Below are 61,577 nucleotides of genomic sequence, written 5' to 3' on the forward strand. Positions count from 1 at the left end.
GACTAGTCTTTTAAAAACGATAAATGTATAAACAGGCGAACATCGGGTGGCTTTGACACCAACTCTCTGGTTTATATTCTATTTGCACTGAATCTGCTATATACAGTTCAAATATTAGCTCAAATATTACAAATAAGCATTATTTCAGTCCATATTCCAGGGTTATGGATTTTATATTAATTATTTTTATCTCTAATTTACAGATGGTGAAGCGAGGCCCAATGGACATGTTTATCAAGCCGAGAAATCCGGTTGCTGACCACACAAGTAATTCTGAATCAGATGACGGCGATGTAAATGAAGCTGAAGTATTGCCGGCAAAAAGAATTCGTACTCGCTTTACTCGGAAATATGACTCCTCATACATTCAATTCGGTTTTGTAGCCACGAATGATGGGGGAGTGCCAAAACCGAAGTGAGTTATTTGTGGAGATGTGTTGGCTAACGACTCAATGAAGCCATCAAACCTCAAGAGGCATTTAAATACAAAACATAAAGAAATGAGTTCAAAGTCGAAAGAGTTCTTTGAAAGAAAGCATGTTTATTTAAAAGGCCATCAGAAACAGATCTTTGAAGTGTCACACATAAATACTTGTGCTTTGCGGGCTTCTTATAAAGTAGCACTTCGAGTTGCTCAGGCTAAAAAGCCATACACAATCGGTGAGATGCCAGTGATGGCTGTATTAAAGATGTCTGCATGGAAATGCTGGGTGAGGCGGTTGCAAGTAAAGTGGTTCAGGTGCCACTTTCAAATGACACTATAGCTCGACGAATTCACGATCTGGCTCAGGATATGGAAGATCAACTCATAGGACAGATTAAGTTAGCAAAGTACTTTTCTTTGCAGCTTGATGAATGTACAGACGTTGCTAATATGGCAATTCTGATGGTGTATGTGCGCTTTGAACATGAGGGTGATTTGAAGGAAGAGTTTTTTTTCTCTGCTTCACTACGAACAAAAACAACTAGTTCTGAAGTGTTCAAGACTGTGAGCGACTACATCGTTAACAAATGTGGGTTGGATATGAAGTTTTGTGTAGGCGTATGTTCTGATGGCGCTGCCGCAATGATAGGACAGCATTCAGGAGTGGTTACCCAGATCAAGGTGCTTGCCCCAGCATGCAAGTCAACGCACTTCTTCATTCACCGAGAAAGTCTCGCAACAAAAAAGTCAACAGAACTAAACAGTGTCTCAGCGACACTGTCTTAACATTACGACATTGTCAAAGTTGTTTTCAATGTAATGTTACCTATTTCCTTTCAATCTTTCTTTTAATGTCTTTATTCACTGGAGTTAAAGATAACTAAAATATATAATTTTTTCAACCGACCTTATTCATTCTAATTTTTCATTTTATTACTTATATACCAGTATACATATGTTTATAACAACTATGTTTGAAGGCTTTGCTCGTTTGATTTTTTTATATATATTTTTAAATATTGTAATACTGTATTACTCGTTTACAAAATATATGTAAAAAAATGTGTCAACTTTTATTATATTCATTATATTTTTATATTATTCCGGTATAAATTAATATTACTACTGATGTTCAGACAATATTTTCTCAGATCATAAACAAATAATAATATGGCACAAATATGGTACCGGTCCCTGGCACATTGGAAAAAAAAGCTGCCGGTCCACCACATCAGATAGTTTGGGAAGCACTGATCTACAGGACATCACACTTTATTTAATCAGGTGTGATGTCCTGTAGATTATGTCCAATCTCTAGAATTGTCGTTTGTTTTTAATTTAATCTGTGACAATCAATAAAGTTTATTGAATGTCACAGATTAAATTAAAAATGAAGATAAATATTTCACTTTTTTATCTGTGGAAATATTCCATTTATAGTTATCTTTGACTTATTCTTGTTTTTTATTCACAAAATTTGGAGCCCATCATGAGTGTCAAAAAAAGAGGGTACGATGATTTAAATATTCAATATGGATTCACATCCATCATCATCAATGGAGAAGAAAGGCCTCAATGTGTTATTTGTAGCAAAGCTTTGTCAAATGATTCGAAGAAACCAACAAAGTTGAATGAACATTTGAGGCCCTGCGAGGAGTGAGATGTAAGCAACATTTTTTAATGATATGATGATGATAGGCTCGGATGATAGGGTAAGGGTTAAAATAGTGCTATATGGCATTAACTCCAAAATGGCCGATGTGTCCCTTACATCACTCCTCCCTCGCGGCGCCTCATTTGCAGAATGTTCATCCTCAACACAAGGACAAGGACAAAAGCTTTTTTGAATGTCATGGGAATGCTCTCAAAAAGATGAAGCTGGATTCAACAGGGGCATTCCAACAAATGAACCAAAAAGTTATTGAAGCTTCTTATGTCGTAGCACTGGACATAGCAAAGTATAAAAAAACCACATACAATTGGGGAAACTTTGATCAAACCTTGCACTCTCAAAATGGTGGAAATGGATTGAAGAAAAAACTTTCAGCAGTTTCACTATCAACCAGTACTATTCAAAGGAGGATCAGCGACATGGCCATTGCCATCAAGGATCAAGTTGTGCAGAAGATCAAGTCTGCAGCATTTGGCTTATTTTCAATTCAACTCGATGAATCGACTGATGTGGCATCGTGTTCCCAGTTGCTGGTGTTTGCAAGATATGTTCACTCAGGTTAATTTAAAGAGGAGTTTCTCTTTTGTTCTCCTCTTGAAACAAATACCAAGGCCTCAGATATTTTGGAAAAGGTTTCATCTTTCTTTGAATCAGAAAATCTTTTGTGGAATAATGTCTGTGGGTGCTGTACAGATGGAGCACAAGCTATGTTGGGGACACAATCTGGATTTCAAGTTTGTGTGAAAAAGCGAGCTCCAAAAGTGAAAGGCATTCATTGTATGATCCATCGTCAGGTACTGGCCTCAAAAACACTTCCAGCTCCATGAGGGAAGGTTTTGGATCAAGTAATTCAAATTGTGAATTTTGTCAAAGGAGGAGCTCTAAACTCAAAACTTTTCAAGCAGTTATGTATTGACATGGATGCAGGCCATCATTTGCTTCTTTTCCACACAAATGTTTGATGGCTTTCAAGAAGAAATGTAACTGAGCGAGTATTTGAGCTTTGAGATGAGGTCAAATTATTTTTTGAAGTTCAGGGTAAGATGGAATTTTTTGCCTGGCTGGATGATGAGGAATGGATCATGTGCCTTGCCTATTTGGTTGACATTTTTGAGCAGCTGAATAAACTGAATCTTCAGATGCAAGGAAGGAATACAAACATCATAAAATTCATGGATTCCTTGAAAGCTTTCATAAGCAAGTTGGAAAATTGGAAGAGAAAGGTCAAGATCAAAAATGTTGCAATGTTTGAGAAGCTGTCATCAATTGTTGCTGGTGGTGAAGACCAAGTGCTACCAGAATTTGCAAAAAATGAAATTTTCAGTATTTGACAGCACTGGAAAATGAATTCAGCTGATATTTTCCTGAACTCAGTGATGAGTTGGATTTAGTGTGAAATCCATTTAAATTGTCAGTTGAAAAAGTTCCTGATGATTGTCAAGATGAATTTCTGGAGCTGAAGACTGATTCGGGAGCAAGAGATATGTTCGATGAGAAATCAATCACAGAATTTTGGCTCTTGATGTGCGATTCCTACCCAAAAGTGGCAGAAAGAGCTATCCATGCATTGCTTCTATTTGTGTCGACATATCTTTGTGAGTCAGGCTTTTAAACTCTGTTGCAAATGAAAATGAAGCAACGAAGTCGATTGGAGGTTGAAAATGACCTGCATTGTGCCCTTTCAAGCACTCCTCCGTGTATCCAAGAATTTGCGAAGAAAAAACAATCACAGGTTTCTCATTGAATGTAATCTTCATCAGAGTAAAATGAATTACAATACCCTGGCATTCCATTGAACTTTTTGTTGATTGAAGTATGCTTCAGTCACTTTATTCTGTTAAGTAATTAGTTATGAATATAAAAAAACTACATTTATTTAAGTTTTAAAATCCATCAACATTTTCTATTGCTATTTAATTTGTAAAACTCCACTATAAAAATAATCCGAGTAAATACATATGTACGAATTCAGAAAAAAAATCGAACATTTTCAATATTATAAGCATATTATTGGGAATGCACCTTTTGAGTCAGACAATCTTGGAAAGGGGGAATGAAATTCTGACATATGGTGCAAAGGGTGCAATGGGGCAAAAAAAAGGCTGAGAACCACTGTTTTAGACGGACCTCGTATATGCATATATATACACACACACATATATATATATATATATATATATTTTGTTACGGCTACGGGTATTTTCTACCCGTATAGATAGATTCTACCCATATAGATGTCATTTAGACATATATATATATATATATATATATATATATATATATATATATATATATATATATATATATATATATATATATATATATATATATATATATATATATATATATATGTCTAAATGAAAATTTATGCACCAAACATTGTATTATGAGGGCGTTAAGCCCCGTTTGTCCTCTGAAGAGCTGGACCTGTGGCTCCCACTCACAATTAACTTCGTGGTACGGTGGATTGCTTTACAACCACGAATGCCAATCAGTTAACCACGAGTTCCAGTGTCCGTCGTCTAATTTTGCTGTTTAAATGGAAGTGACATGGCTTCCTGAATAGGGCGCGCGCCCTCGGTAATGCACCACTCTTATCTTGATTAGATCTTAAATAGGGTGGTCGAGCGTTTACCGCTGGTGCATGCCGACTATGACAGGTTAATTCGTTTGGGAAGTACTGGTACCTCCCAGTCTATCTAGGTTTGGACAATGCTGGATCAATGGAAGGAAAGGACAAGCCCGGACAGGTTGAAACGTCAGCAAGGAATTTATTAAGAAGGAAAAAATTAAAAAAAACTGAAGAACTATTCATTTCTGTGTGGTGAAAATAGGTGAATTCAAATCAATCTAAATAATCTTAAGCAAATAAAGAATAACGATTAAACACGAGATAAGGGTACCCAGCAGATCATTCAAGGGGAAAAGAAATCTAGTCTCGGCTTACCAAGGTACAAGTCGTCGTGCATCAAATAAATGTCCCGAAATGTATGAGCGTGCTTTGGTCTGTTGCCAGTGTCCTGCCTCGCCATACACCTACTTGCAAACAGGTTTGAACACCAATCGATGTCACGTCATTACCCCCAGGAACCAGGGACGCCAAGAATCAGGTATGTCAAGAGCAGATCCCGAGCAAAACCAGCAGTAACGGTCCAACCATCACCCACCGTCAGCAGAAGCTCACCACCTGTCACCAGCGGTCAGAGCTGGAAGGCTGTAAGGCTGTCACCAACTCACCAACTGCCACCAGTGGTCAGAGCTGTAAGAAACTGTCAGGTGCTGAGGCCCTGTGAGGCCCTGTGAGGAGTTGTAACCAGCTGTCACTAAACTCTTTAACTGCCACCAGCGGTCAGAGCTGTAAGGCTGTCACCAACTCACCAGCTCACCAACCGACTGTCTGTCGCCAGCTCACCAACCGTCCGACTGGAACAATTGACTGGAGCTGAACATAACCGTCACCCAGCTGTCACAAACCTCTCAGGAAAAATGGTCCTCCCGTCCTTTTTATAGGCGACCTGTCTGGGCAGAGCCTTAAGCAGACTTCAGCCAAATCCACCTTGCCCATTGGCGCATCGTTGCACGTGACCAACCGTCAACCTCGCGATCATTCCTTCCTCGTTCAGCCCGACAAGAACAAGAGCCAGCCAGCATCTATAGAGCTGCCAAACGGGGCGTCAAACGTTAATGGAAAAAGGTGGATGTCAACGTCGGTAAAAGAGGTGGGTGTCGAACGTTGATGGAAAAAGGTGGATGTCAACGTCAGTGAAAGAGGTGGGTGTTGAATGTGAATGAAAGATAGGTGGGTGAGGTAAATGATCCACAGCCATATTTCACCGTCATAACAACTGCTCAGGAAAAGCCCGTGATGTGCTTAATGAAATGTCCTCTAAGTCTAAGGTGTAAATAAATCGTCCACCTTCAAGCCAGTGTGTCCTGATGGAAAGGGGGTAGACGTGCCTCCGTTGGCCGAACGGCTATCTCGCATGCATTAATGTGTCGTAAAGAGAAAAAGGCCATTCCATAAGAAAGAGAAAATATTCTATACCCTTCTCCAATGCATCAAAGTTAGAATCCCACCAGACATGGGGATGGGTCTATCCTGGTTATGCATTTAGGGAAATAACTGTCTGAGGACCTAAATGTTTGTATACATTAGTCCGATCCAATTCTGAAATCCAAAACGAAAAATGTGTGTATGTATGTATATATATATATATATATATATATATATATATATATATATATATATATATATATATATATATATATATATATGTATATATATATATATATATATATATATATATATATATATATACATACATATACATACATATACCTGCAGATATGTGTGTGTGTGTGTGTGTGTGTGTGTGTGTGTGTGTGTGTGTGTGTGTGTGTGTGTGTGTGTGTGTGTGTGTGTGTGTGTGTGTGTGTGTGTGTGTGTGTGTGTGTGTGTGTGTGTGTATATAACTCATGGTATAACTCAGCCAGGGTTTGAAGTGTGTGTGTGTGTGTGTGTGTGTGTGTGTGTGTGTGTGTGTGTGTGTGTGTGTGTGTGTGTGTGTGTGTGTGTGTGTGTGTGTGTGTGTGTGTGTGTGTGTGTGTATACATAGTGGCGACTGCTTAGGCTTGCAGCACCAACGCTCTTCACAGAGTATGGTCCCAATCGATGTATATATATATGTGTATGTGTATATATATATATATATATATATATATATATATATATATATATATATATATATATATATATATATATATATATATATATATATATACAATAAGAGACAAACGCCAAATTTTGTTTCCGTTTTGCGACGTTAAATCAAATAATATCCTCCTGAAAATTGGCAGCTGTTTAATTTACTATCGGGAAGGTGGCAAGATGTATTTTTTGTTATGAACGAGCTGTTATGTATTGTGAATTTTGGGGGTGAAAATGGGCAGGACACACCCAATGCTCTTAAGAAGGAAGTAAAACCTTACCACTTTCATTGAATAAGAAAGTAAAACCGCCCACCACGTTCATTGAAAATTGTGATTATCGACAGAAAAATGTTTATTTTATCGATGGAATGAGCAATGAAGTTTCCTCGCATTCATTCAGGTGAGTATTTTTTTTTAATCTTTTCCTGACTTGCACTTCATAACCATCCACTTAGTACCTTTATTTGCAGACAACAGAAGAAAAAAGCCAAAACTAAAAAAAGATTGCTATCTTGCTTGCCTTCCTTTAAGCCTTATTATATCCTTAAAGCCAGCAAGCTACTGTTCAACAGTGCAAAACATTTAAACAGTGAAACAAAGATGCAGATTTGCATAACATTTGAACAGTGCAAAAAAGATGCAGGTTTGGTTTGATCTTGATTTGAACAGTCAACAGTGCAAAAAGACACAGTGTTGTATTCGGTAGTTTTGCCGGTTTGCATTTGAAAAGTAGAATGAAAGATGCAGGTGGTTTGCTTACCAGCATACTTTTCTGATCCAATCACTCTCGGCCTGTGATCAACTTCAAATTGTCTAATTGACTCAAATTATACTACCATCCTCAAATTGTCAAGCTAAGATATTTTTTCTTTATCCACTGACTCACAACTCAGTCATCAGTCACTACTGAGCAAAATTTGTACAGCTACCCACCCTGTTTGGTGGAGTCTTCCTGCTCCAAATAAAGTAAAATAAAAGTAAAGTTATACACTCTCCTTTTTAGCTGACCATTAAGTGAGATTGTACCTGAAAATCAGTTTGTGAGCTTGCAAGATCTTACTACATTCTGGTAAGTCACTTTTATGTACTTGGAAATCCCACTTCAGTACTTGGAAGACCCACTGCAGTACTTTGGAATCCCACTTTGCAATCCCTCTGCAGCACTTGAAAATGAAACTGCAGAACTTGAAAATGAAACTGCAGCACTTAGCAATTCAACTGCAACACTTGGTACTCCTGTTGCAGTACTTGGAAATTCCACTGCAGCACTGGGAAATCCCACTGCAGCACTGGTAATTCTCCATCATTCAGGCCATACACATGCATGAAAAGTCCATGCACCCAAAATAATCTGGGGGGCTATATATTACATGAACTAAAATCCATTGATTGAAACGCACATTACTAATCACTTTTATACGTTTCCAGGTGGTAACATGCCGAGAACACTGAAACGAAGAAGAATTTCCCAGCAATTACCAGAAGTCCGTGCACAAATGAACGCAAGACGACAGCTGCAGTTGCCAGCAGTCCCACGAAAGAACGCAAGATGACAGCTGCAGTTGCCAGCGGTCCCATGATCCTACACGAATAATGAAAATGTGTTCCTCCTTGAAACAGATATTGGAGAAATGGAAATAGCATGTAACTACTGTGGGGCAAAAAAATTCGCTGGCGAGCCACCAGGATTTTGCTGTGCAAGTGGAAAAATCCAATTGGATTTATTCCCAACGCCACCTCAATATCTGCTGTCACTGCTCAATGGAACAAATAATGATTCCGACCATTTCCTTCAGAACGTACGTCTTTATAATAGCGCATTTCAAATGACGAGCTTTGGCTGCACTAGATGACAGATTCATGGATGGGATCCCAATTTTACTATCCAAGGTTAAGTGTGTCACAAAATTGGAAGTCTCCATCCGTAAGACAATACGCCTCGACAGTTTCTGCAAATTTATTTCATTGACAGCAGACGAGCCGTACATGAAGGACGTTTGGCCATCGGTACTGGTATGAAACCACACATCGTAACAAATCTCACAGGAGTTATTGCATGAGAACAACAAATACGTCAGAAATCTGAAAACGGCTGTTGAAAGCATGAACCAAGACGGAAGAGAAGATCTTAGAGTTGTCATCCACGAAAACAAGCAGCCGGCCACACAACATCCTCGCCGTTACAACGCACCATCCGGTGATGAATTTGGCATACTAATGCCGAACGAACCAACTGCGACCAGAGATATTGTGTTACACCAGCGTGATGGAGCATTACAGCATATATCAGAATTACACCGTGCGTACGACACTCTGCAGTACCCAATCCTGTTTCCTTATGGCACAGACGGATGGAGCATATATTTGCAGTCAGCCTCTGCACGCAAAATAATGCAAATGCAGTTTTACGCATACCATATCATGTGTCGACAGACTAATAATTTGTTACTGTGCCGCAGACTGTTCCAGCAATTTTTAGTTGACATATACTGTAAGATAGAAACAGAACGATTACATTTTCTCAGACGGGAACAGAAAGCTCTAAGAGCGGATAGCTACCAAAACTTCAGAGACGCTATATTTAATAACGACTGATCCACAGAACATGGGGCAAAGGATCGTGTTACCATCTACATTCACGGGCGGTCCGCACTATATGCACGAGCGCACCCAAGATGCCATCGCATACGTGTGGAAGTATGGCAGACCAGATCTGTTCATAACCTGAAGTACTAATCCGAAATGGTCAGAAATTACAGAAAATCTTCTACCGAAACAAACAGCATCAGACCAGCCAGATATCATCTGTCGTGTTTTTCATTTGAAATTGAAGAAACTGATGGATCTGTTAAAGAATGGAGCTTTTGGTGACTTGATGGCATGGCTGTATTCTATCGAATTCCAGAAAAGAGGTTTCCCTCATGTGCACATACTACTCTGGCTGTCCCCAGGAAGAAAAATCAGACCCGACGATATTGATCAAGTAATATCTGCGGAAATACCATGTCCGGATTCGGAACTTCAACTGCACGAACTGGTGAAATGCAACGTGATCCATGGACCATGCAGCCCTTTCAACAGAAACAGTCCATGTATGAAGGATGGATCCTACTTAAAAATGTTCCTGAAGGATTTTATTGAAGCGACGGAAGAAGGGCAAGATAGCTATCCCAAGTACCGCCGGTGCACTCCAGAGGACGGAGGGAATGTAATCGCAATCACCAAGATTGTAAATGGACAGCATATCGAGCACGTTATAGACAATCGGTGGGTTGTACCTCACAACCCTTGGCTTTTAAAACAAATGAAGTGCCACACGAACGTTGAAATTTGTACTTCAGTCAAAAGTGTGAAATATGTGCTGAAGTATGTAAACAAGGGAAGTGACCAAGCGATCTTCACTATTGAATGTGGACAAAATAATAATGAAATACAACAATATCAAGAAGCCAGGTTCTTGGGTGCCATGGAAGCTGCTCACTGAATCTTGGGCTTCCCGATGTATGAACACTATCCACCAGTGATGCAGCTGGCTATCCACCTGGAGAATGGCCAGCGAGTGGACTTTGACAATTGCAATGCTGATGCCCGCGCCAGAGCGGGACCACCAAAGACAACTCTGACAGAATTCTTCACCATTTGCCGTACGGATGAGTTCACGAAAACACTCACTTATCACGAAGTTCCAGAGTATTACACGTGGGATTCTTGCGACAAAAAGTGGAATCGACGCAAGAGGGGAACTCCAGAACCACAATTCCCTGGTGTATTCAGAAGCCCTGCTATCGGTAAAGTTTATACGGTCAATCCAAAACAATCAGTGTTATTTTTTACGCATGCTGCTTCACCAGGAACATGGTCCGACATCGTTCGAAGATCTCAGGAGTCATGAAGGTGTAATCCTGCCAACTTTTCAAGAGGCATGTCTGGCGAAGGGACTTGCAGAGGATGACAACCATCTACATAATGCCTTGCGAGAGGCAACTCGCACTCTGGAATGATCATAAAGCTGCGTTAGCAGAGGATTTTTCCCATCGCCACAACGTTCATGTTGACGACGAGCGTGCAGCGGAAATGTACAATCTTTGCTTGATGGAAATAGAAGACCACATCCTCGCACAAAGAGGTCAAACTCTGGATAACTACAACCTTCCTGTCATTGACTGTAGAACAGCTGCAAACCACGCACAGGAGTACGTTCGGTACACGAATTTCGACGTATGTGAACAAAACCAGTACATCAACAACCACGAGCATCAGCTGATGGCAAATCAGAGAGAAATATATGCACTATTTCTCGACAAAGTAAACACACAGCGCTACAGTATCACCTTTGTTGATGCTCCTGGAGGGACAGGTAAAACGTTCCTCTTGAATTTAATTCTCACAAAGATCAGATCGAATGGCCATATCGCTATTGCTACAGCATCGAGTGGTATAGCCGCAACTTTACTAACAGGGGGACGAACTTTACATTCTGCCTTCAAAGTACCTCACAAACAAGATACACCAACCTGCTCTATGAAAAAAAGGGACAGCATCGCTAGAGTGATGAACGACGCCAAAGAAATTATTGTGGACGAGGCCCCGATGACACACAGGGCCGTGTATGAAGCGATCGAAAGGACCCTCCAGGATATTTGTAGAAATTCAAAACCATTTGGTGGCATCCCGGTAATGTTCTGTGGAGACTTCCGCCAAATACTACCCATTGTGAAGCAAGGAACAGGTGCAAACATAGTCGATGCAACGCTGAAGCGATTGCCATTATGGCGCAACATTACAACGTACCGACTGCACGACAACATACGAGCACAGCTTACAAACGATCCCACCGCTGCCAATTATGCCGACCTCCTCATGAACATTGGAGACGATAACTACCCTGTTGAAAATAAACCGGACACCATCACTTTACCAGAAGAGATCCACCAGCACGAAACTCCATCCAAATTAATCGAGGAAATCTATGTCGGATTAACAGGATGTGCTCCAAACGACAACAACTGGTTGTTAGAACGAGCGATACTCGCACCTCTAAATGAAACATTGGATGCTGTCAACTCTACCGTCATTGACCGCTTCCCAGGAGAAGTCAAGATATATAATGCAATCAACACTACACTCACTCTGGAGGAAGTGGTGCACTTTCCCATTGAATTTATGAATTCCATTGAAATATCAGGGATACCACCACACAAACTTAAGCTGAAAGTGGGCTGCCCAGTTATTGTTCTACGATCATTGGATCCACCAAATATCATAAATGGCACCCGCTGTACAGTCTACCGAATGAGCCCAAATGTGATTGAAGTAATCCTGATTAATGGACCGGCAGCAGGAAAACAAAGCCTGGTGTTGGCTTCATAGGTAGGCCTAAGTCACATTTGTCTTGGTGGCCGTAGGGTCTGCAAAATCTACGGCCACTAGCAATTATAGGGCGGCTGCAGTATTTCCACGGTCACACAATGTAGCAGTCACATATGTTTTTTTTCTTGGGTAGCCGCACGGCGTATTTAGAAATTGTGGAGACCGAAAATGTGGGGGTGCCGTACGGTCTTCTATTTGATGTCGCACAGTGGGCTTACGGCGTCCCTGCGGCGGCCATTGAATTTTCAAGGCAGACGCAAGGTAGCCTCAAGGTGCCCGCAAGGCGACACACAGCACGTTTAACCGGATGGAGTCCAACATGCATTGGGAGGTTAACGGGATGGGTCAAAGACACAATGTGAATCCAACAAACAAATTAATGTCCATTTCTTACCGAATGAGCAATGGGAATAGGTCCGCGAAACGCTGCGCACACAAACAGGAAGGCATGGTTAATTAAATAATGAGACGCACAACCTTACAAACACACCAAGAACATGCGACCCGGAAACGGCGAAATGCGACCCGGAAACGGCGAAATGCGACCCGGAAACGATAAAAATGATAGTGGACAAAAAAATAACGGACATTATCGGACTAAAAAAATCGAGTTATCGGAAGTTAACTGGTCGGATAACGATAAATGGAAGTTAACTTCCGATAAAAAAACAGTAAACTTCGATAATTATCTGTTATCGCTTTTGTGCCTAACACTGGTGGGAAACACTTACTGTATACTCCGATCTCTAGCGGTAGCGCATGGTGGACGCAGACTGCTACGGAGGCCGTATGTAGGACGCACGGCAGGCATAGAGGAACCGTGCGTCGACCCTGCGTTGCCCGCATGTAGTCACACAGACCGCAAGGCCACCGCAGGGGGGGCCTTAAGGTGAACGTAATATATATATATATATATATATATATATATATATATATATATATATATATATATATATATATTTTTTGTAATTTTTTGGGGGTTGGCAAAATTCATTTTTCATTGATCAGAGCCTTCGGCAGCCGCACGAATAACACAAGCCCACCGTATGCCCTACGTATGGTCGACGTGGAACACATCTACGTCACGGCTACGGCTTGTCGAATTGCTACGGTCAACGTAGAAATGAAAAAAGTTATAACTCCGCGCTATAATTCCACGGCGACCCCTACTGCCTGTAAAAGATAGCCAAACGGCATAGGGCCACCCTGAGGCCACCTCAGAAACTCTGCGGCCGCCACACGTTTCTGTCAATTCAGGGGGGGGGGGTACGGCCGCCATATCCTAGCCGTAGAGCAAATCTGACTTCGGCCTTAGGGTGGTGGCTTGGGATCCTAGGGTCCTGAGTTCAAGCCTCGTTGGCCGCTGAATTAATATACCAGGATGTTGACTCAGCCTGTCATCCTTCCGAGGTCGGCAAAATGAGCACCAGTGTACTGGTAAGGGGGACACTGCACTAGCGGCATAGCCACGTCCCATGCAATGATGCAATCAGCAGCCACAGGCTGCACTCGATAGAGAGAGAGAGCAGGAAAACATGCATTAATTCCAAGGATACCACTTATACCATCTGACAGTGATTTGCCATTCCAGTTCCGTAGATTACAATTTCCCTTTCGACCTTGCTTTGCCATGACAATAAACAAAGCACAGGGACAGACATTCAGCAAATTGGACTAGATCTGCGTTCACCTGTTTTCCCACATGGAATGTTGGATGTTGCGGCATCAAGAGTTGGATCAAGATCAAAGATGCACGTCCAATGTCCATGCCCCAGACAAGAAAACGAGGAACGTTGTTTTTTAAAATGTGCTGCAGTAGACCAATGGTTCTCAACCTGGGGGTCGTGACCCCCCAATTGTTTTTGGGGGTCGCGGGAAGGTTGTCAAAACAAATAAACAAACAAATATATCATAAAGAAATTCATAAATATTTTTTGAAAATGATTTGTCAATTAAATCTCCCATAACAATGTTATAATGTAGTCATTATGAAACAGATTTGAGTAGCAAGTGAAATAAGAGAAAGAGAAAGAGAAAGAGAAAGAGAAAGAGAAAGAGAAAGAGAAAGAGAAAGAGAAAGAGAAAGAGAAAGAGAAAGAGAAAGAGAAAGAGAGAAAGAGAAAGAGAGAAAGAGAGAAAGAGAGAAAGAGAGAAAGAGAGAAAGAGAGAGAGAGAGAGAGAGAGAGAGAGAGAGAGAGAATAGAGAGAGAGAGAGAGAGAGAGAGAGAGAGAGAGAGAGAGAGAGAGAGAGAGAGAGAGAGAGAGAGAGAGAGAGAGCAGTACAACGGCTGAATATGGATTGGTGGCTTGTCAAAAAACGTCTGCCAGCTCAAGATGCGGACCAAGACGACACATGTGAAGGTGGGCCACTGTTACAAGTTCAACTGAAAAACGTAAGGTGCCGGCGGCAGATTTGGCCTCCAACAAGTGTCGGAAATATCAGACTGACTTTCTGCAGTACGGATTCACATGCCGAGCCAAAAAATGAAGCGAAATATCCACAGTGTGTTCTGTGTTCAGAAGTGCTTGCTCACGAAAGCTTGAAACCAGTGAAATTGAAGAGATGTTTACAAACCAAACACCCATCCTCCATTGACAAACCATTAGATTTTTTTCGTCGTAAGGAGGGAGAACTACAGAGCCAAAAGACGACTGTACGTGAGCACTCTACAATCCCCATCAAAGCCCTGTTGGCTTCATATGAAGTGGCATACCTGGTTGCTCAATCCAAAAAGCCCCATACTATTGCAGAGAGCCTGATCCACCCAGCAGCGATTGCAATGACCAGAGCTATGCATGGTGAAAAAAATCGCTAGCACACTTGAGACTATTCCACTGTCTAATGACCCAATGGCGAGGCGCATTGGTGAAATGGCCAACGACATTAAAGAGCAGTTCATTGACCGAGTGAAGAAAAGTGGAAGATTTTCCCTCCAAATTGACGAAACAACGGATGTTTCAAGTGATGCACAGTTACTTGTTTTTGCAAGATACAGCTACGAGGGGAAAATGTACGAGGATATGTTGTTTTGCTCGATACTTGAAGGAACTTGCACTGGTCGTGACATTTTTAACAAACTGGACAGTAAAATGCACGAGGAGGGGCTAAGTTGGGAAAATTAAATCTCTGTGTGTACAGATGGAGCTGGTGCCATGCAGGGGACAATCAGGGGACTGAAAGCTAAAGTTTTTGAAGTGGCGCCACATATCAAATTCACTCATTGCATTATTCACAGAGAGGCCCTCGCCAGCAAGAACCTCGAGCCACAACTCCGCAATGTTCTCCAAACAGCAATTAAAGTGGTGAACTTCATCAAATCCCATCCGGTGAATATCAGACTGTTTGCCACACTCTGCCAGGAAATGGGATCGGAACACGAATCTCTACTATTTCACACAGAGGTCAGATGGCTATCACGGGGAAAGTTTTAACCAGACTGTTTGAACTGCGTGAGGAGGTTCGCATTTTCGTCTCAGATTGCGGCTCCCCCCTCGCTGACCACCTGACCGACCCCACATGGGTTACTGGCCTTGCATATCTGGCAGGCATATTTGATAAACTGAACAGTCTAAACTTGTTTCTCTAAGGCCCAAACACCAATGTCCTCACGCTTTCTGACAAGGTTACAGCGTTTACGAAGAAGCTTGAGCGGTGGGCAGCACGAGTCGAAGAAGGCAGTGTGGAAATGTTCCCTGAGCTCGAGGACTTCATGGACAAATTTGACATGAGCATCCAAACAATAAAAGGATTTATTGCTACTCACCTCAGAAGCCTGCTTGGCCACTTCAATAGGTACTTCCCAAAAGACGACACCCCAGAGAGAAACGACTGGATACGCCAGCCTTTCATCACCTCATCTGCCCGACACCTGTCATCGGAGCTTGAGGATGTGCTCTTGGACCTCTCCTCTGACCGCACATTAAAGACCGCTTTTGCCTCATCCACACCGGAGGAATTCTGGCTGTCAGTGGCTGCAGAATACCCAGGACTATCAAAGGCTGCAATTGATATACTTATTTCATTTGGATCTACATACCTTTGTGAGAAGACCTTTTCCTCACTGAGATTTATCAAGAACAAATCCAGATCACGGCTCATTAGAGTTGAGGATGATCTTCATGTTGCAGTCTCCAGCTTTAAACCAAGAATACAGCTGCTTTGTTCAAAGAAACAGGCCCAGCCATCCCACTAACATGAGTAAGTGAATACTGTCTGACAATACAAGCCTGTGCCTTTACAGATGTAAATGTTAAAAATAGAATTATTGTGTGTTATTGTGAGTCAGTATTATCTGAATTATTGTGTTTAATTATTGTGTTAGTATTATCTGAATTATTGTGTTCAATTATTGTCCGTATTATCTGAATTATTGTGTTCAATTATTGTGAGTCAGTATTATCTGAATTATTGTGTTCAATCTGAAAAAAACTGAAAACGCATTGAGAATCGTTGTTATAAAGGGGAAAATGCAAAATGAGATGAATGATAAAAGGCTACAAGCCTATAACAGGCATAACTGTTATAAGAACTGTGAATGAACTGAGAATAATAAGCCTGTAGGGACACTGAAAGGTATTTGCACTGTGCTTAAAGCTGTTTTGCAGGCCCAGCTATATGAGAATGAATGATAATAGCCTATTGCCATCAGCTTGTAAAGCAGTCCTGTTGCCTCCTTCACAATGAGTTGTGCTGTCGGATCTTGAATAAAATTTAAAACTGTACTTAAAGCCAAATTGATTTAGTTTTTGTTTTGTTGTTTTGTTTTTTGTATATTTTTGGTCAGTAATGCAAGGTTTGTGTACATCTGGTAGCTGTCATGTGTGATAGTAACCTTTGTCTGCAGCATAGGGTCACTCGATCTTCCAGTCTGTGTCCCGTGCATAAATAGGCTACATACCACTCTTTGCAATTACAGAAGCCTTTTCTTATGAATGTGGCTGGCTGTTTTTACTGTGTTATACATCAGAGTGTAAATAATTAATTTGTGATGCCAGTTTAGTTTAGTTTAGTTCTGTTTAGTTTCAACAGCTGGCAGTACCAAGGCATTGACCAATGTGCTCCAGGCACTGTGGATTATTTTATGCGTTCCGTGACGTCACTGCAGTGCGTTTCAAGTGTGAGTCGGGAGGGGGGTCACGAACCCCAACTTAAATTTTTTGGGGGGTCGCGGCTCCAAAAGGTTGAGAACCACTGCATTAGATGACCAAAGAGACCCGTTCGTAACAAAATTGACTCCACAGAAACTGTGAGTAACCGACATATGCTTTCATTTACGAATTACCCGTCGAAGACGGGTACTTTACGAGTATATACATATATATATATATATATATATATATATATATATATATATATATATATATATATATATATATATATATATATATATATATATATATATATATATATATATATATATATATATATATATATATATATATATATATATACATATACATACATATATACAAACATGCATACATACAGTACATACATACAGGACCAGTCAAAAGTTAAGACACCGACTCATTCAAGGGTTTTTCTTTATTTTCACTATTTTCTACATTGTAGAATAACAATGAAGATATCAAAACCATGAAATAACGTACCTGGAAATATGTCGGAACCAAAAAAAGTGTTAAACACAACAAAATATATTTTCGATTTTAGATTCTTCAAAGTAGCCACCCTTTGCCTTGATGACAGCTTTGCACACTCTTAGCACTCTCTCAACCAGCTTCATGAGGAAGTCACCTGGAATGCTTTTCCATTAACAGGTGTGCCTTGTTAAAGTTAATTTGTGGAATTTCTTTCCTTCGTCATGCGTTTGAGCCAATCAGTTGTGTTGTGACAAGGTCGGGTTGGTATGCAGTACATAGCCCTATTTGGTAAAAGACCATTATTTTGTCTGTACTGTAGTAGTCCATATTATGGTAAAAACAATTCAACTAAGCAAAGAGAAATGACAGTCCATCATTACGTTAAGACATGAAGGTCAGTCAATCCGGAAAATTTCAAGAACTTTGAAAGGTTCTTCAAGTGCAGTCACAAAAACCATCAAACACGATGATGAAACAAGCTCTCATGAAGAATGCCACAGGAAAGGAAGACCCAGGATTACCTCGACTGCAGAGGATAAGATTATTAGAGTTACTGGTCTCAGAAATCACCAATTAACTGCACCTCAGATTGCAGCCCAAGTAAATGCTTCACAGAGTTCAAGTAACAGACATCTCAACATCAACTGTTCAAAGGAGACTGCGTGAATCAGGCCTTCATTGTCGAATTGCTGCAAAGAAACCACTACTGAAGAAGACAAATAATAAGAAGAGACTTGCTTTGGCCAAGAAACACGAACAATGGACATGAGACTGGTGGAAATCTGTCCTTTGGTCTGATGAGTCCAAATTTGAGATTTTTGGTTCTAACCACCGTGTCTTTGTGAGACGCAGAGAAGGTGAACAGATGATCTCTGCATGTGTGGTTCCCACCGTGAAGCATGGAGGAGGAGGTGTAATGGTGTGGGGGTGCGTTGCTGTTGACACTATCGGTGATTTATTTAGAATTGAAGGCACACTTAACTAGCATCGCTTCCATAGCATTATGCAGCGACATGCCATCTCATCTAGTTTGTGCTTAGTGGGACCATCATTTGTTTGTCAACAGGACAATGACCCTGCAGGCTGTGTAAGGGTTACCTGACCAATAAGGAGAGTGATGGAGTGCTGCATCAGACTTTTGACTGGTACAGGATATATATACATACATATCTACAAGCTGGTAGGCGAATGCCTGCTCGCTCGAGATGGAAAGCTGGCCGACGCGACTCACCGATATTCATGTACATGCTATCGATCAATTTAGCACAATAAATATGATTATCACAGCCCTCTTTGTTTGCGCTCAGAAACCCGCCTTGTGAAATTTCAGGCATGTTTCCAAAGAGACTCTAACAAATGGCAGCCCTGGTAATTCCATTTATCTCTTCGCTGAAGATTTTATTTTTTTATATGATGCCGTAAGACATTCTCCTTGGGCACAAAAAAACAGGTCCCTCGGAGGTCCAGTTTCGGAGGTATTGATTTTTTTTTGTAGTCCACAATAAGTGTACGATGTACGATAAAATATTTTAGCTGTTGCTAAGCAACGGAGGTGTGCATAGCAACCATTCATTTTTGTGTACATGCAAACCACATTGTAGACATTTCACCCAAGTTTCATCAAAATCAGACTCTTTCTCTTAGAGATATTTGCAATTAACCGTTTCTGAAATGTTCGACATGTACTCGCCCAAAACCTATCTCCTCCTACAAATATTTTTTGTTAGGGCTGCAAATTGGCATGAAGGGAGCTAGATAGATTGGGCACAGAACTCTAAGCTTCGATTTTTCGATTTATTTATTTTTGATTTTTTGACCACTTTAAAGGGCTGTTGCTATGCCGTTGCTGGGGCCCGGGGTCCCATATTCGAAAGCACACGATTCACCGAAATATTGGTCCTGCCTACCAAATTTCATTGGAATCGGTTGAGTGGTTTAGCACCAAGGCTTGACCAAAGTTTCGCGGACAGACAGACAGATGGAAATGTCCAGAATAAGGGTGCTCTAAGAGCAGCCAATAAATGCCTTTTGCTTCTCCTTAATGGCATAACTTAACTCACTGCTCAACCACCCTGGTCTCTTTCTACTTCTAGTTTCACACCTCATTGGAATGTACTTACTCTGCACTCTACACATTTGGTCCTTGAAGGTTTCCCATTTCTCTGATGCTGATTGTCCTGTTGTTAGTCTCCCAATCTACTTCACCCAATTCTCTCCTCATACCCTAAGTTTGCCTTCCTGAAATCTAATAGCCTTGCCCTACTATGCTGAACTCTAACCCTCAACAGAATCTTTGCACACACAATGTTATGGTCACTTGCTCCTAAATGCTCCCAACCTCCACCTACTCCACCATTTTGGGATCGTTACTTAAAAGGAGGTCTAACACTGCACTCCCGCTCGTGGGCTTATGTACAAACTGGGTTAAAAAGCAATCTTGGAATAAACTAGGAAATCCTCATCTCCTCTGCCTTTTCCCTGTTCCTGGACCCACTCTATCCCTGGCAAGTTAAAATCCCTCATAATCAATACTCTTCCCTCACCACATGTCCTTTTGAATTCTTCATGTACTCCTCCTTCCTCCTCTTCCTTCACACCAGGAGCCCGATAAAAGCATCCTACAGATAAACAGTATCTTACTGTTTTTACAATCTGTAATCTCCACCCACACAGAATCCTCAACATTTATTCTTTCCTTAATGTCACTCCTTTCTCTTGGTGCAATGCTGTCCTTTACCCAGATTGCTACTCCTCCTCCTTTTCTCTCCTTCCTATCACACCGATACACCTTGTCGCCTTCTAATCCTGTCCTCCAGTTACTCTCCTCCTTTAACCATGTCTCACTCACTGCAACTATATCATACTCCTCGCGATCTACTTTGGCTTCGAGCTCTTCCATCTTATTATTTAAACTTCTGGCATTGGTATAGATTATAGAATATGTTTAACTTTTCCCTTCCTGAAATTCTATTTTCCTGCCTGGCCTTACTCATCCCAATTACTTCATCCGTTCCTTCCTTAATAGCTTCTCCACCCTCCGCTGACCTAAAAAAGCCTGAATTCTTTCCTCAATTTCCACTGCAAACCTTGCTGCCCCCTTTCTATTTAACAAATGGCTATCATTCTGTAAACACTCCCTTTGTCCCCGAAATGATTCCCACTGCTTCTTAAATGTAAAACCTTCCTCCCTACACCATTCTTCTAGTCATTGGTTGATGTCTATTGCTGTGCTCATAATTTCTGCCTTTTCCTTTTGCAGGTAATCTTCGTCATCCTCTATGCGACTGAGCATTTCCAAGGCAAACGCCTTGTGTTTTGGTTCGTCATTTGGTTAAAGTTCCTGCAGAATTTGCATCTTATAGGCATAAACCTTCAGTCTTTTATGCGAAATCCTGTGTACAGTGGTGGTCAGTAGTCCCAGTTCTCTTGATACGTGTCAAATTGATTTTCTGGGAATTTGTTGAAATGATTCAGGCACTCGTTCAACGTCTGCTGCACTTGTGCTTAGTCAACCGGTACTTTCAGTTTCTGACAACTTCCAGTCGCCTTAAACCTCTTGTACCATTCTCCGATACTAGTCCGCAACGGCGGATTCCTTCCATACCTTGTACGAAAATTACACTGAACTTGCGTGTCGGATCTCGTCTCGACGAACCAACCATTCGACACACTGAGCTTTCTCCTGTGGAGTCGCCATTTTCTTTTAAATGAAACCACCAGACCTGAAAATAAAGAAAACTTGATGATTTTTTGAATCATCTTAAACAAAGGGTACCATCGTATCATTTGTGGTACCAAATATAAAAACCAAAGTTGTCCAAGTCTTTCTGGAACACCCTGTATAACTGTTACATTAAAAAAAATAGTTTCAATTGATCTTACCAACAGCAAATGAGATCAGGTTTTATGAAATCTAGATGAAGCATTTTGATAAAGAGTAATCTTATCTGAAACTGTAATCGTCCCACTCAACAAATTGATATCATAGGTGTGTGAGTGAAAGATCCCACAGTCGAGTGAAAAAAAAAAAACAATGTGTTAAACAGAACCTAATGGAACCGTATCAGCAAAACGCGAGGCTTATCATTGCGTCTGCCGCAATAACAAGACGACCACCTGTCTGATAAATGGCATCCAACCTTGTTCGCGATACCATGCCTCATACAGGCGGTGAAATCATTCTTCGTGTTTGGATCGCAGCCAGGATGGCTCAGATCACTGATACTCTGTTTGACACGGTATAATATCCGCCCCAACCACTGCACTCCCCCCCCCCTCCCAACCACACACACACTCACAATTTATAAACCCTTCCCTAAACCCCCATCCACCTCCTTTATCTCTGAGAACAAAGGATGCTCCAGTTATTAATACGTAAAGATCAAATATCTTTAGCATGAAAATGAAATAATCCACATGGGATAATCACAACTGGGTTTTTTTTTGTGTCTTGTTACTTGCAGCGTGTCCACCCACAACTAAGACAGCTCCGCTATTCTTGTTGAAAAATAAGCTTGCCCAGAAATGGAAATGTACGATAAGGTAATTTATCGGTTATATCTGTGACGGAAGCCTTAGATGTGCATGAAACAGCCTCACATTACATATCACAGTGTTGGACACTGGATCAGATCAGGTGGTGTACACAGGTACAAGATCCTGATAAAAGGGTAGTTCAACACAGTATCAGATGTAGTTGTTTGCTCGTATATGGTCATACAGAGCAGCAGCTAATAAGATTCCCATTGAGAGGGCTCTTGTGCGACAACACACCGACTCTTTGCAAATAACACCATGGGTTCTTTCACGTCCACCAATCAAGAACAAATGATGCAGACAAGACACCAATGAGTTTGACGTCCATTCGAGGGTTGACATGCACCTTGATACATCACTGTGTGTGTGCAAAACACCAGGATGGCAGTTTATACCTCGGTCGACATTCAAACTTATGATACAAATATTATATACAAGCAAATACAACCAGTCGCTTCGCTGATGGGAATATTAAGATGGGGGGTGGGGGATGGGAGAGGAGGGGGTGCGAGGAGGTTTGGGGGCATGAGGAAGAGGTGAGGAAAGGGGAGCCAGGAAGTAAGTGGGGCAGAGCGAGGAAGGAGGGAGAGCAAGGCCCCACCACACGACACTATACACTCCATGAGGGAGGATAGGGTAGTGTGGGGTAGTAGAGGGGGGAAGGGGGTGTTATAAACATGCGTTTGATCAGGGGACTTGAGGGAAAGTGGGGGGGGGAGGGGAATGGTCCCCTTCTGCTGGCATTAGTACAGGATTGAACAAAATTGGGTATGTTAAAGCAGCACGTTCAAATGGGTCATTATTAAACAACACCTGGACACCGCCCAAAGATGTCCATGGTGGGAGGAGGGGCTTTGAGAGGAGGTAAGCGTGAGGGAAGGGGAAGGGAAGAAAAGGGAGGGAAGGGGAAGGAAAGTAAGGGTGTTTGGCTTCAATCGTTGAAAATGCCGTGCCAGTGTTCGTGCCTTTATCGAATTTCCACACACGATAACCTCTAAAATCTCTTATCCTGAGACAAATTGCAGAATTGATCCAAGCAGCATTACTGACTGCTAAAAAAAAAATCTTTCATTTGTCGAATCTGCACATTCTTTGACACCCCTTCCTCTCCTCAACCCCAGGAGAGTTGTATTTTGCTGGACGGAGTTTGGGAGGACGACAGCGTGAGGAGAAGGGGGAGGCAGCATGAGGGGAAGGGGGAGGAAGCGTGAGGGGAAGGGGGAGGGAGCGTGAGGGGAAGGGGGAGGCAGCGTGAGGGGAAGGGAAGGAGGGGAAGGGGGAGGCAGCGTGAGGGGAAGGAGAAGGCAGCATGAGGGGAAGGGAATGAGGGGAAGGGGGACGCAGCATGAGGGAAAAGGGAAGACAGCATGAGGGGAAGGGGAGGCAGCATCAGGGGAAGGGGATGCAGCATCAGGGGAAGGTAAGGCAGCATGAGGGGAAGGGAATGAGGGGAAGGGGAGGCAGCATGACGGGAAGGGGAGGCAGCGTGAGAGGAAGGGAAGACAGCATGAGGGGAAGGGGAGGCAGTGTGAGGGGAAGGGGGAAAAAGTGTGAGGGGAAGGGGAAGGCAGCATGAGGAGAAGGGGAGGGGCAGTGTGAGGGGAAGGGTAGGGGCAGTGTGAGGGGAAGGTAAAGACAGCGTGAGGGGAAGGTAAAGGCAGCGTGAGGGGAAGGTGAAGGCAGCATGAGGGGAAGGGGGAGGAAGTGTGAGGGGAAGGGGAGGGGCAGTGTGAGCGGAAGGGGAGGGGCAGTGTGAGCAGAAGGTGAAGGCAGCGTGAGGGGAAGGGGGAGGCAGTGTGAGGGGAAGGGGGAGGAAGTGTGAGGGGAAGGGGAAAGCAGCACGAGGGGAAGGGGGAGGCAGCGTGAGGGGAAGGGGATGGCAGCGTGAGGGGAAGGGGAAGGCAGCGTGAGGGGAAGAGGAAGGCAGCGTGAGGGGAAGAGGAAGGCAGCGTGAGGGGAAGAGGAAGGCAGAGTGAGGGGAAGGGGAAGGCAGCGTGAGGGGAAGGGGAAGGCAGCATGAGGGGAAGGGGGAGGCAGCATGAGGGAAAAGAGGATGCAGGCAGAGGGAAATGGGAGGCAGCGTGAGGAGAAGGAAGGGAAGGCAGAAGCACATCGTTCACAAGACGGCCACAAAACCTCCACAGTGCCACACACAACAGGCCTGTGTGCTGGTTTGAACTCAGAACTCAGACCATGCACCTGCAAAACCCGCGCACCGGACACCCGTAACCAAGCATGCACGCATGCGCACAGCCCATGGACAGTCATTTGCACCCATTTGTACCAAGTCCATGTGTGCTGTCTATGTACCTCTTCATTTTCAAAATCTATCAACTATTAATAAATTGCAATAACTATTAGTTTCCTCGCTTACAGGAGAGTTGTATTGTGCTGGAGGGAGTTTGCGAGGAGGACAGCGTGTGGGTTATTATACAACCTGTCGTTTCACTGACAAGGTTATTAAAAGGGGGGGAGGGGGGGAGAGAGAGAGAGAGAGAGAGAGAGAGAGAGAGAGAGAGAGAGAGAGAGAGAGAGAGAGAGAGAGAGAGAGAGAGAGAGAGAGAGAGAGAGAGAGAGAGAGAGAGAGAGAGAGAGAGAGAGTGAGAGAGAGACATTCTGTGTGAGGGATAGGAGGGATTCTGAGGGAAGGATAAGAGGGATTCTGAGGGAAGGATAAGAGGGATTCTGAGGGAGGGATAGGAGGTAGGGGAGGGAGAGAGAGGAGGGAGAGAGAGGAGGGAGAGAGAGGAGTGAGTGGAGCGAGAGTGAGTGAGGAGGGAGGGGGGAGATAGAGGGAGAGGGGTGAGAGAGGGGAGGGGAGAGAGGAGGGTGGATTCCGGCAGATGGGATGTCCAGTCGAACAACCATCCGAGAGATGGCACACACATTGATGAATCACCCTGCCTGTGAAACACCAGGATGATAGTTTATAGCTGGGTTGGGATTTGAACCCAGGCTCGGCAGCTTAGAGTGAGGCCGAGGTCACATTTGCCACGGCGGCCGTGGGGTCTCCAAAATCTACGGCCACTAGCAATTATATGGCGGCCGCAGTATTTCCACGGTCACACAATGTAGCAGTCACATATGTTTTTATTTTTCGGGGAGCTGCACGGCGTATTTAGAAATTGTGGAGACCAAAAACGTGGGGTTGCCGTACGGTCTTTGAGTTGATGTCGCACGGTGACCTTAGGGCGCTCCTGCGGCGGCCATAGAATTTTCAAGGCAGACGCAAGTTGCCCGCAAGGCGACCGCAGGGGGGCCCGAAGGCGAACGTGCGGCCAGACGGACGGTAACGAATGGGTGAATTTTTATTTTTACCAGTTTTTTTTGTTTCTGCTTGTCGAATTGCTATGGCGAACGTAGAAATGAAAAAAGTTATAACTCCGTGTTATAATTCCACGGCGACCTTACGACCTGTAAAATATTGCCAAACGGCATATGGCCACACTGAGGCCACCGCAGAAACTCTGCGGCCGCCGCACGTTTGTCAATTCAGAGGGCGTACGGCCACCGTATCCTCGCCGTAGAGCAAATGTGACTGAGGCCTGAGCGTGCATACCTCTCGCTATCCTGCCATGATGTGCTAATTCATTGCTTTGTGACAACTGAAAACATTTTTTACTCATTGTAATCATCTAACTTATTTTGCCTTCCTAACTCCGGAAATGTCCCCATGGAGAACCGCCATCATAACTTGAAGAGCGCTCGCCAAGTGGCATAGGTGAAGCAAACACTCCAAAGAAACTGTTGAAGAAACTTTTAAAAAAATGAAACGTTTAATTTTTTTATATGTATCGACCGATGCCAAAGTGACAGATCGTATAATGAAACAAGATTGTACAAAAAGGGGAAACCGCATAAGATAAAATTGCAAATTTTCAGCAAGCCAGCCACTGCCCAATGCACCACATGCCAGACAACCCGGGGCTCAATGCAGGCGAGTCGGCTGTGAACATTGGTCAAGTTGATTGAAATATTCAGTGACAGTGAGAATATTATAGGGCGCTTGCCAAGTGGCTTAAGCACTCGAGCAAGCATTCCAACAGAGTGGTTTGTAAGAAACGGCTGACTTGGCAAGCAATTACCAATCAGTCATATAAACACCATGCTCCCAAAGACGCCCAAGCGATGTCCAAATTGGCCAAATGAACACTTTTTCAGCAGTCAGAACGACTGCTGAAGTCAATAACAAAGTTTAAGTATTAAAATTCAGCTGAGATTAAGAGATTCTCGAGGTTATGGCATGTGCGGAAATGAAATAAAGCCATTAACACTCGCGTTTCTATGCGTTTATAAGCATTGCAATGCACCCAGCGATTGGAACGTCTGATAATCAGGCATTGATAATATGAGTGAGGAAAGTGAATAAACACTTTATCGTGAAGAAATTATTGTGGCCTGTTCTAAGTCAAGGCATGATTGAGCAGGCCAAAAACATGGCGGCTTCAGACCCCAGCGGGGTAACCCAGGAATCGCCTTAAGACCCTCAGCTGACGTGTCCTAAAAACCTGCTCTGCTGCTCTCGCACATCCTCTTTCTGCCGTTTTCACCATATCATTTGCTCTATGTATTCTTCCATCTGCTTGGAAATCAGCCATCATCACGACATTACATAACTAGATAGTTCATAGAACACAATACCTTGCATAGTGTTACTTCAATTTCAATAAAACTGATTTTAACAATCGTTTAAAATAATCCGGAAAGTTTTGTGATACTGAGGTCGTCCAGAAGCAGTCCCGAACAGCACCCTTATTGTATTATACACCACCCTATTGAACCTTTATTTAATTTGAAGTACTGCAAAACTGGATGTTCTTGGAAGTATTATGACAGACAATGTGTACTACAGTGTTTAAGTGTATAATTAAGTTTACATAAAATAAAGATTGGAAAATTTGTATAAATAAATTAATTCTGTCCAAATACTAAAATGTGTTCAGTGACCAAGCATACAGCTAGCCCTTGTCAAGCCAGCCAGCTGTTCCTTATTTATGGTTTTGAATGGAGTGCTTGCTTGAGTGATTGAGACACTTGGAAAGTGCTCCACAAGAGGCTTGATAACTGAACACACCCCTGCAAAACTGGATGTTCTTGGAAGTATTATGAAGGTGATTTGTGTTGTATGTTGTTCATATGTATAATTCAATTTAGATAAAGGTTTCAAGAGGTTTAAAGGCGTATCAATAAATAAAAAAAATCATGGGCTCCACCACCATTTTCTACAGCGGCTATTACACCTCAAATCTAACATTACATTAGTTATTCGTGCCAATGTTACATTAGTAACATTGTTGTTTGTGTCCATTATGACACCCTGAAAAACTGTAGGTTTCCTGTTTGGAATGATTTTCAATTTGGTAAAAATTTCCAGGCAGGCAGACAAAGTAAAAAATATTATCTCACTCCTTTCTGCAAATGTGCGGTCGGGATGACTTGCAAGCCAAGGTATGCTCAAACAGACTTTTCTTATTCATGTTCAGATTCGTGTTCAAAATATAACATTCGATTTGAATAAGTTGTTCCTCAATCACAAACTGATGACAGAACAATGGACATGAACCAATTCCTCAACCCCACTTTTCGCTTCTCGTGCACAGGGTTAAAAGGTGCAAAAACGGATTGCTTTAATTACAGACCTCTTAGCTAAATTCCAATGATCAGCAAGGTCAGAATCCATCATCACAGTTGATATGATTATCCTTCCTTTTCTTCAATGGCCTCATCTCAAATCATCAATTCAGATTCAGACCAGGTATGGATATGGATATGGTGCTCCTATTCACCTTGGATATGGTGCTCCTATTCTCCCAAAAATGGATGGATGCCCTCAATGTCAGACATATCTCGAGCTTTCGATACAGTCTGGCACCCCATCTTGCTCTCTAAACGATCTGTTTATGCCTATGACATCCAAGCCCAACTTCACACATGGCTGACTGATTTCGTCTACTCTTGTAGGCAACGTGTGGCTTTCAACGGAAATCCTTTTATCTCCTCTCCGTTAAAGCTGGAGTACCCCCAAAGCAACGATCTGGGCCCAGGTCTATTCTGAATGTTCATCAACAATCTCTCTGACTTTGAAAAAAACCCGTTTTATATGTTTGCTGATGACTCCACCCTCTGCCATGACATCCCTAATCCTTCAAAGAGGCAGGCAGCAGTCTCTTCCCTCTCTTCTGACCTTGACAAAATCACGATCTGAACAAACACTTGGAATATGTCTTCAATCCAGACAAATCTCTCTCTCTCTCTCATGAAGTTCAGTCCCTCAAACTTCTGTGTTTCACTCTCCACAATGATCTTTCTTGAGCCTAACACATTTCAAAGTTGGCCTCCAAAACCAGTGCTGACTGAGCATCCTCTACTGGTCATACAAAGTCCTTCCTTGGCATACCTGAAATCATATTCGCATACAAGGCCTTCATCCACAGCTTCATGGAGTGCTGCTCCCTCTCTGGGCTGACTCACACCTTTCTCAGCTTGACGTCATGGAAACCAAGGCCTTTAAGATCATTGGCATCTGCTGCGATGAAGCTAAGTCCATAGTACTATAACATTCCCATCGCAGACAGATTTTTTTTTATTGTCCAGCTCTTCTTTTTTTTTTCTCCTTTCCTTATCCAGGAAAGAATAAACTTTTTCCCAATTTGCTGTAGACTTCACCAACTCTTCCCATCGCAGATAGCTTGGTGGTCTCTGTTTTCTACCACCTCCTTTCTGGTCTGACAACCTCTGCTCTTTCCATGCTTTGCCCCCACCCCTCCCCAGTCTTCTGCAGGGTACAAACGCTCTACCATCAACCCTCTTCTGGTGAAACTACCTAAATCAGGATCACTGCACACCTCCACTCATTCATTCCTCTTGTTTTTAGCTCGCCTGTTCGAAGAACAGAGAGCTATAGCGGTACCCCCAGCGTGAGCGTGAAAATGTTAAAGTTTTTGGTGCAAGTTATTTTTTCCTTTCTGATGTTTTTATCTACCACACTATGTTTTATACGCCCGATATATATATATATATATATATATATCGGGGCGTATTATGTGATACCAGTCGTCCGTCCGTCTGTTCGTCCTGTCCTGTCCACACTCTAACTTCCTGTCCTGTCCACACTCTAACACACTCTAACTGTCCTGTCGTTCCTGTCCACACTCTAACTCCCAAAGTTTTCAACTTTCACGTTTCATATTTGGTACATAGGTACAGACTGTGGAGACGGTGTGTTATGACATACGTTCGTCATCTAAAGTGGTTGCCATGGCAACCAGGATGCTGTTTTCCATGTAGTAGCACAATTCTGTATATACCTTCTTGTTCGGGCGTATATTGTGCTCACTTGCGCTCTTGTTACTGATTACAATATACAAATACATATATTGCTTTAAAATTATTTGGATCAGACCTCACTGCAATGCTTTATAAAATATATTAATTATTAGATGAGTCTTTTAAAAACGATAAATGTATAAACAGGTGAGCATTGGGTGGCTTTGACACCAACTCTGGTTTTCCTACCTGTGGAACCAACTTTCACATTCTCTTCAATCTCATTCTTCTCTCCAGGTCTTCAAGGCAGCTCTTCGCCACCATTTCAGACGACCTCCATCCAAAACCATGATTTTTTCTGCCTCCATTTTCATGCACAAAAATGCATTTCTGTCGCAGACAATGCTTGTTGCTAACAGGTCGTGCAGCATTTGGTGTTTCGGGAGTCGATCTGTGCCTTGCTGTCTCCGCAAGTTAATGCGGAATTTGATTTGTATTATCATATGGAAGGGGGCAGGGGGTGGGGTCCATAGCTTGACTGTGGTAAGTGTAACATGGACTGTGTGTTTTGAGTAGGTTAGATTGCCATGTTGTATTGACCTGTCAAAGTAATATGTCTTGTTACACATGATGCTGAGGAAGCAATCCATGTAATTTATAGACTATAGCTAGGAGTAGATTTTTTTTGTGTAAAAACCTTTTGTTAGTGGGCGGGGCCAGGTGAGTTGTCTTTCGGCGACAAGGCACAACGGAAGTGCTTCACGCTTCAAAAGGACTGATCACAATCTGTCTAGCTGGTGCACCACAAGCCATGTTGGCATCGTATGCTGTAGGGCATGGAAGGGGGGATAAACACTTTATTTTTATTGGGGCCACTCCGTGGGTGGGACGCCCCTTAGGATGGCACCTCCCATAAGCAACGGGCAGCCAATCACAAGACCCCCGTAGACGAAGTCGATCCCAGGATATGAATTGTGGGCCAGAAGTCCACCATGCAGAAGCACCATGGAACAGTACAGGGAGTCCATGAGGGCTGGGTCTGCACAGGAAACAGAATGGAAGTGGGATGCTTTGAGAGAAAGAAGATTGTTCTCTTCTTGTTGATCGTTCTGTCTCTGTGTCTATAAAAGATCTCAGATATGGCATATTTGAAATAGAAATATCTTATAATTATCGAGGTTATTTATTCAACTTATTAACATTTGCAAAGTACAGACAATGGAATTTCATCAGAATACACTGGGTTTTGAAAATGATGTCAGTTAAATGGCCCTCTTGGTGGGTAACACATTCTGCTGTTCAGGTACCAATACCCCTCATAACCTTCACAAGAAAGTCTATTGGAATGGCCTCAATTTAACTTGGCATGTTTTCCTTTCAGTATATTAAGTGAGTGTGTCCACGGGAAATAATCATTGGAGTTGGAATCACGAGATCCAGGAGGCCAGTTCACATCTCAAAATCTGGAGATCAGCTTTCCAGGAAAATGCTCTTGCAACAGTTCCATGCATAGCATTGCAATGTGACATGAAGCAGCCTCTGGTTGTTTCAACGAAACTTGTCGCACCCTTCTGTTTATTACTTTTGACGGTGGATCACAAAAATGGAAATGTCTTCTGAATAATCTGTGCTGAAATCGTTGAATATTTATGGAGGAAATATAACTCAACTACAAATGCGAGTTGGTCACGTGTCCAATTTGCCATCCCTGATGATGAATTGCTATTTTTTTGTTTTTAATCTCCAATTCATCAGACAGCCTGAAAAGAAAAGATAATAATTACCTTCCATTGTCATTGAATTATTCCACCCTGAAATCTTTCCCATCTTTTTGCCGCAACAATATATATATATATATATATATATATATATATATATATATATATATATATATATATATATATATATATATATATATATATATATATATATATATATTCTTCATCTTCAGAATAAGTCCTGAGAAATTAAAACGCCTTGTCCGTTCATACTCAGCACATATAGACAAACAATGGTGCGTCCAAAGTGCCTGGCTCTCAGAACCTGCGCCCGACCTCGGCGTTTAAAATTGACTCTCAAAGCAGGTGCTAATAAGATTCCCATTGAGTTTAAGCAAGTAAATCTTTTGTCACTTTGCAATGATTTTCATTTTCATCACCACAGCATGAGAATCCATACCCTGATCGCAATCTGCACAGTCGACATAAATGGAGAACCATCCGGCAAATGATTCCGCCCGTAACAAGTGTGTCTTACAATGAATAAAAGTTTAATTTGTCTCGGCCACTGGGCCACCCAGCTCGCTCCGACCATCGGTATGGCTTGAAGGGTTGTTGAGGAGGGTGCACAATGCGCGTCGAGGGTCTGCTCTCGGGGTCTCATGCGAGCACGGGGGTGGGGGGAAGGTTATCCGGAGGAGGACCGGTGTGGTGGCTGCTGGGAGGTGCAGACACAAAGTGCGGGAAAAGTCAATTTCTCCCGATTAAACAAAAAGATTCACCGTGACTGCGTGGAATTAAGTGGGGGCAGACTTAATTACCGGCCACATCGATCGCACAGCCCTGCTAAGAACCAGGCCCTTATCGAAATGCCAGAAAATTCCGTGCTTAGCGCAGCATTGACTGAGGTCCGGCCCCATTTGGCACACCCTAGCGACTTCGCGTGCGGGACACGCACCGGAATTATGATCGATCAGCAATTTCTCAATGTCACTTAGTTGGGCACCGTTCCAGCTAGGACACGCGCCGAGAATTCTCCTGTCCTTATGCGGTGTCACGCCTGCACACCTTCGCTGTGCGGTCACGTTGACCCCGCACGTAAAAGAGGTGATGAATCCATTTTCTCAAGGAAATAGTTTTGACAATCCAATATCTCAGCTTCCAGCAGCCCCCTCCTTTGATCTCCTTGGGTGAGTACACTGCCCCCTCCTCGTTTCGCTTAATCTCTTATTGTCCGCTCCCAACTCTCCCCCCATTTAAAACACCCCAAACCCAATCCACCAACCTCAGCTTCCAACAGCCCCTTCCTTGATGTCCTCGGGTGAGTAAACCTCCCCCTACTTTCCCTTTAATCTCTTATTCTGTCCTCCCACCTCCTCCCGAAACAGCCCCAACGACAATCGACCAACCTCAGCTTCCTCCACACCCAGAAGCCCCCACCATCTCCCGTTTCCAAAATTACACTCGCATCATTTTGTCTTCATCTTATTCCATTTCCCCGTCCTTTCAAGGACAGAGACCCGCGAAAACTTCCATAATGAATTTTCCAGTTGGAGATCCTGGCCACACGATTTAATTTGGCTGAGCGCAGGGTCTGGGCACGCACTGTGTATCAGACCCTCGGCGGCTCGACTGCGCTTCGTGCTCCGTCAAGTGATAAGCAAGTCGTGCTTAATCATTGCACGGTCGCCCGTAAATGGCTTACAAAGCCGGGAGCTTAACAAGCGAACGCCGGTTACATTTGCATGCCGTATAACTCTCTCCGGCTTTTCACACCAGGATTGGTTCTCCCCGTGCATTGAGGGCGATGTATAATGTCCTGGATCGCTCGGACCCCCCGTGTGAGGACCCCCATGCACGCTTGGCTCATTGTCCATCCAACTTGCCGAGCGGATGTTTGGGGGGATCGGTCACGTGAGCGAGTTGATCATCCATAATGCATTTTATCAATTAGACATTGACTTCAAATCATCTTCAAATTGATTTTTTTTTTTTAATCCATTGATGATTTAATAATCTTCAATGTCCATGTACACGTCACGACAAGACCCTTCACAGACATGGCATAGTTGATGTCCTGTTGTATAAATAATAGTGATGTATAAACAACTTGTGGGAGTGCCCTTGTCATCCCACTGCTCCGCAACAAAGGAGAAATAATCCAAATAAAATAAGACCATAGACGTCTGGAAAAAAATTACTAAATAATAATTTGATTTTTAAAATATTCATTTTTTTAAAATCCTTCACAGAAAACCGAAGTAGGGACCCCTCAAGTATACCGAGAAAAATTGGTGTCGATCAGCCCAAGGGTCTTGGAGTAGTTAGCAAACAGACAAACGACACTGTTTTATATACTGTACTCTACCAGATGCAGTGTGTGACTGTGTGTGTGTGTGTGTGTGTGTGTGTGTGTGTGTGTGTGTGTGTGTGTGTGTGTGTGTGTGTGTGTGTGTGTGTGTGTGTGTGTGTGTGTGTGTGTGTGTGTGTGTGTGTGTGTGTGTGTGTGTGTGTGTGTGTGTGTGATGCTGCCCCCACTTGGATCACCACCCTCCCTCGGATGCTACTCCCATTTGGCACACCCACTTAGATCACCACCCTCCCTCGGATGCTGCCCCTACTTGGATCACCACCTTCCCTCGGATGCTGCCCCTACTTGGATCATCACCTTCCCTCGGATACTGCCCCTACTTGGATCACCACCTTCCCTCGGATGCTGCCCCTACTTGGATCACCACCTTCCCTCGGTTGCTGCCCCTACTTGGATCACCACCCTCCCTCGGATGCTGCCCTCATTTGAATAATTATCTTCCCTTGGATGTTTGTTAATTAAGCTGGATGTCCCGTCGGTGAGCATCAGACGGTGGACAGCCAGTTCGTGAAAGACTTAAAACCCCAGAGTGTCTGATCAAATTACAAGTTCCTGCCCAAATCGGTGCCAGTTGAAGGGCAAGCCGGTTCGTGAAAGTTTTTGGTGAAAACTTTCATCAGCCGGCACCACAGGATGGCGGGGGGGGGGGGGGTTATAATTAGGGACAGTCAAAGGAGAAGTAGTAGTATCAATAATGTGCTCAAATACATTCCATTCCTGGTCGGCAGCTCCCAGTCCACCTTCATGACATTTTTTAAAAAATCATTAACACCACATATTATCTACACTCCACATAACAGGTTTTCCCCACAAATACATCTGGTGAATAGAGACAACAGAACCTCGGATAACTCGACCTATTTGGGATGAGGACCTGGCCACCAATTGATTTATTTTCTGCTGAACGAACTGTTGTTCTTCTTGTTCTTGTTTCGTACACAGCCTATGCCTGCTGGTTGCATCATTTTTCTGGAAGCGCAGCTGCGCCGCTGATGCAGTGCCCCTTATTCCCAGCACACTTGTACTCATTTTGCCTACCAGGGCAGGATGACAGCGCGAGTCGACATACCTTGTGCTATTTCAACGACACGACAGCAACTCAAACTCAAGACCCTAAGATCTCAAGCCAGCGACCTCAATCGTGAAGCCAACACCAGGCTTTGCCAAACGAACTGACATCATAGGTCACTTGTGTTACTATTACAGACATATAACTATATAACTCCATAATTGTTTCGTTACAGAATGTTGTATACGGCCATTGTTGATCGATGAATGGATAATTTGATTTTATAGGGGTGAAGATGTTCCGTTAAAGTTAATTGTGTAAGAATGGGATCAATACATGAGAAGGAGTAAATTAATTAAGTTCATACATTGCTACAGTACAGGCATGGTGGGCCAAGTGGCCGAAAATCTGAGCTTCAGGCCATGATTAACCTTGTTAGGTGAATAGTTAGATAAATATTCCAACATGTCACACATTCACAGTTAATTTGCATCAACCTGTTCATGTTCATGTCTGAATCTTTAGATCATGCTGGAGGAAATCCAGGCTCAAATCCCTTACAGTTACACCATGTGGGCTTTGTCCATCGCCTGATGATGTCCTTGTCATTGATGTTCACCGATGCGTTTCTCTCTCTATCTCTTTCTCCTTTTTCTGCCAAAAAAAATTAAAATCAGTCTTACTATAGTCAAATACCGCATCACATTATAAATCTTTCTGTCTTCTACCACCTCATTTCTGATCTTGCACCCTCTGCCCCCTCAGCGCTTTGTCCCCACTCCCTCCCTCCCAGGTTTCTGCAGGGCACACACAATCCACCATCAACCCCATTCTGGTGAAACTACCAAAATCCAGGATTACTGCACACCTCCAGTCATTGGTTCCTCTTTTTCCCCACCTGTGGAAGCAACTCTCACACACTTCAATTTCATTCTTCCCTCCAGGTCTTCAAGACAGCTGTTCACCACTATCTCAGATTGTTCCCAATCCTAAATCATCATCTTTTCTACCCTCATTAACCTCCCCCACCCCCCACTCACCCACCCCAATCCCTCCTCCTTTCCAAATTTCCACTTTTTCCTCCTTGGAGTTTCCTTCTATATCCATCTGGTCCACCCCATGTATCCTCCCCTGCCCCTCATTCTTCCCCACTCCCATTGTTTGTCCAAGTTTCCATCCATCTTGGCCTTCAAGTCTGCTGTTGGTGTTTCCCCCTCTCTCGCTTTGTCCCATCGCCTCCTGGTCCGTTCAGTGTACTGGTACTAGCTCTTCCACGAGCCTCGACGATGTATACAATAAAGGCCTTTGGACACGGCTTTGGTTCTATAAAGCCATGTACGGTATGTTTCACCACTCTTATTATTAATTACTATGTGCCTGGCCCTGGTTTAACTTGGCCCGTTTTTAACAATTGTCCAATGTTCCAGTTCGCTGTCAGAGTTCACATGCTGTCCCTGTCCCTACATCTTTGTATGTTTGTTTTTGTTACTGCATCGTGGTTTTCACTTGGCACGAGACCTCAACTACTGATTTGCTTCTCATTGGGTGTTCCTGTCTGATGTCTCCTTCATTGCTCTCCACCCTTCTCATTGTGCTGATAAGATGACCTAGAGGTACACACACTTGCCTCGAAGCTGCTAAGTTGTCAAGTCTGTGTTCAAATCTCGACCCAACTATAAACTGTCATCCAGGTGTTTCACAGGCAGGATGATTCATCAATGTGTGTGCCATCCCTCAGAGGGATGTTAAACGGGGGCCCCCTGTCTGCTGGCATTTGTTAGTCGATGTTAAAGATCCCATGCTGTCCTTCACGAAGAGTAGGTGAACTATTGCTGGCATTCTGAACAAATTCCAGATTCCTTCTCCTACCTTCAGAGGGCGCTGCATCAGCAGCGCATCCACACACTTAGCCTGTGATGCCACTCACAGCCTTGTGCTTCATCATAATAAAGAAGAAGTAGTTAGTACTGTTCAAAATTGTAAATAAAATGTCTGTTCTGTTGTTAGTCCCATACATCTTCGTGTTGTCTTTGTTAATTGTGTAATCATGCAGGTTAATCATGAGTGTTCCATTTGGTTGGTTTATTTTCCCCTTTTGTCAACTCTCCCCTCATTTTCTGCTGATTTTCCACTTCAGTATGACTAACAAGTACACCTTTTAAAGTTAATAAAACTCCAAAAATGCAGGATTAAAAAATAAATCTGTCTTCTCTTGATATTCTTTCAATAGTTTCCACCTCAACCTCCTGCTTTTCATATTTCAGAAATGGATGGATGGCCTAAATTTCAAACAAGATGTCAGGGCCATCTCAGTGGACATCTCCCATGCATTTGATTCTTTCTAACACTAGCCATTGATTTCCAAAATGTCATCCAATAATATCCAAGGTACTCTCAAAGAATGACCATCAGAGGTGTGTTCCATCAGCGAGCAACTTGGTATCGCTTACCAAGCCAGCCGTTCCGTATCAACCGCTTTGGAAACCGCTTGCCCAGCTGCATGGCAAGTGGAGCAAACAATCAAGAGAGGTGCTTGGCAAGGGGTAAGGAAGCAACTAGTGCACGGAACACGCCCAGAAATGGCCACCGCAGTCGCATTCAAAACGATTAGTGGCTTTTGCTTTAATTCTATCGTCACAGAAGACGTCATTGAAATGTACATTTCATATTTTTATTGTTACTTCCACTTTTCACTGTAATTCTTTAAAATCTACAAATATGCAAAACTTCTTCACCACCCTCTCCAAAATACACAGTGGAAGGTCCAGAGATAAGCTTGTCGAGGTGTAAGTAACCCCCCTTCTGACTCTCCAATTATTTCTTTCTTTTCCTCTTCCTATAGCACTCACCAACACAATCAATTGGTTTAGAGAAGTTCAGAAGTGGGTGTCACAAGGGGATCCAGTCAAACTGAAAAAGACGGCTCAGCCAGCATTTGTTGGAGTACCACAACAGCATTGCTTACATGAAGACCGCCATGTAGTTAAAGCAGTGCCGAGCACTCCGTTCCATTGGAATGCTTGCTTGAGCACATTAAATCAAGTAAGTCGCTTGACGAGCGGTATGGACCACACCCCAGATTTCTCTTGTGCTCAAAGCGGTGGGTTGCTTTGAAAATAAAACTACATCATGGTATACCTTTAGAGGCCAGTGTCCCTCAAGGTAATCGACCATGGGCCAACTCCCATCCCTTTTCCCCCTCATCAGGATTTTTCAAGATGAGTATTTTTTGTAAACCCTGACCATGTTGCGATTGAAATCAGGTTGTCTGCAAACAATATGTGGCTCGGTGTGGCTGTGCAGCTTCTTTGAAGTCGGGTACCCGACATACTTGAGGCAGGGCAGATTTTCAGTAGGGTTAGTAATCTGTACAACTTATATAACATTGGGGGAACAATTACTAACTTTATCAATGTTTCCAACTTTGAAGCTGGGTAATTTATGAGTTCAACCCACCGAAAACAATCAATTTCTGGTCATTGACTTCTGATGAGGAGATTGTCTCACACAAACAGCACAACAGTCTCTTAAAAAAAAACAGCCCCAAGTGGGCTTACGGTCATCTCTTGAGGCTGCCGTCCAGACCTCTGATGAATCCAAAATCTGGGAAATGTCACAGACATTAGACTGGAGTAAATTTGTTGGGGAACCATCCTCGGAGCCACGCTCACCCAAAATCGAAAAATCTAAGACCGAGCGATCATGCGGACCATTGAGTAGAAGTGCTGAATGGAGTTTCAAAGTAACTGGTTTTTAAATAAGGAATGAGTATGGTTCCAAAGTTTCAGGGGGTAACCCCCTCTAGGAGCCCCCATTATCCGAAATTGGATCATGGACGGACAGACATCTAGACATCACGACCCATTTTATAACTTAATCTCTTCGAGAATCGAGATATGACCTGAAAAGAACTGCAGAGAGACAAAAAACACGAGCAAATTCTGATAAAAGTGCAGGATGCTGATTTAGTAGCCAGAGAAGCACACGATCATGCTTCTTGTTGGAAGGACTACACTCATACTGGGGGTCGTAAAAGGGAAGTCCAATGAAGTCAGCAAAGCCACCAAAGAACAAAATGCCCACAAGGCCGCTTTGGAGTACAGAAGCAATTATGTGAAAGAAAGCATCATTGAAGGATCCAATTTTGAGCGGATGTCAATGCTGAGAGAATGGTACCTACAGTTCATGCTTAAAAACAATCAGCATTTTTTACAATGCAGACTCCAAGACATATAAACATAAATCCAAGCGAGTGAAGCAGTTTGGCAATCAAATACAGTTTTGGCGACCGAACTACAAGAGTGATCTTGTCCCTTCATCAGGACTGCCAAAAGGCCAAGCAGTCGAGTCAGCATTTGAAATCGCTGCCTCAGACTCCAAGGAGATTTGAAGAGGCAGCTTTGGTCTTAGACTGGTTATATTTCTGGGAAATGTGAATTCAAGAAGCATTTTTGAGGAAAAGCAGGCAAACCACTTTTTCTGGGGTAGTTTTTCATGCTGAACACGAATCTGTTGTTTGCCGAGCCCAAAAATGCCTAATAAGGTCACTAATTAAGGTCAAAGGTCAATGAATGAAAACTTCAAAAATTTTCAAAAAGTGTTTTATTTGACATCCTCTGTCCAGATATGTAACTTATGTTACAATATTTTGTATAGTAAGGTTCATACAGGTTTTCAAAATGTGAGAAAAAAATGTAAATGTGAAGAAAAAATAATGCTATTTTGTTAATATCTCCGAACTAGAGCAACTTTTAGTTTTTTTTAACATACTGTTTCATTTATATGATTAAATGCCACAAGTGAAATGGTTTGACTGACTCCTATCCATACGTAATTCCTAAGCAAGATTATTCTCAATTTTGAATTTCACAATTTGACTAATTAGCCTCCTAATTAAGGTTAAAGGTCACAAGGTGCAAAGTAAACTTATAACGCAAACAACGGTTCTGACAGTCAATCATGTGTTCTTATCTCTCAATCAGATCCTACTGCAATCTGTCTGACCAATTGGGGGCAAGGAGAAGAGCTTGTTCACTGTGACACGAACCCTCCACCCACTCCACCCCCACCCCAACCCCGACCTGCTAATGTCTACTTTACTCCTCCCTGTTTCGACATGGTATTTCTGCGACATTGCACTTGCAGGCATCAGTGCACAACTGGCTCCACCACTTTCGACAAGAGCAACTATTAGTACTGCGACCTTTTGTGCAACTACACTGCACAAGTTCTCTGCATCCCTTTGGAATTGGAGGAAAAGTTTTAAGAACCGGTAACAATTTACCATCCACGAGTCTCCATCCACATTCTGTTGGTGGTGGCAGGGATGGCATTGGGTTATGAGCTTCTCTCCAAATGAAACCTTGGTAGTTTGCTCGTTCTATGTGGAATTTTGCAGCGTCACTAGATGGAGGGAGGGTCTCCATTGCATGACATTTGCTGAAAAGCTTAATCCGGGCTTGATTACAGTTCTCAGATGGTGCCTTGTAGATGTGGCAAATTAACTTTTCAGCATCTTATGTGACCTGTTCTGAGGGTGTCGGAAACTTGCCAAGGTCTTTGAGAAGACTGTTGCGTTCAAGCAAGATATCCCACTCTGTTCTCTTTGAGTGTCCTGAGAAAAAGGACACCGTGTCGCATCCTGTTACACTGTGAAATGCAGGTAGTATCTCATAGACATGATCGGCAAGTCCAAGTTCCCTCCTTATGTCATGCACAGGAACATACTTCGGTTTCTTCATTGTTCCCGCTTTCATCCAAAGCGTCGTGCAAGACATTCTACCGAAGTTGGTGACCAACAACACCAAGACATCAGTGTCATGAGCTACAACCACGATGTCCGGTGAATCTGTTTGAAGGCAGTGCAGAATCATTCTAGAATCCGCCTCCTCATGATTGCTCTCTAGCAATGTTGTGTCCATTGCAGGGTCTGAACTCTGGACTTCTGTTTCAGAAGCAAAACCTCCACCACCAACAACAACCACTTTTTCAGGGGGTGCTGTGGCTATGAGAGCATTTGACAGGAACTGAGCAAGCTCTGTCTTGTTTTCAGTTGATGCAAGAAAGTCCGACCATTTGTTGGGGAGTGGTACGTCCCTATCTTCAATCAGACGCCGAACTGGCCTTGACTTCTTTGTACGTTTGGTCCTTGTTCCAACTTTGATGGAAATATCTCTGTACCGATCGAAGGTAACGTCAATTCGGCTGTAAGCCTGGCCTTGCCGGAAAATGAACTTCACAAATTCATCTGCATAGTAACCAAAGGTATTTGCCTTGCTTGGCTTTCCAAGTGACATGACTGCAGCTTGTCCATCAATGATCAAGCAAGACGGCTCATCATTAGAGATTTCTGTGGGGCAGGTTACACTTTGGATAAGAATGTCAAATCAGTTGGCTTTAATGCCAGATCGAAGTTCACCAGACGTTTCAGCAATGCTAATTGGCACGTTCATCAACTCATGGTTCAGTATTCTCGCCAGGTCTACAGGTCTTCCAGCTCTGTTGGCTGCAATTAGTCTCTGCAAGAAGTTTCTGTCTGCTTTTCTGCTTTCTGTCTTCCCACTTGGCGTCTTTGTTGCAACATCGTAGAGTGTTGCAAAGGTTGGAGCCTTCACCTTTTGAAGTGCAGAACGGAACAAGTTGGTGGATGACACAAGTCTCTCTTTGACGAAACTCTCCTTCTGTTGCCCAAGCTTTTCAACATTCAGCAGAGACTTCTATTCCAGAAGTCGCAACATCTTTTGTTGCGCAGTTAAGGAGCTTGTTTGGTCGACCAGTAGATTCTTCAGCAAATACTTTGAATCGCAAGAGAGTTTGAAGGATTCGTTCCTCATCGGAGTTGTCACGTTTAGTGCGGGAAGAGGTGGCTTTATTAGGGGTGTACCCAGTGTCCACTCCAACGTTCATCATTTCATATGTCTGCATTGAAATGCGCGTCCTGTGGTTGTATGAGAGCGTCCATATTGCCAGGGCTGAATTGGTTTTGGTTATTCCAATGATTCCACCACTCTTTTTCCCAATTCCAGGCTATGATCCGGATCGACTTGGATGAAACTTTGGTCTGATCCTTTCACAACAAAGTTACCAAGGCGGAACTCTTCATCCACTTCTGGTGGGAGCTGATGCATCTGTGACAGGTAAACACAGCCCCATCTTGCGTAATTCACGTGATCATATCGGAAGAAGAATGGCAACATTTCTCGGAACGATTCCAAATGTAGCGTCCACAACCCTGCTCTCTGTGTCCGAACAAAAGCAAGCAATACAGTTACCATCCTCAAGTAATCCCACCAAAACCTGAAGTTTGGATCACTCTGTCGATTTTCAACGAAGACTGTGAGGTGTTGCCAAAAGGTCTCAGAACCCACAATGTCAAGTAAGCTATCGAAGTCTTTGCTGGCTAGTGCATCCTCCAGGGTTTGGCAAGTTTAGGGATCTTGTTTATGGAGGTCAGTTTTGAATTGCGGCATCGAGATTTGCCACTGCACTTGCCAAGTTAATTTGTGCACCCTCATTGCCTTTGCATATGATTTTCCATCTTTAGCCTTCTCAGCTGAATTTGGTCCAAGTAAACCACTTTCAACCCACAGTTCAAGTATTCCAGAATCTTCTGTGTGTTGCCCTATCGCTTTAAAAAAGTTCAGTGATATGTAACCCACATAATCTTGGAATTAGGGTATCTCTGAAGTCGGACACTGACCATTTCAGCTCCATCAGTTGGGAGTACAATGCCTGATCAACTGTGATCACAGCGTAGCGGTTTCCTAGAGCCCTTGCGACATGTAATGCCCTTCGTACCATGGTGTTCAAAGTTGAAAGTTCATGAGCTGGGGCTAGTATGATTGGCATATATCCAATGGTAGTTTTGGCTATCTCTGACCTTGTGCTGTGCAACTGATTGAACGTGGTCCAGGAACCTTTTTCGTCCTCTCCTTGCCGAGATGTTAAGAATGCCATGTCCCAATCTACACTGTCTTGTAGAGCACTGGGAGTACCTTTCTCCCTCAGAAACCATCCTGTTTCAACCCCATCGAAATCAGGAATGAGGGTGTCCTTGTTGATAAACACCTCATGAATCTTTTCAACTGAAGGTGGGATATCCAAAGTTGATGTATTGGATGGTTTGATGTCTCTAAGACCACTTTCAGCAGGTGGCCCCCTCTGCCAGGCAGCAAACTGTGTAGCGTGAAATGTATTCTTGCTATCTACGGTTGAGTCATTGATATCAATATTGTCACCGGAAAAATACACAAATCTTGCAGAGACCAGGTTGCTAGGTGCCACTGCCCCAGTTTGTGGATCAAGCGCTTTCAGAGTGTTTTCAGCCATTGATGCGTCATACTTTAGAACCCGGTTGCAGCTGATTATGTGCCCAGCATTATGGAATAGCTCAACCAATTTCTTTGACCGAGTTGATTGGTGCAGTGTCATACCCAGTCCAACATGTTTAGGCGGTGCTTTGTCTCCACAAACACCAGAGACTATATCTTGCACAATGCCAAGGACCCTTGTTTTCTTCACCCAACTAATTTCAGGCGTTTCACATTCATCAAACTCAGCATCAACACCACTTTGGCCACCAAGCAAGATATTGACAAACATGTGTACAGAGGGCGGTATGCTTGCCAACTCTGCTTCTTCACTGACATCACAGCCCTCGAATGCAGGATGTGACATGATATCACTGCGGAGTTTAAGAGCAACATGCACTAAAGATAGAAAATCATCATCCTGTTGTCTAAATACGGGAATATTTTCTGCACTGTTCTGACCACACACCATTTCTGAAAGGGGTATGTGACTGAACTATCTGGGAAGAAGCAGAGTTTACCCTTCTGAAATAGCTACATTTCTTGGCACAAGAAATTCATGTGTCCCCAATGTACTTTGACAAAGTTTCTTTGAAAGTGCCCAGTCTACTAACATACGATGCAGGAATCATGCAGTCGCACTCACTGGTTAGTTCTTTGTACCTCTCGAATACTGCTGACAGTTCAAACACGTGTCCTTTCTCAGCAGAGTGATGCAGTTCTTGACACAACCATGATATGGCTTCTGCCCTTTTTACATCCCTTTAGAACTTTTTAAGGCAGTTAGCATGAAAACATGCTTCAGCAGAGATCAAATCATTCTCAGTTGCAGTTCAGACTAAGATCTCATGTACAAATTGAGCTATTGCTATGATGTCGTCACTCACGTCGAAGGTTGTGACACGACTTGTCTTCTGCTTCCTATCGAATTTTTGGCAGAACATACACAAAGTCCAGTCCACCTTAGTAGCACTACTGCGTAAAAACCGGCGTCCTTCAACTGAAACACCCTCTCTTTCATTAGCTTGCGCTTTTGCCGGATCTTTTGATTGCTGTCGCTTGAGGCTTGCAATAGGTTCCATAGTTGCCTGGGGGAGAGAAACAAAAACCTGACTAAAGGCCCAGTCACACCTTGACGTTTTAGCCAGCTTATGCTGATTTTTTGAAAATTTGTCTAAAACGCTGGTACACGTCGAATATGTTATGGGTAAGTTTTGATAACATTGAGAGCACGCTGAAAAACACTGCCATACGTCGTTGTACGCTGGCTTTAAACGTTGTACTTTTCGGTTGTCATCAACTTTTCCATGCTTGAAATTTTAAGACTTATGCCAGCGTATGACTCACACGTTCTGCATAACGCTGGACATAAGTTGTAGGCACGTCACACGATCGTTGACATACATCGACACACGTTACTTGTAAGTTACTCATAAGTCGAAACACGTCGAGGTAATGTTTAGCGTACCCGAAACTTATTTCTAACCTATGAGCAACGTGTTGTACTCACGTTTCGCGATCGGTGACACACATCGACACACATTACTCGTAAGGTGCTCATAAGTCGAAACACATCAATGTATTATGGTTAGCATCAGTGTTCCAGACTCCCTGTTTTTTTTTTTTTCTTCCTTCCTTCGGTATGATGGTAATTTTGACACTTCGATTTCTAGTGCGGTTATAATATAATATAATTAATAGGCTGCCGCTCAACGATTTAAATCATAACCGCACTGTACACTGAACACAGTCATACCGAAGAAAAATAAAAACCGGGAGTCTGGAACACTGACGCTAACCATCACCTTGACGTGTTTCGACTTATGAGTACCTTTCAAGTAACGTGTGTCGACGTGTGTCAACGATCGCATATCGTGTGTACAACTTATTCCCATCGCATGTGGAGCGTGTGTCATACGGCAAGGACGTCGTAAAATTTTCAACATGTTTAAAATTACAAGACGTACTTCACTTACTACGACGTATGATCGCGTACTTTAGCGTTCTATTCACGCATACCAAACTTACCCATACCGTATTCGACGTGCGCCTGCGTTTTAGACGCATTTTTCACAGGTCGGCATACGCTGGCAAGATCGCCAAGGTGTGACTGCAATGTTGACACTTCCATTTCTGCGGCGGTTATGATTTGAATCGTTGTGCGTCAGCCTTTTCATAACCTACGCCACGACATCGTCGGCGATGCGTGCAGCGCGCTATGCCTAAGTTAGACTATCGTTGGGCATAGGTTGTGAAGGCCGACAACAGGTTCAGCATTCGTTGGTATAAGTTATCTATAACACAACGAAACGTTCTGTGTCCATTACTAATATGTTATGCATAAGACCAAGTCGTTATGAATACGTCCGAATCTGTAAAAAAAAAAAAAATCGAAAGTTCAACGTAAGCCAGCGTTTTACATACATTTTAATACGTTGCCATTGCTGGATAAAACGTCAAGGTGTGACTGGGCCTGAAGCTCCAGGCATGCATGTTCTGATCATGAAAAGTACTCCCCCCCCCCCCCCGCCTGTACTGCAAAGATAGCTGGTGCTTGCCCTGGCTCCTGCTCTGGCTTCAGATTTAGTACAGACAGCAGTCTAATCAACAGCATAGCAGCAGATGCACTCATCACTCGCTCTCGGCCCACAACCTGTGCATCTGTGGGTGTATATTATGTCAAGCATGTCTGGCCATGGATTCATTTACTGTCACTTTCTCTTTCATTTTCATTCATATTTCTGTTTGATAAAACTTGAAGAGGATCCCTACCTGTTCTTGTCATGCCTAAGGCACTAACTAGATGGCTAGGCTATTAGATTCATTCTTCATTTCGGGCTACTTCAAGAACACCCTGTTTGAATGGAAATGGAATGTCAAGCATGGCGAGTGTGAAATGCAGCCGGCTTCACATAGATGGCAACGCTGTCAAGTGGAGTGGCCTTTGAGAAGCCAAGGGGCAAAATTACTAGTAGCTGTGAGGCAAAATGTAACAATCGCCTTTCATACTCATTAACCTTTGACCTATATGCTTAATATGCAAATTATGTCATTAACACACCTATCTTATTCACCATAGGATATCATACCATCAGCAGAAGCAGAAAACCATTCCTTAAGGCGCTGTCACACCTTGACGTTTTAGCCAGCAATGGCAACGTATAAAAATGTATGTAAAACGTTGGCGTACGCTTAAGTTTGGAGGTTTTAAAAAAAGTTTTGGTCGTATTCATAACGTGTTGGTCGTATGCATAACATATTAGTAACGGGCACAGAACGTTTCGTTGTCTTATAGATAACTTATACCAACGAATGCTTAGCCTGTTGTCGGCGTTCACAACCTATGCCCAACGATAGTCTAACGTATGCATAGCGTGGCAGCGTATCGTCGACGATTACGTGAGGTTTTCTATTCATAGGCTGCAACTTCACTTTTAATAAATGCCTGTCACTCGCCTATTGTTTTTGGATGCTTGTGCTCGGCAATTGAAATCGTTTTCATTGAACGAGTTAAATTGCTTCCACAGCACTGCAGTCACGGCACCAACAGCAGCAGGCTCAGTGCCAGCCTCATGCCAGGCTCAAGCGGATCCCTGTAGAAGGTGTACTGCTTGGTTATCCTTGGACCCACTCTGGCTAGCAGCTCGTCGAACATCGCTGGGGGCATTCGCAGGAAGTTGATGAAGGATGCATGGTCCTCGTTCCGGAGGTCCACCATGAGCTGGTCATATATGCCGTAATGGCGTCGCCTCCCGATCCATGGTCTGACCCAGCTCCTTCTCCTCCGTTCACATCTTCTTCTTCCGGCTCTGTTGGCACACAACTGGTGCAATGTCAACTCGATGAGTTCATGTTGATGTTCGAGGACAGGTAGGTATTGTCGTCTCAGCCTTGCCGTATCCTCCATCTCTCGGAATGACATGGACATGTACTCACCACGAAGTCTAAAAAAAAAAAGACGGGTTCCCTTTTTATATACCAATTCCCCTAATCGCTGCCAATACGCCATTATATGGTATCTGTAAGTTAGAAACGCGTTCAGTAAGTTCTGTGGTCGTCCTGAAGACGTCAAGTACGTTTACATACGTATTTGTGCGTAGGACATGCTTTACAAATAATTCCCAAGCACGTTACTCACAAGTTATAAATAAGTCACGGGTACCTAAAACATTACTTTGACGTGTTTCGACGTATGAGGAACTTTCAAGTAACGTGCTGCGAAGTGTGAACAACGTTCGTGTAGCGTGCTTACAAAACGTTACTCATAGGTTAGAAATAAGTTTCGGGTACGCTAAACATTACCTCGACGTGTTTCGACTTATGAGTAACTTACAAGTAACGTGTGTCAACGTGTGTCAACGATCACATAACGTGCCTACAACTTATGGCCAGCGTAGCGGAACGTGTGAGTCATACGCCGGCATACTCGTAAAATTTCAAGCATGCAAAAATTTGAGGACAACCCAAAAGTACAATGTTTAAAGCCAGCGTACTATGATGTATGGCAGTGTTTTTTCAGTGTGCTCTAAACGTATACAAAACGTACCCATAACGTATTCGACGTGTGCCAGCGTTTTAGACAAATTTTTCATAAATCGGCATACGCTGGCTAAATCGTCAAGGTGTGACAGCGGCTTTACTGTAGACGTAGGAGTAAAAAAAAAATCAAGCAAAATGTATACCTCCACACGAAACTAAAAGTCGCACCGTTAGAGATATTTGCAAAAGTGTGTAATTTTTTCCTTAACAATTTCCTTTAATTCTACAATTTTGATGACATGTTATAGCTTTACCCTACAAAATATCACAAAATAAATAACATATATGGATGGAGGATGTCAAAATAAGCATTTTTTGAAAAATTTTGAAGTTTGCACTCATTGACCTTTGACCTTAATTAGTGACCTTATTAGGCATTTTTGGGCTCCGCAAACAACAGATTTGTGTTCAGCGCGAAAAACTACCCCAGAAAAAGTGGTTTGCCTGCTTTTCCCCAAAAATGCTTCTTGAATTGTAAAGAAGTACATTTTCTGATTTTTTTAACCAGTCTATCTTGTGCAGGGCAACTCAAAGTGCCCACAATGAATCCCAACAAATGTCATGGCTCCCATCTCCAGGCTTTCTGTTGAGTGATACAGTACAAGTTACCCACCACGGTGCATGCAATAATTCATTACCCATCTGATTACTGGCAAGAAAATGCAAGATTCATCAGGGAAACAGCAAAGACAGGGAATTATATTTTGCTCAAGATCTTTGCCACGCTGTGACAAAAGGACAGTGGACAATGCCAAAACACCTTCTACTTGGTATGATATTAAGGCACCCACAGGCAGTGCTGAAATTGTCACCCTGATCAACCACTTTGGTCATTGTGCATTGTTTTCTAGACTACTTGAGTTGGAAACAGCTATGGGAAAGAGCATTGATGTCAAGAGGAAAAGTGTAATCCCATCTATAGTTCACAGAAACATTATCACACACCTGTGTTGGGTCCATGTCGAGATGAGGGAAGGGACACCATCAGACTCCAGAACAACACACACCACCCGTGGAATCATCATACAAGAGGTCTCAATGGATAATGATGGTACTTCATCTGACATCCTGCCTCTTCCAAGAACAAAGGACCGATCCTTCACATGCAGACAAAAGGAAATTGAGCCATGCTTTTTTTAAAGACAAGACAGAGCCTCACGTGACAATATCCACGACTGATGCATGAAATACACAATCTGAAGCAATGGCCGAATCATCAGACATGCTGTGGGTATACAGCAGAGCTTTGTTAAAGAATGCGACACAAAAAGCACCACCATGGACAGGTTGGGTGTCTCTAATAGAGAGCAGCATGGAGAACAGCAACCAACAATCAACTGGTGATTACATGACCCCTGTATTTGCACATACTGAAAATGCGACTGTACAACATATTCTGAAACTCTCGCAAGATGCATAAAGGGCAGTAGGCCAGCAATACATCATATTGATGTTTTCTCTGGCTTAGCCAAGAAGGTCTATTCATTGTATGGCAGATCCAACAAGTCTTCAATGACACCAAGGTCAGAATGGGTGGCTTTCACATCACATGTGCATACATGTGTGCACTTGGAAAGGGCATGAGGTGCAGTGTATTTGAAGAAATTCTTGTAAAATCAGGAGTTTGCGCTGGTGGATCAATAGAAAAAGTGATGACACGGAAGCGCTACAACAGGGCCCTACATGTTCATAAGCTCGTCTTTGAGAGATTAGAGCATCTGCTACTGCAGGTGTTCGAGTCATCACGTGGTGATATATTGGATGAAGAAGCAAGAGGCATTTTGATCTGCCTTGTTGAAGAGCCATGCAAGGAAACACTGTCTGAAGCTATGGCAAATGAAAGCTGTATGAAAATGCTCTCCCTCTTCTCTGAGTTCAAAGGAAGGGTTCGTCAGGGATAACTGAGCAAAACTGTAGTTTTGGCGAAGCTGCATGGACAAAGTATGGATTATCCTGCAATTTCAGAGAGCAACCAAAGGAAATAACTTAGACCTGCATTTGGCAAGCCTTCAAAAATGTGCAGCCTGTTCTTCAGATATGACTACCCAAACTATGGCAGATATACCACAGTGTATTTATTGACCCTTCTGAATCTATCCCAGTCGCATCCAGGAGCAGAGACACTTCTGAGACGAACCAGATTTCGTGTGAAAAGATCAGAAGTCTCCTCATCCAGGAATGCTGTCAACATCACCATTGAATAAACAATAAATTGTCATGAAAAATCACATTGGGGCATTGTACATTGCAATAGAAATTGCTCGGCATACTATAGATGGTGCTTGACAAGGCACGCGAGAGCCAGCTATCACCAAGCACCAATGGAGATGGCTAACATGGACAGCCAAGAGTGCACTTCACATAAGGACTTGAGGTCATCACAGATTTCCAGAAGTGAAGAGGATACCTGCAAGGTTGTACAGGCAATATTAAACTTCATCAATCCATTTGAAGTTGACAACAAGGATGCACTCTACTGCCCATCCTCAAGTGCGCCAGCACCAAAGGACATTGAACAAGACCTCCTCCTGGCTGACAAAGTGAGAAATGAAGCTTACAGCACATTTGTTCAAGAACGACTGGTTGAAAGAACAAAGAGCTTCAATGCACCAATCAAACAGCTTAATTTTAAGACATTCTCAAATATCGTCAAATCAGCGAAGGTCACAGGACAAACCAAGAAGTCAAAGAAAATCACAGCTCAAAGAAACGTATTTGGTCAGCTTGGCCTTCTTGCGCTGGAAAATAACATCAGTACAGAGAGGGTTCTGAGTCCTGTACCTTGGGTCCTGTACATTGGGCACGAGCAGCTGCTGAAGGAGTCCCTGTGAAAACAGCCAAGCCCAAGTTGATGCATTTCTTGGAAGGTCATTCACACACACAACACAAAGACCCACAAGCTACATCATTGATGGCAATGCTCTGCTGCACGCACAGGTGGCCCTACCAAGCACATTTGGAGAGCTTGCAGAGAGTGTGTTTGAACAGCTCCCTCACGCACAGCATGTTGAGTTTATGACAGACTCCGACCTCCCATTATCAATCAAGGGTATTGAAAGAGCAAGAAGGGTTTGTTCAAAAAAAAAAAAAACACTTGATTAAAGGAACCTTGACAAAGCTCCCAAGAGATTGGAGGACAGTCCTGTCAAATGATAAAAACAAGCAGTGCTTCACCAAAACTTCTTGGCAACAAGGTTCTGTTTGTCTGTGAAAAGAAGTGCATCTGTCTGACAAGTACCAATGGTCAAGAAACAATGTCAGAGGATGTTAAAAATCTAAATTGTACACAAGAAGCAGACACAAAGAGCATCCTTCATTGTCTACACATTGCCATCCATTCACCATATGATTCTGCAATAATTGTGAGATCGCCAGAAACAGAGGTCTTCCTTCATACTTCTACTCTATTTCACACAGGAACTCCAACAGAAAATTATATTGACACTGGAGTTGGGAACAACAGGCTTCTTATAGATGTGCAAAATGTTATCAAAGATGTGAGAAAGGAGATGTGCTTGGCACTCCCTGCAGTACATGCCTTTTGTGGCTGCGATACCAACAGTGGCTTTGAATGGAAGAGAAAATTAACACCTCTAAAGACCCTCAGGCAACATTAAGACTTCCTTGACATTTTCGTAGCATTTGGAAGATCAGCTGAAATTGAGAATTACATATTGGAAAGGGTAGAACATTTCACATGCCGCCTCTACAGAGACTCAGACATGGATGACATCAACACGTTGCAGCATGAAAATTTTATGGAACGGTTCATTGCCAAACTCGGGATGCTGCTGTCAAGCTACAACGGAGTAGACATGAGCCTTCTTCCACCCTGCACAGATTGCCTGAGGATGTATGTGAAGACAGCAAATTACCAAGCTCTAATCTGGTATCAGGCAATCCCAAAAATTCCTCAATCAGATTGACATGGCTGGGAGATAGCAGATGGAAAAATGGAGTTCAAGTGGACAGAGGGTTCTCGTGCCACAAGAGCTTATGGAAGTACAAATGGAGGAACCAGAGCTAAATCCATGTGAGGATGAGGAAATCCCCAAACTTACCAGATATCTTATTTGAGTCAGATGATTAGACTGATGTTTTTTGATTGAAGGTCCAGCCTTGTAATCCAGGGCAAAGGCTGTCTGTTTACAATATTTGCTGCATCTATGTGAAATCTTGGGCTTTCCTGGCCTTCAATGTTGTTTGCATATTGAGAAGTTCAGCATTGTGCGTGTTTTAAACATGTAAAGGTGTACGTACGCAGGGAAACAGCCTTCAAAAGATTATTTGTTTTTGTCATATAAATATCTGAAAGCCTGGTGTTGTCTTGGTGGTTAGGGTGCCTGTCTTGGGATCCGAGGGTCCTGAGTTTAATCCCTGTTGGCTGCTGAATTAGCACCAGACGGGGTCGACTCAGCCTGCCATCCTTTTGAGGTCGGTGAAATGAGTACCAGTGTACTGGTCCTGGTGTGTGCGCCGGTTAGTATCCCTGCGTGCCTTAAGAGTTGACTAAAGGGTTGGTTGTCAGGAAGGGCATCCGGCCATAAAAACATTGCCTCAAAAAGGGAACCATGATTGTCATGGGGCCTGCAAGGCGAACCCCTGCTCGAGCAGGGTAAATGGGCTTAAAATGCTTGTGTGTGTGTGTGTGTGTGTGTGTGTGTGTGTGTGTGTGTGTGTGTGTGTGTGTGTGTGTGTGTGTGTGTGTGTGTGTGTGTGTGTGTGTGTGTGTGTGTGTGTGTGTGTGTGTGTGTGTGTGTGTGTGTGTGTGTGTGTGTGTGTGTGTGTGACCAAATATTACATTTTGATGCTGTTTGTTATTTTGTGCAGAGCAAACATACAGTTTAAAATGAATATCGTTCGTTGTGCTTATACTTTTACAAAATATATCTGGGAGTCAAATTAATCACCTACTTTCCCTCTAAAGATCTGTACATTGTCTCTCCTGTGTTGTCACTAAACTACTCCCTCAAACTTTTGTGAAATCGTACCAAACTTCTGCGTTTAACCCAGCTCTCCTGTGTGTATATTCCAAGGGAATTATATTTTTTTAACACTTAAATTTTACACTTAAATTGCTTTTAAAATGTAAGATCACGAATATTACAAATTAATTGGCAAAATAAATGTTTGAATTGTAATTGTAAATCATGACAAAACAGCAACTCGTTATACTTATCTTCAGTTAAAACAAGACTTTCTGTAGCGACGCATGGTGAGGGCTTTTGAATGGCACAGCATGAGCTGTTGTGAATTACGTGGAGGTTTGGTGTTTTTAGTAATGTGGCGATTATACAGTTGGAAGGTATTTTTAATACCATGGCGGTGAGGTGTTTTATATACTGTGGCAGTGAGGTGTTTATATTACGTGGCAGTTACGCAGCGGTGAGGTGTTTTTCAGAATGTGGTGGTGAGGTGTTTGTCCCACTGCAGCAATTCGCTCAACTCACCAGCATATATATATATATATATATATATATATATATATATATATATATATATATATATGTATATATATATATATATATATATATATAATGAAGGTGAAGGACTATATCCAATGGAGATCGGGGGAGTGCTCACCACATTCCACATGTTTCGATTTACTGTCAATCACATCACGTGCCTTCTGGATGAATTGATTGCATTAGAGGAAATAATTGCCTGGTTGGCAGACTGATGGTTGTTCTTTGCAGATTATGCGGTTTTACCGTGTGAGACATAATCCGCGGCGTGTCTGATATATGTATGTATATATATATATATATATATATATATATATATATATATATATATATATATATATATATATATATATATATATATATATATATATATATATATATATATATGTATATATATAGTCGCTGAATGCACCTGGCGTTGCCCGGGTTCTCTTTGAATGAATTTAATCTTACTAGTACGTGTCCATACGTGCAAAAAAAAAACAACAAAAAAAAAACTTTCAAACCGCGAGCCAGAAACAACAACCACACAGGCCGTTCCTTCGCTCTCGCATACCCGTACGTGCGTGGCCATACATGCAAACCAAAAGAAAAAAAAAACTTTCAAACAATCACACAGTCCATTTCTTTGCTCTCGTAAACGACGACTGGATTGGGGCATTGTGTTTATCTGTAAATGCGCATAAGAAATCGAGAAATTATTAGAATACAGTAAGTCATCACTATCCGGAAGTGGTGCGTGCCCGTACAGAATGTTCACATGCATTCCACGAATTATCGCTTGTATTGAAGTAACAACTGCTGTGATACTTCCACACACAGCGTTAATTAAAATCCAAATTAAAATCAAGTTTACCTCCCTGTCTTTGCCTGCCATGACATTCGCTGCCATTGACCATTGCCACTCCTACGCCACGGTAACTAAGGCACCTTTCCCCATCGTAATCGGCACGGCCCATGACGTCATCGTCGGCCGGCCGCGCACTGGCCTACGCAGCCACGCCTACGCAGCAGCATGTCTTGTCATTGGTTTGGTAAATAAATGGCCGCAGCACCGTGTCCTGTCATTGGTTTGGTAAATAAATGGCCATAACTTGGGAAACACTTGTCCGATTAATATCAAACATTGAAAAGGCACATACTCAGGTTCCCAGAAATATAGCTGGCAAGTTTCAATAAGATCGGACCAGTCGTTGTCGAGAAACAGCGGTCACAGACACAGAAACACAGACACACAGAGATTGCTGGAATTATAGATAGATGTACATAGGTCTGACGCGAGCCCAGTATCAGTTCTCCATTGGGCCATGGCAGTCATCGCCGAAGGGGGTTGGTTAGGGGGAAACAAAAAACGTTGGGACGGGTCACGGGAAGGTTATAGGTTAGGTGGCGAAGCCCCTCGGCCTGGGGGGGGGGGCGATTATAGACGGTATTTTATATTTAATGGGATTTTACGGCCAAGGCCATCATAATCAATTTCAAAAGAGGCCACGGGGATGCATCGAAGCATGGAAGAAGAGGATGCACAAGTGTGTGAGACTGGAGGGAAACTATTTTGAAGGGGACAAGCTGTGATTTCAATATATTTTTTGGAATAAAATTTCTGTGAAATCAGTCCCGTTAATTTTTAGACGGACCTCGGATGTATATGTGTATATATTGTTGCGAATTCGCGCCCGCCAGCGTGCGAACGGCCGCGTCACTCGAATCGCGACCACGTCGCCCACCGGACGGACAATTCAGTCGTGACCCTCCGGGAACTATCGCCCGGAGCCAGTCACGGGTGGGCCCTTCGACCTCACCACAATCGTGCCAATCGGCCACCCGCGCAGAATAGGGTTGTTTGCCAAACTCGACCTACCTAAGTACCCACGCGGATGGTAAACCGGGCGATCGCCCCTCGCCGCAGGTCGACTCCGGACACGAACCGCTTAAGCGGTCCGTTCCATGCTAGTGATAGCCGAGCGGTGTTATCGTCAGCCTCGACGCTTCCGATTAATTACCGGGCGTATTAAGCCCACTACGAACCCTTTACGTGAAGCAGGATGGAGGGTCAATAAAGAAAAGACGAAGCGAAACGGGAAAACAGTTCACACAAAGCACATTTATTTCCCGGCACAAGGAAAGCACGCATATACAGCCAAATAGTCAAAATGCACATATAGCAATCAAAACAAAAGCAACAACGACGCAGAGTTACTACCGACTATGCGCACACACGGCGCCAACACACATTTACTCAAAAGCAAAGGAAAGAAGCCACCCTCATAGACAAGGGGGCAGACAGGCCTAAAAGCCAATTGTGCACGTGACCTGGAGGAGCGGCCAGGACCGCGAGACCGAGGGGGTCCTACCCGCGTCCTCGTGACGCGTTGGCGGACGAGCCGCAGATGTGGCCGCGTGGCTGTGCCCCGACTCCGTGCTCCTTGGCGGGTTTCGTTGGCACGACGTTTGGAGTGGGGTGGGGACGGGGCCCCCTTTTTGCACTATCTTAGCGTGGTGGAAAGGGGGAATTGTTGATGCCCTGGGGGAGGGAGATGGCTGGCCGGCTTGGGTCCTGCGACTAGTGATCCCACACCGCGGCCTCGTCGCCGACCGCCGTCCTTCTCGCCTCGGACCCGAGCTCCTTTGCCTCTTCCTGCAACTCTTCTCAGCCGACTCCAGAACCCAACTCGAAGACACACCGATCACTTCGCCACCCGACTCGACTGACTTCGCCTTGCGCTCGCCTTCTTATAGGCCGGCAGGAGCAGCTAATATGCAAATATCCGGATCAGGATGACCTCAGGGGCGGAGCCACGCTCGCCCATTGGTCGGAGGAAAGGAGGCGTGTATCTCCCCTGATCCTAGAATTTGCATTTGTCGATTTCACATAGAACGCCTGGAGGCGGGGCCAAGCCGCCCCGCGCTTGCTAATTGGACGGAGCAAAAGTGGGCGTGTAGCGTTCCTGATCCGAATTTTTCCTCGGAAAGGCCGCTATTTGCGCTCGTGGCTCGGTGCGTTCGGCACCAATCGCCGAACGGGCCCGAGACAGCCCGACGCTCAGTGTTCACAGGTGGTGCGGGAATGGCCGTAGAAGGAGAGAGGTGAAGGTGGTGGAGGGTTTTCGGTGGTGGTTTGATGGTTATGGTGCCGTTTGGGAATGGCGGTGATACGATGATGTGGGATTGAGTTGTGAAGGTAAAGGTCGTGGCTGTTGGCATTGTTGTTGTCCGAGGGTTGGAGCGTGGTTGCAGTTGGTGACGATGGCGAGCGTGGTGGTTGTTGTGTGATGGCAGTTGAGACGTGGTTGGTTCAAAATAAAGATAGAACAGAAAAACGGCTATCTCAAAGCGTCGCAGCCCGGATGAATCACATAAATTCCCTCTATACAACGGGTTTGGGCTAACTACACATGTACTTACAGAGATATCTCACCTCCGGGCCCTTCATGGTGTAATGCGAATTTCCACAGCCGTAACAATATATATAGATATATGCAGGGTGTCCCAAAAGTCACCTTGGGATTTAGAAATTAAATAACATTTGTTTTTTAATAATTTGTTTTTCTTTTCTTTTGAGAATTTACATTAACATTTGGAAATTACCCATGGAAAAATTCACAACTGAACAAAGAACCAAAATCTTTGAATTTTATTTTAAATTTCATCGATCAATTATTCTCACCCAAAGAGCATGGACACCGAATAATTTGGCGAAATTCAGAAATTTATTGGCCATCACGTTCTCTTGATTTTACGCCTCCTGATTATTTTATTTGGGATTCCCGAAAGGAGTGTGTATACATCAATAAGCCCCATACAATTCAGCAGCTCAACGACAACATCTGTGCAGAAATTCGAGGGCTGCAGCCAGAGTTATTGTCCGCTGTTATGGAAAATGCTGTCGGAAGAGCCCTTCTCTGCGAAGCCGAAAATGGAGGATGTCTCAGCTGCATCATTTTTCATAAATAAAGCAAATTTATCTCCATTTTGTAAGTTTTCTTTTGGTATAAAAATAGTCATAAATTATTTTAAAAACAGTAACGTTATTTAATTTCTAAATTCTGAGGTGACTTTTGGGACAGTGTGTGTGTGTGTGTGTGTGTGTGTGTGTGTGTGTGTGTGTGTGTGTGTGTGTGTGTGTGTGTGTGTATGTATATATATATATATATATATATATATATATATATATATATATATATATATATATATATATATATATATATATATATATATATATATATATATATTGTTGCGAATTCTGGCCCGCCCGGTGTGCGATCGGCCACGTGACTCGAATGGCGACCGCGTCGCCCACCGGAACGGACAATTCAGTCGTGACCCTCCTGGAACTACCGCCAAGGAGATAGTCACGGGTGGGGGTTTAACCTCACCACAACCCAGTCCGCATTCTACCCGCACGAAATAGGGTGAATCGCCGAATGTCGATATACCTAAGTACCCGCGCAGGTAGCGTACCGAGGAGTTGTACCACGCCACAGGTCGACTCCAGACACGAACCGCTTAAGCGGCTCGTTCCGTGCTACAGGGATAACCGAGCGGAGTTATCGTCGACTTTGACGGTTCAGATTATTTACCAGGCGTTTTAAACCCACTACCAATCCCTTACGTGATGCAAGATGGAGATTCAATAAAAGGAAAAGACGAAGCAAAATGGGGAACAATCGGACAAGCACATTTAATACGGAAGCACGGAAGGCACATATATTACAGTCACAGGGATACAATAAAAGCAATACACGTATTTACAATCACCATAAAGAAACACAAGCAAGGAACGATGCAGAGCTGCAACCGAATACGATTTACTACACCGAACACTTATACAATTTTACTTCACCAGACTGGCGCCACATACACACGTTTACACAGAACCCAAAATAAATGGAAGTCCCGACTTTCCTGAGCGTGTCGAGTCCTTCCTTCACGACCGCAACTCCGAGCCCCTCCGGCGTGGTCCGCGAGCTCGTGCCGCGCGTTGCTCGTGTGGTCCGCTCGACAGTACGGACGGGGTGTTGGGGAAACGGACGGGGTTTGTTCGGCGCTATTTTCCACGCCCGCTCACGGGGTCCCAGGGCTCGCGCGAGGATCAAAGATGCAAGGCCAAACGATGACAAGACAAACCCAGAGGAACAAGAACCCGACTGGAACAAGAACCCGACAAGAAGCCCCGAGCCCTCCTCGTCTGTTCCTTTTGTAGCGCGGGGCCCCACCCTTTTCTCCGCCCCGTGCTTTGTTCCACCCCCCTTCGCGGCGTTTCCAGAAAAGTCTCAAAGGGGGGGGGCGTTCCCCCTCCCTGGCCGCGTCACACCGCGCATCCCCCAATCGGGGCGAGCTGCACCACCCTCGCCCTTCTCACCAAGCGCGATGACGATCCGGCTGAAGATTCGGGCGGGAGTAATTCGAGCGGGAGTTTCAGGCGGGAGATGCCTTTTCGCGCCCTTGCTGCTGCCACCCCGCTCCTTTCACCCGTCCTGCAGAGATCGTGACCGCGTGGTGCGCGTTGAATGGCGAGTGGCGAAGATGGTGGTGGTGTAGTTGTTGAAGGTGGCGTCGTGGTGTGAATGGCGTCGTTGTTGAGATGTTGGTTGTGGCGATGCTCGTTGTTGTGTTGTTGCACCAAAATAACGACAGCAAAAGAAAAACGGCTAACTGAAGAATCGCAGCCCGAATGGATCACATATATTCCCTCAAAACAACGGGTTTGTGCTAACTACACATGGACTTACCGATATATCTCACCTGAGGACCCTTTATGGTGTATTGCGAATTTCCACAACCGTAACAATATGTTGTTGCGGCCAGGGGTACTGAGTGTATTATGAGGGGGTTAATCGTCATTTCTCCTCAGAAGAACCGGACCTGGGGCCACCGCTCACAATTAACTTCATGGTACGGTGGGTTGCTTTACAACCATGAACACCAATCAGTTAACCACGAGTTCCAGTGTCCACCGACTAATTTGCCATTTAACTGGAGGTGACGTGGCTTCCTGACCAGGGGACGCACCCTCGGTGATGCATCAATTTTATATTGATTAAATCCTAAGTAGGGCAGCCAAGCGTTTAGCGCTGTTGCTCACCGACTATGACAGGTTAATTAGTTTGGGAATTACCTCCAAGTCTATCTAGGTTCGGACAATGCTGGATCAATGGAAGAAAAGGACAAACACAAACAGATTGAAACGTCAACAAGGAATTTATTAATTAGAAAAATAAATAAACTGAAGATTTTATTTCCTTGTGGTGTAAATAGATGAATTCAAATCAGTCAAAAATAATCTCAAACAAATAGAGAATTAAATAGCATTGATATAAAAAAGACAAATAGCAGATACTTATCACTATGCCTAACTTAACAATAAAACAAGAGACAGGGGTACCCAGCAGATCATTCAGGGTGGAAATAAATCTGGTCTCGGCTTACCAAGGCAGAAGTCATCGTGCGTCCAATAAAATGTTCCAAAACGTGTGAGCTTGCCTTGGTCCGATGCCAGCACTCTGCCTCGCCGTGCACTCACCCGCAAACAGGCTTGAACACCAATCGACATCACGTCGTCACCCTCAGGAACCAGGGACGTCAAGAACAGGTACCAAGCAGAACCAGCAGGAACTGTCCAACCTTCAGGAGATATCAGCAGCCGTAACCAACGGACAGCTGTAAGGAACTGTCAGCAACTATAAGGAGCTGTTAGGACGACGGTCCTCCAGTCCTTTTTAGAGGCGACTAGTGTGGGCGGAGCCTCAAGCAGACTTCAGCCAAATCCAACTTGCCTATTGGTGGCATCATTGCACATGACCTCCAACCATCAATCTCATGATCATCCCTTCCTTACCAGAGCAAGACGCAACCCCCAATCAACACAGGCCCGGCCCACAACGCCACATTTGGGCCGCTGGACGGGTGTCAAAGGGCGGGCATTTTCCGGAATTGCCAAGCAAAAAGGTGGGACACTCACAAGATGTCAATGGCAGCCATCGCCTCCCCGTTTTTCCTGACACAAGCAGGAGCCAACCAGCGTCCATGGAGCTGCCAAATAGGGTGTCAGGCGTCAATGGAAAAGGTGGATGCCAACGTTGGTGAAAGAGAGGTGGGTGTCGAACTTCAATAGAAGAGAGGTGGGTCAGGTAAATGATCCACAGCTAAATTTGACTTTCAGAATGAATGAAATGTGGAAAACCCATGGTGTGATTAAATCAAATATCCTGAAAGTGTAAGTGTTCTGATGTAAAGGGGTAGAATGAGTCTCCTTTGGGCTAACGGCTATCTCTCGTGTGCATGAACGCGTCGTAAAGAGGAAAAGGCCATCCCATAAGAAAGGGAATCTGTTCTATACCCTTCTCCAACGCATAAAAGAGTTAGAAATCCACCAGACAAAGGGGATAGTCTATTCTGGACATGTATTTGTGGAAATAACTATTTGAGGACCTGAATGTTGTGTGCATTATTCGGATCCGATTTTGAAATCCATCACAATATATATATATATATATATATATATATATATATATATATATATATATATATATATATATATATATATATATATATATATATATATATACACGGAGACAGTTCAACTAACATCGAGCTCATCGCAGAGGGACGTTGAAGTCCCGCGATGTCCCGAGCAGCTCAGCTGGGGCAGCATTCAAAATTGATGGCAGACAGTGCGCACACGGGTCTTGAGGAGAGACACGAGAAACCTTAAGCTTTTAAACCCAATGGGTTTATTTCCCAGACCACAAGAATTAAAAAAAAGAAACAGGGATTATTTAATTGTGATGGAGGAGACGACGACGGGTTGTGGTGGGGAAGAAAGGAAAATACAGAATCGATAATAAATAATTTTGTACAAATAGGGAAGAGAAATCTCAAGAAACTAAGGTTCCTTAGTCCAGACTTGTCACAGACAGGATGGGGACAAAAACCGGGGAACTGAGCTCTGGGACAGCGGGGACAAGCGGGTGATGAGGAGGGATGAGGGGACGACGTTGAGGCAAGCGGATGATGGGGAGACAAATAGGCAGTGATGGCACATGGCAGGCTCTGGGGATGAGGCAGGGCAGGTATGATGAGAGGGCAGGCAAGCAGGAGAACCTCCTCTCCTCAGACGATTCTCCTCACATGGCGATGGTTCTCCTCAGACCAACTATCTTCGCTTTCCTCACACCCCCTCTTTCATCAGCAGTCTCCAACACTCGCACTCCCAACTGCCATCTGGCTCCTCGCTCTCCTTCCACTTCAGCAACGCTCCACCCATTCTTGGAGGTGGATCACTCCGATCCCCCCTCTCGGGGCGGCGCTCCATCCCTCGCAGGATATCCATTGCTCTGCCCCCCCCCCCCGGGAAGCCTACGTTGCTCATTTTTCGTGCCAAGTCTCCCGGCGCCCCCGGTCGAGGTTTACCTTGGGGTTTTACAGTTTCCTTAACCATAATCCTGAACTAATTATTACCACCACCATCTCCTGGTGTGGTATACAGGCAAACAAGACAATCCTTAAGGTGATGTTTCCCTACTTAAAATCGAGATGACGATCTACTCTCACCCAGACCATGTTACACTATACATTCCTATCTGTT

At 43.6% G+C, this 61,577-nt stretch overlaps 1 pseudogene; it reads right to left on the reverse strand.

Moving 5' to 3' along the window:
- Window positions 1-39,773: 39,773 nt before the first annotated feature.
- On the reverse strand, window positions 39,774-44,068 carry LOC147024921 (uncharacterized; annotated as a pseudogene).
- Window positions 44,069-61,577: the final 17,509 nt, after the last annotated feature.

This window comes from Eptatretus burgeri, chromosome 6 (assembly GCF_056783735.1).
Source record: "Eptatretus burgeri isolate ZD-2024b chromosome 6, Ebu_testis_v1, whole genome shotgun sequence".
In the NCBI taxonomy this organism is placed as follows: Eukaryota; Metazoa; Chordata; class Myxini; order Myxiniformes; family Myxinidae; genus Eptatretus; species Eptatretus burgeri.